The sequence below is a fragment of the Raphanus sativus genome, chromosome 6 (assembly GCF_000801105.2).
Source record: "Raphanus sativus cultivar WK10039 chromosome 6, ASM80110v3, whole genome shotgun sequence".
Lineage (NCBI taxonomy): Eukaryota > Viridiplantae > Streptophyta > Magnoliopsida > Brassicales > Brassicaceae > Raphanus > Raphanus sativus.
The window spans coordinates 36,190,026-36,262,114 of NC_079516.1; the positions used below are offsets into that span (position 1 = coordinate 36,190,026).

The following is a 72,089-nucleotide window of genomic DNA, read 5'->3' on the forward strand; positions in this document are numbered from 1 at the left end:
CCTTTAATGAAATGAAACAAACATTATAAAGTGATTCTTAGAAAAGTACTCCCTCACTTTCCAATCGTAGGTAGTTTTACCAAAAAAGATAATTTGTTTCACAATATAAATAATTTACATATTTTAATGTACATTTTTGTTTATTGAATATTTAATTGATTTTTTATAATTGTTCGAATTAATTGATTAAATGATATTTTAAAAATAATATTAACTTTTTAAATATTTGTGCTTTTAAGTAAAACTACAGTATTATTTTATAAAATAAATAGTTTCTATGAAGATAATACTGCAACAAGTATGTTAGTATGATTTGATTTGAAAATGCGTTTGTTAACAAAAACAAAGTTCAAATGGTTTAGTAGATTTTGTGATAAAAAATGTTGTAGTGGACTTGTTTGAACATTTTAGTTTTCTTAAAGCAAAAGCAATTAAACATATAAGAAGTTGATGTTACATGTTTTTTTTAACTACTCATGTGAACTAACACATAAATATATTGTGTAATGAAAACTTAAATAAAATAAAAGTACTTTTGAAATATAATTGTGAGGTTGGAAAGAAAAAATGGACAGTGGTTGAGACTAAAGAGAAGAATGTGGTTTGAGCTAAGAGACAGCCAATTTGCCAGCTGTGAAAGTCCCCTTCAATTGTTGTATAAATAGACAATACCATCTCCACAATTATTATCATCACAACACAGCACAGATACACAAAATATTAAAATCTTTCTTCATACATCAAAGAGACGCAAGTAATGGAGTCAATGAAGATGATGGTTGTTTTCATGGTCGTTGCAGTGGCTTTCTCAGCCGTAGGACAAGCGGCGGCTGCCACCGTGGAAGCTCCAGCTCCAAGTCCAACCTCTGATGCTGCCATGTTCGTACCGGCATTGTTTGCATCTGTTGTTGCTTTGGCATCAGGTCTTCTCTTTTGAGTCAAAACAAATATTTCATTTTTCTCCATTAGTTTTATTGTTTCGTTCATGAGTTTGTGTGTGATTTGATTCTATTTTGTATAGAGCGTTGTATTATTCTTAATGTAACCATCTGTTTCTATATTATATCATCATTCATCAGACTGTTTATGAATTCGATTACCTTACAATCTGTCCACAAATCCAAGAAGGGCATCGCATATAACTTGTTAATGGATGTTACAAATATCAGATTTCATTGATTTAGGTCCACAGAAAGATCAATAGGAGACAAGGAAGGGGGGGAGAGGGGGGGGGGGGGGGGGTTACTTTGGAATCGTCAGAGTTGGTGGAATCAATGATGTAATGAGCTGTATTTGGAAGGATGTGTGGGGGCACTATGATGCCGACATCAACCATCATCATTATCATGGTGCCTTGAGACAGCATGAGTTTCCATGTAACTCACCACAGGAAGAAAGCTAAAGAACAACTTTAATGACCCCTAATAAATGATATCTAATGAATGACCCAGACAACCTCATTTGCAGTATTCCATGTGTGTAGCTCGGAGACAGAAACCAGATTAACAAATCCAGATAATAAAGACCTAATTTGAACCACAAATATGACTGCAGACACCTATCAAGTATGATTTGACTGTTGGCAACTCCAAAAGCAAATGATATGTAAAATGTGAAGCCATCTCCCTGGAAATTAAGTGTTCAAAACATTTTCTTCCGTTTCTTTTCTCATCTAACAGAACCTTACCCTGTATATACTTTTTCTCACCTAATAGAACCTTACCCTGTATATATAGATAGAATAAACTACAGGCTAAGATTGGGTATGAGAGACGTTACAGACAAGAATCTGTTCAACCCATGTGATGCATAGAAAAAAAAAATGGGACCATACAATAGCATTTAAGTTCTATGACCTTTGCCTGGAAATGAAAATCAAACTGGCCGCCACTTCTAAGTCCAGTTAACAGTTTAGAAACAGGAACAACTAAAATATTGTAAAGAGTTCTCTTATAAATAACTTACCAATATAAGATACCCAAGGAAGCTGCAATTTGTAGGCTGACAAAAAGAGAGCCGCAACATTTGAGTCTTGAGAACCTTATCTACTATCAGAATGGATAACTCACCCAACACTCAGGAGTCAGGACTCATTATGTGATCAAATCAAGAGAAAACCACTATGTTCAGACTCAAAAGTAGACAGAGTTCTACAAGAGAATAAGTTTTTCCCTGAGACACCAATACTAATAATAATGTGCCAAATTTACAGAGGAATGATCAGTAAAGTTAAAATTACAAGATATAATTGGTGCCAAGCTTATAGCTAAAAGTGTGATCAAGAAGGATCTATTTCAATCATATATAGCTGTTGGTTATCCTTCTTGGCTTAGCCACCTGTTTGTTTAGGATATGTTTCCTTATGATTGTTGTAGCTCCTTCTTCCCTTTTGTACATTTCACTTCTCAATGAAAATTAGTGTTTAAAAAAAAAGTTAAAATTACAAATACAGGGGGTGGTAACAAGAAAACTAGCCTATGCACCTAACATGAATCAGAACCAGTTGAGCACGCCGCAAATGCCTTTTTTTTTACAGTTTTCATAAGCCCCAAATAAAACACTTGGACTACATCTAGAGTAGATCTACACCATTTCTTCCTACTTTTATAACGTACAGCACTATTGAACTAGCCCGAGAAACCTAAGTGAAGGTCAGGATGCAGTTCACGGAAAGGTTGGTCTCATCTGTATTCTTCTGCACTGTTTCAAAAACTCCTGGTTTATCTGGTAGTCTGGAGTTCTTTATCCGCAAAATGAAGCAGACGTCTCAGTCTGAGAACCATATCACAGTGAAAAGGCAATGCCGTCCGCCTATTCAAATATGCTGGACTTACAGTCATCCACGATAGAGCGTGGAGTTCTGCCGCAACAGACTCAAGGATAAGATGGCTTTCCACCTCAAAATCTCTAGTTTCTTGGGTCCCTCCACCTTGCTTCATGATTCCTTGAAGAATTTTGTCATGAGCGCTGTCATAACCACCATAGTAATCAATGAGGCTTACAGAGAGAACTGATGGCCATTCTTCTTTCATATTTATTCTCGAGTCTTTTCTCATGGAAGGCACAGCTTTTGAAACAACAAACCCGGTAGACAAGGGGATTGCACAGCCCTTGCTGTGAAGAAGGTGAGCAAGCGGAGGTGATTCGGCAGTTAAACATGTGGGAAGCTGAAGAGGACTTGGGTGAAGAAACCGCATGTTGGGTGATGGTATCATCATGTAAGAGAAGGCCGTTGACCCAAGAGATTTGACAGGAGTGAAACCTTCAATGTAATTTGATGAACTCATACCAGTACCTCCTGCATAATCGCGCAAATACACATGCAAGTCAGTATCTACTCCCTTTCTTATGGAAATTTAAAATTGATTACACGGATGAGACATATATATATGAGAAAAAACAATCAGAAACTGACCAGGAGATACCACATCAGCGGGGAGAACAAGATGCAGAGATTGATCAAGTGAAATAGAAGTAAAACTGATGCTGTGAACCCACTGAAACAAACCCCTTGGAGTACCAGAAATGGTTTGTCCACCCACTATCTGCTTTCTTCCAGCAGATTGCCCCATACTGCCTTTCACAAAGGTGGATGATTTTGAGTGAGAGCTGTAGAGTGTGCTACTTGACGAGGCTCTCTCTTGAATCAAACTCATATCCTGCGGTTGCAAGGAAGATACGCTGCTATTGGTGGCTATGCCAGAAGGTGCAGAACGACGAAGTTGAATAGGCCACTTTTTAATGTCAGGACCTCCAACTGAGTATATAGCCCTTTGCCACTCTGTTATATCAGTTTAAAGTAGACAAAAAAATAACCAGAGTTATGAAACACACAATAATAGAGAATTATATTTCCCGAGCGCATTTGGAATACGAAAGAGATGAAAAATTCAGATTAAGAACGGAGGTAAGGGTAAAAGGAGCTAATTTACCTAGGTATTCAAGCTCAAAGAAATTGCCAATACGTGTAATGACAAAATCTCTGGGTTTCGAAGATCCATTGTCAGGGGAGGAACATGCCTGTAGTATTTGACATCCCTGCTGCAGAACTTGAACAAAAAGACACTGCAGCCCTTTCGTATCCTGTCTACTGCTAATTCCACCAAAGGGAAATATATGTGTGTCAAGCAATTCACCCCTGGCATCTGTCCAGATGCTTACAAGCCATCGCCAATCATCTGTCCAACCGTAGCAGCAATGTAAACTTGGAATAGTCTTTCCTTCAACCTGGGATGCATCCCCCTGGGAGCTTGATCCTGCTGATGTTATACCCTCCATTGCATTGACGCCAAGTCCAGAACCTCTGCCACCATCCTCAGGTATTGGCTTTGAAGACTCCGAACCTAGGCCGCCAAAAGTAGGTGAAACTCCACGCTCCACTGAACCAGGCTCGGAAAGAATGAAAAGCGGTTCAAATAAATAGAAACTTTCATCATTAAGGTAAAAATCTTCATTTCTGTTTGGGTCGCAGCTTAATCCACCAGGTCTTCTCATTTGCCAGCTATCCCAACTCGTTCTCATGCTACTATCCCTTTCACCATCTCTTGGATGTGTAGAACTTGTCATTCGAGAACTAACACAGTCTTTCCAGATTCCTGAAATAGAGCTCAATGGTGTCAAGGCTGAAGAGGATCTGCTTGATAAAGAGGACGATTGAATTGCATCATTAGCCATTCCTCGTGAAATTTTACGAGCCTTATTGTATACAGAAAAGGCAGTATCCTTGAGAATGACAAGCTCAGAGCTCGGACTTGTTATCCGGAAAATAGAATCAACCGACACCACCTGTAGAACTAGTTTAGGGACACTAAACCCCGAAAGCACTGGAATATGAGATATTGATGCTTCGTCTACAGCAGCAGAACTACCAAACGCCCTTGCAACCTGATTGTTAAGTAACGATCTCCTGTCTTTATCTGGCTGTATTCCTGATCCAAGTGCAATTGACGATTGGACGATCGTCCTTAAAACTGACGAAGGATCGGGAAATGGACACACTATGTACACTACCTGAAAGAAGAGTAGAAGCCAACAAGTTTCAACAGCTACGCTTGGTAGAAGTGGCAAATAGTTAATTATCCCAGTTAACATCTGTATTTTTTTAGCTCATACTTACAATGCAAGGACTAGCTGATCCTTCTTTCTGGTTTGTGTAAAGGCAAGACTCAAGCTTTAGACCTTTCAGCGCTTTTGATAAAGACTTTAGATAGCTAGTCACATTCCACCCATTCGACAAAGACAGAAAATAATCGCTGAGAGATCCCAGAAGCGATGTGTTATTGCTTTCAATCTTCATGGATTGAGGGCAATCAAGCAGAACAAATCCAGATGAGGATAGCTTTCCAGCGTCAGTTTCCATTTGATTTCCCAGGATATGTGGCAAATGGGTTCCCAGTCTGCAGGTCTCGTAAACTATGAGACAAAAAGGTTCATCAGAACATAATGATGAGAAAATGTCTTTAAGTTTTTGTTCCTCTAGAAACGTTGTTTAGCAGAAACCAGTTCCTGTCAAATTTGAGGATAACCTCTGTCAGAATAGATATATTTGTTGACTCACCAGTTCCAAGTTGTTGGAAGAAATCAGCAGCAGCACTAGTTAAAGGATCTATATCCGGGCATACAACAGTATAGTTCATCTGAGACAAGTAACAAAGAACAACTTAGTGGAGAAGATTATCAATTGGCCTAAACTGAGAAAACAATAGTATTCTCAGATGAATTCCTTGAAAACGCACATTTTTGGGCAAAGCATATGGCTCGAAAGGGGCCTTTTCCCAATGTTGCAAGGCGTTAGTTGATATCTTAAGCCAGTCATCTTGGTACCTGTCACAGGGGATAGACAATAGAGAGCTTAAAATAACCAGCACTATAATGTGGCAATCCTAACAAAATGAAATTATGAATACTATGGGGATCTTGATCAACGCCAACTTATATTAAAAAAAAAAATACCCGACAAGTATAGAAGGTGATGGAAGAACAAAAAGTGTCGGTCGGAGTAATTCTGAACTGTATATATCTTGGCTCTGAGTAGTCTCCTCTCCCTTCCCACCATCTATTGACATCACTTGTTTTCCAACACAATGATTAGCAATAAAATCATCAGAGATATTGACATGTATGCACCATCAGATATTGAACAACCATAGTAGAAACAGTAAAGTTCAACGAGATAAATAATCAAAACTCATGTTCTACCTTCACGCAGGGATGACTCAGCAGTAGATCCCTCGGACATAGATCCCCCATCCATTGATTGATTTCGACCCTTGCACCAATCTGTCACAGATAATGGCCCATCTGACTGACCAAATGCAGATTTCAGAGCTGTTTTGATGTCAGATTGCAATAGAGTAATGACAGACGAAGGAAAAACCTGGAAAAGAAAGAAATCTTCATAATCAGGTTTAAAAGAATAAGTTCTATACAATATATACGTGACCAAAAGTATTTCTAGCCCATTACTAAGAATTTAGAACGTAAAGACATTAAATACCCTCATTTCGATGCATCTTACACCAATTTGAAAGCTTACCTCAGCAGAGAGTGGGTCAACTAGCTTGACACCAGCAATATCCAGAGAATGACAGGAAGCCAAAGTTCCCCCACAACCCGCATGGCCAGCAGAGGGCCCACACGAAAGTTCCCGTCTCCATAACTCTTCCAGCGCAAGCCAGCCATAAGGACCATCTCCACAATCTGAATCCAGCGCTAAATCAACAAAAGAAGTAGCTTGCTGTACAAGTAGCGGTATTCCATCTTGGAGTTCTTGCAATGGCTGCCTTTGGCCGTAAGAAAGCAAGCTGTCTTCGCTAAATGAACTATGGGGCAAGGATGAGCCTGCTTCAATATTTGGCGAGCTAGCAGGTTTTGCTGTTTTTGGGACTGAAACAGTCCGCCACACGCCAACTGGTGCACTCATGCGGCTATCTAACATTCCTCCGTCGAAATCTCCAGCTATTCTAGTTGGTATTTCTTTCTTATATATCTCATTCCTTGCAGATATGTTGTCTGTTAGGCTACTGGGGTCATTTGACAGCTGGTTGAGAAATAAGTTTCCACTAAGCCTTGTCAGACTAACTGGTGAACTGTGCTTCGAAGAAATGATTATGTGCCGCATCCTAGACATGAAAGCTTGGAACATAAAGCTTCCCACGTCTGTTGCCAACAAGGTCTTTGAAGATAATAAAGTACTAACAACAGCAGATATACCGTCAGACTTTTTCCCTTGTACGGTCTTAACAGCACTGTAGTTTGAATATTTTAACTGAGAAACACCCTCCTTTGTACTACTGTTGTCGCTAATTACAGTAGGTAGCATGTTATATTGGTCCTTTCTGCCCTCCACTTGAGTGTAATAGTCTCTCGACTGAAACAAAGTTCTGCCATCATTGTTACCAATGCACGCTTTTGATCCAAGTAAATTCTTGTCGGCTGCTCCATCACAATCGGTGGCCGGTGGTGTGGGCCCATAAACATAGTTACTCGTTCTTGAATTTGAACTCTCCACTATATGAGATTTGGGGAGATATGGGCTTTTGAAAGACGAAATCTCGCTCACAGGTACTTCAACAGCTCCATACTCAGGAGCAAAGGTCATCATAGCTTCTGCTTTTATCAAATGATCAAACTCACCAGTAGAAGAGCTTGACATTTGATTTAAATGATCTGAAGTGACACTGTTGTTGATGACTTCTTGACTTTTGATAAGGCACTCATCTATGATAGGGGGAGCAGGATTAAAGCTCTCAAAAGAGGAAAAGCCATCGGGAAAAATAATCTGGTCTGATACATCCATCATATCCACTGGACTAGAACCTACTTCAGCAGAATCTGGAGGAATCATTAGCGTATGTGACTCTGCTGTGCCCGGTGGCTACACGTACATAATAGATAAGGTGCTTTGTTAGATAAAGATTAAACACCAAAGACAATAGGACAAAAACACAATGAGGCATGGCAGGAAACGGAAAGCGAGGCACCACCGTCCTTCCGGAATATCATTCACAAGCATAGATAAAACAAGTAATAGTTGTTTCATTATTTCTGATAGATAACAGAAGGCGGGAATTACCTCCCCAAAAGGCAACGCATCATTCTCAAAGAAGTCACCAAAGTCTCCAAACTCTGAAAGAAGTGCCTTGATATCCATACCAACTCCTCTATCATCATCATCACCATCGTCATCCCAATCCCAGCCAATTTGATCATCTGCAATGCCTGGAGCACCATCTTATAAGTTTTAGTAGAACCAAATCCTGACTTCTAAGCTTCTTAAATAGGTGCATTAGAGACAGTACCTACTTGACCGAAAGACTCTGCCCTCCCTGCTCGCGACCGCTTGGAACCCTGCAAAGAATGCTATGTTACTTAGCCTATCAGTAGTACTATGCAAATCACCACCCTTGCCACATAAAAGACATACCGATTTTGGCCGATCATCATTGCAAGTTAGACCAGACTGCCTACACGTCAAAGAATCTGCATCAGCATCAAGGTCACCAGTTCTTGAAGTCATTCTCCAATCACTCCCGCTAGAAGCACTACTTGTTGAACTAATGCTACTATTACGGCTACTGCCGCTGCTACTATAACCACCATTTTTTTCATAAAACCCATCACTCTTATTTCCAGACGATCCAAGGAAGTCAAAATCACCACCCCTGCATATAATAAAGTATAAATTTTCAGTAATCATGAACAAACTGTTATAATGGCAAAGAAAATCGCTCAGCTTTATATTCAAAAATTAAGAAATGCCACAGATCTCAATCCGATGGAGCAACCAATCATGAGGGTTTACACAAAGTTTGGTTTCTCAAATAAGTTAGGGTTGCATTCCAGACCTCTATTTTGTGAGTTCCCTTCGATGTTCAGAATAGATACGAGACAGAAGGAAAAGACTCACCAGTGCATAAATAACGATGAGCCTGCCAGTGATGGTCCTATCCAGTTTTGAAGCCAAAATCTGCAAATATGATTTCACCTTGCATCAGCTCCAAGGTAAAGAAAGAACACAAGTAGTACATCTTACTATGACCCTACATAATCGATTTTCTACATACATATATACACACCCTGACACTGTAGACAAATTCAACAGAAGCGATATAAAAATTGTCCACAGTTTGCTAGTTTGACTACTCAAAAAAACTCTAAATAACTACCCCACCTTGACAGTTTACCTTTTCAAAGAAAATTTAGCAAATGCCGACTGTAAGACTGGCACAAGCACTGCCTCAGCTGGATACATGAACTTTTTTTCACGCACCGATAAGATATCTGGTTGTCCTTTCCGGTGATCTCTACTCCCAACTGATGGTTCAGGACGCTGATTATGGGGCAAGTTTACCGCAAAGGTCGAATTAGTTTGACTTGTGTTGTCATTTCTACTTTGGCAGCTACCAAGTGTAACTTCCACGTAACAATGATTGTCATTTATTAGATGGGACCCACGACCAACATGAGAAGGGAGACCAATATATCCACTCGAAGTCCCCATGTTTCCAGAACTGCGTGAGACAAAATCAAATCTTAGTTGATAAAATTGGTCTCATTAGATTAACATCTATGGACAGCATATGTATGAATCGCACCTGAAGTAGACTTGCTTGACAAGGTCACTGGGACAGAATCCAGTGAGGCTGCCCCGCATACCATGAGGAGAAACAATCACTGGTGGGAATAACGTAAGCCTGTGAGAAGTGTTTCTCTCAAAGAAAAAAGCTCTTATCTTTCTTAAAGCATGTGTAGAAAGCACTAGAATCATTTCAGGTCTCAATTCAAAAAAAATGGCTTCAAAGAATTAAAAGTAGCAAAATCTAATATCTCTTGGCTAACCATAGAAAGAACAATAATACAAATAAGCTCTTGTGCCATGCGAAAAAAATGAGATGCTACATCTCTGCTCGAGGAACTTATGGTAGCACTAGACTACACTAGCTTCTTTCAGAGTCAAATGAATTGAACATTAAGCTCACAAATGTCTCATGCTCCCAATGTATTCACTAGCATATCAGTACAAAGCAGAAATATATTAACGAACATCCAAACTTAGTTAGTTCCATCAACATTTTTTGGTTTATCGTAGACAAGTAGCAAAAATTAGCATTGCAAGGGATGATGGAAGATATGACTAACCGGGAAGCCTATAACTGGAGTTTTTCAAGGAACTCCTTAACAGTCTTTCAGCATCGTCACTTGAAAGTGTCCGGACATTCCTTCGCGCATTAAAAGCCGTGTTAGTTTCACAATAAGTACAAGAAGCACCATAACATAATTTCGAGCAAATATGATAAAAGGCTTAACGGACTTGGCAGACACAATGACATGGACAAAAACTGCCTCTTCGGTAGCAGCAAAGATGAATTCAACAGTAGGCTGTCCCCTCCTGCATAAATATCCGAGGAGCATTAGCCACACAGCTAATCATAGACTTCTTTTGGTTTCAAAAATTGCACTTAGGAAACGAAGGTCTTGCAGGCTCATATATAACGAATAACAGAAGCTATGGTGGAAAGCCGCAAGAAAAAAATGTATGTCTTCTTAAGGGGGATAAAACAAAGAACCAAACTCAGTGCTTAAATGGCATGAGGTTGCAGATACCTCAAATATTCTTCACTCTGAGGGACGAATTTTGAAAAAACATCTCCAAATCTCATGTAGGAAAGTCCAGTTAATGCTCTGTCGCAATATCAAACATTATGCATTAATCCATTATACCCTAATAATCGAACCATCATCTCTGGGGATCATACTAACCTTGCAATGCAATTACGTAAAGACTGTGAAAAGGCAACTGATATCTCTTCCGAGTCCCCAGGTGCTACCCAGATTCCAGAAGCAACAACTTTTAACAGAAGCAACAAAAGGGGTAAGGACATGTACGCCAACACAGATACAGGCAAATAAATTAACAGGACAAATGTTACCTCTAAGTTTTGAGACAGCAGCCTTAGCTTTATCAGTGATTGAAGAATGACGGCCAGGAAGAAAAAGCCAAAGCTTGATCTTTTCATCTGAGAAGCACAGCGAGGAACGATCATCAGATACAAGTACAAATTTACAAGATTGAATGACAAGGATAGTTTAGTTTTACCAGGGTTGTATAAGCCTTGAGAAGGATCCCAAGGTCCAACAAAAGAATTGGTCCATGTGGTAAGAAAGCCTTCCTTCTGCAAACGAAGATGAGATGAAAGCACAAGATACGTTGCAACATCATTCTGCTCAGCTCTTGAACTGAAATCTCCATCATAGTTTAATAGTTACTACAAACAGTCACATAAAGTACAAAAGAAAAAAAAAAGGCTGAAAGGTTGAACCTTGTATCAGAGGCAGGACTCAGCTCAGCTTCACTTGGAAGAAACTGAAACCAAGAAACGTTATGTAGACCTCCCTGTGTAAAATCAATTAGGTATCAGGAGACCATCAAAATCAAAAAACTTTCTCCTCTCCCAATTTAGTGTTAATAGCAGCGAACAAGGAAAGTGAACGCACGCCGTGTAGAGAAAAAGACTTACGATTCTGAAAACATTAGTCCACATCCCTTTCTTTAATGCGTTTTCTCAACTTCTACTACTTGAATCGTAAAGAGACCCTCGGAATCGCGATTCTGATCATGTATCCAAAACCTTAAAATTGAAGAGTCTCTGGGAAGAGTGAGGCAGTTTTATGAATCGGAAGCTTCGATCTCCTCCCTCCTGATCGGTAAAAATCTCCGATACGTGCAAATTAAAAAAAAAATTCGTACCAGATCCAAACGCGCCTTGGGCTTTCTTTTCGGTCTTTCTTCTAATCTATTAAAACTGAAGTACAAATAGTATTTAACCCTTAGTTTTGCTCAATAATTACAATGAAATGCCACTAGAATAATAAAACTCATTTTATCTAATTACTAAACCAAATACTTAAATTTGACTTGCCTTACTTTTTTATCTCGAAATAAAACCGACGTAACTTAATCTTGTGTGTTTAATGATACTCATTGATATATGGAAACATAATCAAATCTAAAATCTCTATAGAAAAGTTGTTTCCGTATATAGCTCTTGCAATCTTAACAATGGAATATTACCTTATTCTTATCATTTATTTTTTCTTTCAAGGTATATTTGTAGAAGGTTCTTACTCTCTAATCTAGCCTCCCAAGATATTCCTTGAAAATTGACTACAATTAAGCAAACATCACTAATTAGTTTCCATATTCTGCGGTTGAGTTTTTAACAAATAATTAGAATTTGATTAGCATACATATATGATATATTCATACGATACAGTTTTTTTCTTTTCAAAAACAGAACATAAAAATACCTTAGCTGTAGCTACTCGCCATCTCTATCCTCTTAAGTCTTAACCTAAATTCTAAGAGCCGTCTATATACTCTAGCAACATACTGAAGCTTTGTTTTTTTTTTTTTGACCAAATACTGAAGCTTTGTTTATCATTCTTTTAGTCACATTGTTTTTTCTTATTCACATAGCAAATTCGCCAGAATTAGGAAATTGGAAATATATCACTTTGTTATAATCAGGGTCAGATATGCTATCGGGATTTTCATTTTTGTGAAAATAATTTCATGTTTAGGATTAGGGTAATATCACCTTGCTTTAAAACTCATCTACGTTTATAAGTGTTTGTACGAAATCCTTATTCTAGGTGTAACATGAACTTTTTATTAATTAATCAGCTCTAGATAACTTTTTTTCTGGAATGAGCCAGTTCCAGATAACCACAAAATAAAAACAACAAATCATATTGACAGTCTTTTATTTTCAGATTAAACTAAAAATAAAATTATATACGGCAACGTTGATTGTTTATATGATTTGGATCTTTGCGTGTTTGTTCGGGTTCGGATAACTCATTTAAGTTATTTTAAAATTTATTATATATTTTAAATTTCTCAAAATATATAAACAAAATAATATATTACATATAAATTTGAATAACATTTATCAGAATACATGAACTTAACATATAAATTAGTTTCATTTAAATATTTGGATAGGCAATCAATAATTATTTTAAATATTTTTGGTGATTTGAGTATACTTTAACTTTTTAGATATTTACATTTGACTATTTGTAAATATTTTCAATTATTTAAACCAACTTATAAGGACTATATATATTCTGAATGTTTTTATATACATTAAATCTAAAAAATAATATATATATCAGTATATAAATCTATTTCGAATACATTCAGGTATCTGAAAATACTTTGGTATTAGATCATATTTGGTTTTAATTCTCTAAATACCAAAATTTTGATATTAAATCAATTTTGATCCGGGTTTGGAACTTTTTTTGGATCGGGATCAGATCGATTTTTTGGATTCGGATTTTTGCTCAATTCTAATATTGACATGAAAAATAACATATTTTATAAAAATATACACCCGCACGGGTGTGCGGGTCAAAATCTAGTTTGGTTTTAAACCTTCCCATTTGCCAAATAATTTGGGATTTTGCCAAAACTATATTAAACCCCTGATATAATTTAGGATGGATATTTGTATAATTTGTAAATTCATGAAAATTATTCACACATATTTGTTGATACTTGTCATTGTCCAAAACAAAACAACTTTTCTTTGGAAGTTAAACCACTTGTTTATTAATGTTTCTACACATATAACCATAGTTTCGAATTTAGAAAGAACATAATTGTTCAAATTAATTAAAATAAACTTTTTTTTTTCACATCAAACGGCTGATCTATTATTCAAGCTTGAGGTGGTTTGGAAAACTAGACCGGAATAAAACAACCAATGTAGTACATGTCTCTATAGAAGGATTTTGCTATCTTAACTAAATAATCAAATGATACATTTTCAGAACGATGAATAAAAACAATTGAGAAATCAAGAAATTGACATATCTTAACGCATGGATTCACGAGTAAACTCACTGGTAGGTCGTGTTTGATCGTCAATGTTAACACGATATACATCTTCATTTTTTGTGTTTCTGGAACTTGAATTTCTGCCATGTCATCACCAAACATTTCTGAATTGAGATAACTTTCATCATTTGCTAACTTTTCGTTCATAATCTCTTCTCTTCTTTGGTTCACAGAGTATTAAGATTGCGAACAGACGTCATATAATTTGAAACATCATTGCATAATATCCCAAAACTCTGGTGGCTTTCGCTTAAATGACTTTATAATCTTACACACCTATCAACAAAATTATATAGATTTGTGTTATTAAAAATTACTTAAGATTTTTTTGGTGTGGTAAAGATTAAAAGACTTACTTCACTATCTTTCCACCATGAAACAGATGCAGAAATCATTGATGTAACAGGATCAACTGAGATACCCGTTGAGTTGTGCATAAAATTTGTATACTTCTTGTACTTTCTTTTCATTTGATCAAGTTTTTCTCGGAAAAACTTGTAGTTTATATCAAGATTAAACTCTTAGTTGAACTTGTCAACTATAAACTCTTTCCCATGAGGTGACGGATCTTTTAGACGATATTTATTCATGGCAAATGTGTGTTCGTACAACTCAATAAACATTCGTTCTCTTCTATGGTCCCATTTCAAATGGTCTTCATTCTAAAATTTTTTAAAATTGATAATTTAATATTAATTAATTTCTAACAAAACAACAAATTTAAATATGACAGTAAATATGTTACCCGTGTTGCTGCTTCTGTATGATGCTCACTAAAATTCGCGTTTTCTCCATGATTAGACGCCATATCTAAAAATTTGAAATTATATTAGTTTTCTAACATAAACAATATTTATTCTAAACTATTATGTTATTTCCAGAATATTATTGAACATAGATTTTAATTTATATCTACAATTTTTTTTAATTAATTCAATAAATAAGTAACTTAAAACCCTATCTTTATTTTAAAATTTTAATTGAATTATATAAGCTAAATAACATATGAATTATCAAAAACATGCACTTATTAATTAAAATAAAAATATAACGAATAGTTAAAATAAAACCGAAATTTCTAACATAAAAAATATTTATTCTAAACTATTATGTTATTTCCAGAATATTATTGAACATAGATTTTAATTTGTATCTACATTTTTTTAATTAATTCAATAAATAAGTAACTTAAACCCCTATCCTTATTTTAAATTTTTAATTTAATTATATAAGCTAAATAACATATGAATTATCAAAAACATGCACTTATTAATTAATATAAAAAATTACAATGAATAGTTAAAATAAAACTGAAATTTCTAACATAAACAATATTTATTCTAAACTATTATGTTATTTCCAGAATATTATTGAACATAGATTTTAATTTATATCTACAACTTTTTTAATTAATTTAATAAATAAGTAACTTAAAACCCTATCTTTTTAAAAAAATTAATTGAATTATTTAAGCTAAATAACATATGAATTATCAAAAAATGCACTTATTAATTAATATAAAAATAGAATGATTAAGTAAAACTGAAATTTCTAACACAAAAAATATGTATTCTAAACTATTATGTTATTTCCAGAATATTATTGAACATATATTTTAATTTATATCTACGATTTTGTTATTAATTCAATAAATAAGTAACTTAAAAGCCTATCTTTATTTTAAAATTTTAACTGAATTATATAAGCTAAATAACATATGAATTATCAAAAATCAGTTAACACAATCATATTATTGAACATAGATTTTAATTTATATTTCCAGAATATTATTGAACATAGATTTTTACTGTACCTTGATTTATTGAATTGTTGTACGTATAAGAGACAACCTGCAAATAATAAAAATCAGATAACACAAGATACAAGTATATAAATATGTTATATGAATATAGATATGCGAACAATTATAAATTCACCTATGCGAACAATCTATTCTATTAATTCTTCAACATGACCAGTTGATATGGGTTAGGTCCAATTTAAAATATAACCACCTTCTAAATATTAATAATAACTGATAATTATGTATTTTATACAAATATTGTAACCACTAATTCAATTTTAAATTCGGGATTCACTTCTTTCTCCCTGGAACGGTCAACTAACTATAGAGTACTCATATGACTAACAATTTGTGTGAGTATAATACAAACAAAAAATTGTATAAGTTTAATCACAAAAACATACATATATGTAGGTTCCGAAAAGCGAACGTGGTGATCGATTGCTCAGCGGAGGTTACAGTTGTGAATTTACCAAATTTGGTTAATAAATTGGTTTTCTAAACATAATCCATTTTTCTGGGTTTTGAATATTTGGAATGGAATTTATATACTAGATCTACAAAATTGATGAAGGATCTGAAAGAAAAACGCAATATTGCAGCCTATAATGATCAACTTTTCTATGACGGCCATGAAAATGTTTTTGCAGAAACCTAAAGCTGTCATAAGGAAGACGACTATATATTTACAATAGTGCCATTCATTAAATAAATTATTTAGGAAAACAAAAAAAAAGTGCTGTAGCAGGTTTTAACACGTCACATGCTGTGAAAATAACAACGCCTCAATGCACTAAGCCAATGTAAATAATCAGTTCTCGCACTGTCAACTGCATTATATATTATGGTAGTTTTAATTTTTTTTATCTAAGCGTTAAATTAATCAAACTGATGTGTAAAGAAATGTTATTCAAATATTTCATATTGAAAGTGATTCTCTATCGCTCAATGTTTTGAAACACGCAAAACGTAAAAATTGATCAGTTAGGAAAATACGGTGGCATTGAAATGTTGCAGAGAAATCTAAAATATTCTCTGGGAAAATGGAAACAATTACAAGAATGCCACTCAAAAAATAAAAGAAACAATACACAATACATGATTATATGTCGAATAAAAAATGTGTAAAATGGACCAATAATCCAACAGGCTAAAATAAATGTATATTAATAAATCTCTTTCGTAATTTAATATATAGCTACATTTGTCTGAAACTTAAAAATATATCGTAATAAATTTTAAATATTTTGGAATATATATTTTTTGGATTACCGTTGCAGCTTTTACGGGTTTTTGTATAAATATTTTGTAGCCATAAACTTATTTGAAATTATGATTATAGTTTTGAGACAGTATCTAGAACTAAATGTTTTGAAATAATAAAAAGTATTGTTTATTACTCTCTTTTTGAATTGTTGTTTTAGATTTTAATAGTATAGATATACCTTATAATTTTTCAAATTCAAAAATAAAAAACAACAAATGACATAAATTTTATAATACATAAAGAAGTATCTAAATTTAACATAAAATTACTTCTATTCGAAACTCTGTTTAATACCCAATAAATACTTCAAATATCTCCAGTATTTTAAGTATTTTGGATTACCGTTGCAGCTTTTACGGGTTTTTGTACAAATATTTTGTAGCCATAAACTTATTTTAAATTATGATTATAGTTTTGCGACAGTATCTAGAAATATTTTTTTTTAAATAAGAAAAAGAGTATTGTTTATTACTATCTTTTTTGAATTGTGGTTAAATAGTATAGATATACCTTATAGTTTTTCAAATTCAAAAATAAAAACAACAAATGACATAAATTTATAATACATAAATTTAACATAAAATTACTTCTATTCAAAACTTTGGTTAAAACTCAATATATACTTCAAATATCTCCAGTATTGTAAGTATTTTGGATTACCGTTGCAGCTTTTACTGGTTTTTGTACAAATATTTTGTAGCCATAAACTTATTTTAAATTATGATTATAGTTTTGCGACAGTATCTAGAACTAATTTTTTTGAAATAATAAATAAATGAAAATACACAAATATAAAATTAAATTTTCAAAATAAAAATTAAAAACAAAAATTAAAAAAAAAAAAATTTCTCAATGACACAAATATAAAAATTAAATTTCTCGAAACAAAAATATGATTATAAAAACATAAATATAAAAACTTATGCTTATATAAACACACAAACATATAAATTATAATAGGCAAAAAAATTAAATACAGAAAATATACCCGCCCTCTTGAGGGCGGGTCAATCTCTAGTTACAAATTAAAACCAATACTTCTTTGTCTAAAAATGCTAAGTGATTATAAAAATATTTAAGTTTATAAATATATACAATAAATAACATGCATTAATATATTAAACTGATTTCTATATAAATATAATCAGATGACATTATATTTTTTGTACAAAACTACTATTTATTTTATTTATGTTAAGTATCATCAACAATTAAAAATCAACTCTAACTTATATGTTTTCAGTTTACCTAAATATTACATATGGTTATATATGAGAGAAATATATAAAATTTTGAATATGTCAATTCATATATATATATATATATATATATATATATATATATAAAGTGTTTATGAAATTTTAAAGAAATTCAGAATATATTATATATACAAAGAAAATATATATCATGTTGTACATTTTTATTAAAAAGTTAATCTTCAAATTAAATATAAAAACGAAAAGAATAAAAAAAGAACTTAAAATATAGAAACTAATTATACACAAGACTAAAAACTGCATATATTTTTATATATATATGTAAAGGAACGAAATATATATATATATATATATATATGATTTCATTGTCTAGAATATTAATTGGTTATAAAAATGATAATTTATAAATATTTTAGATGATTATTAGTTACAGACATTATTTTGATAAACTAATTTACAGAAAAATAAAGATTAATTAATTAGAACATAAAAAGCAATATATTTATCATAAAATAATTATTAAATTTATTTAATACTATCGAATAAAAATTCTAGTGTTTTAAAGATATAAATTTCCATAATTGACTGAAGAAAAAAATAAAAATTTACTTTGAATTCTGATTTTTAGTGATGTTGATAGAAGAAACCTGAAATATATTAGAAACAATTAATCATAAGAAAATTAGGATAATTATTAAATATAAAACGTAAATATTACAAAAACTACAAGACTTACTTGCTTGAGAGACTTATGAACTTGTGAAAATGAAGAATGAAGAGTATTTGGAATTTATAGACAAGATTGTGTTTTATTTAAAAGAAAAAAGAAAGAATAGAATGGACGGTCTCTGATCTTCTCCTCTGTGGTTCTTCATTTCCGTTTACTTTGGTTCCATCGACACGCAAACGGTGAATGATCGCAACTTCTCTTCGTTTTTTTGGTTCTCGAACTGGGCTTAGACTGGTCTGGGCCAAAACCAATTATTAGGGTATGGGTTCTACTATATAAGTTTCTAAATGGGCTCTGACTCATTAACTAGAACCTTGAAGCTTTTGTAATATATTTTTTTTTCTGCATTTATATAAAGCAAGTCATTAAAAAAAGACTTATTCTTGGGTTCTCCCCTAGGTGAACCTTTAGGTTCACCAACCAATAGGATTCAAGTATTTTTTATTTAATATATTTTTAAAAAAGAAACAAAATCTTCTTAAATTATATTATGTTTTTAAAATAAATAGCTAAAAATAAACAAAAACAGTAATAATTGAAAAAAAAGATTTTTTTAATTTTTAAAACTATGATTCATCCAAGGGTTTAGGGTTTCCCAAGGGTTTAGGGTTTCCCAAGGGTTTAGGGTTTAGTATTTAGGGTTTAGGGTTTAGTATTTTGGGTTTAGAGTTTTTATTAAAAAAACTTTTTGCAACTACAACTATTTTTATTTATTTTTAGCTATTTATTTGAAAACATAATATAATTTAACAATATTTTATTTACTTTTTAAAAAGATATTAAATATAAAATACTTGAATCCTATTGGTTGGTGAATCTAAAGGTTCATCCTAGGGGGTGAACCCAAGAATAACTCTTAAAAAAATAAATAAATAAAGATGCACATGCATTGGACCTCTACTTTTAGCCACTCACGTTCTTCTTCTCACCCGCAGACCAAGAAAAGATCGTAGAGAAAAGAGTCTTGCATGCAGTCTAAATATATTTTATTTATACTAGCTAACTGCTATCAAGTTTTCTCAAGTTTTCTCGTAAATACACACACTTCACTCGTTCCCGTGAATCTTCTCACCAGAGGTGGCCGAACGTGAGAGGATACGACAATCTACATTCCTTGATCCAGAACTTAGCTCCGTTCACCGATTTGATCACGAGGATCTACCACCAGATCTGGTTCAGGAAGCGAACGGCCAATTCGCCAACAGTTCAAATTTGGAAACTGACGGAGTCTGCATTTGGTATTTGAATGGTTACTCGAAAGTGAGTTTCTTTCTATTTTTCATTTCACTGATTTGAAAATGGTTAAAGAGATATGGATCATGACTTTGCTCTGTTACTTAGTGAGGGGAGTATGAGGAAGAAGAGTGTGAACGGAGGAGGAGACGCACCGGCGCAAACAAATCCGGATGATCGGAGATCTACTCTTCCGGAAGCTGAAGCGGCAGGGAAGAGAGCTGTAATCAAGAGTGCTGATATGAAAGAGGACATGCAGAAGGAAGCGTGCGCGCTACATTCTTCTCCATTGGTAAGATCTGAATCTCCGTTTGTTTTGATGAATCGAGTAGAGATTTAAGTGTTTCGATTCTTTGGACGATGATGTTTGATTCACTTTCATATGAACTTAAGAATCTCTGTTTCATTTGGTTTCAGGTGTGGCCACTGCAAAGTGGACCTGCTTCAGCTGAGATTAAGTCAGCTGATGTTGCTGGTGAGGTTATTGGGGAGAAGAACGTTGTTGCTGTGAGTCCAGTGCCTCTCGTGTTATTTCATTTTCCGTTGGTTTTATCAAGTATTGCAACAATGATTGTCGCTTTGTTTTGTCGTAGGTTGGTGTGTTCCCTAAGTTATCCGGCGAGGAGTTTGATTCTTTCATTTCGCACAAGATTCATGGTCCTACTTGGCACTGCATCCTTGGCCTCAACTTTGGTTAGTCTTTTTTAATCTTCTTCGCCAAGGCTTGGGAATTTATGCCAAGGTCCCTGCGACAACATAACTAGTCCCCAAACCAACTTTTTACATTCAAATAATAAACAATTAAGATATTACACTTTCAAATCAGTTATGAAAAAGATTAAATTAATCGTAGATGTAAGACTGCATTTTTTTCAAATTAGTCTCGATTCTAATGCAAGTTTCTTTTTTTAATAAAAAAATCTAATGCAAGTTTTTCTGATATTGTAGTATCTTAGATCACAGTACATGTGGTTAGCAATTTTGTTTTGTTTATACTGCATTTAAAATTTGAAAATATAATCGTGAACTCACTGATATGCCACAACTTAATATCTATGTGTATACTTGTAAAAGTTAGGAAAACAATATCCAATTATTAAAAATCTGTCAAAAATAACGAAGATTAAAAAAGGTCACAAATCCTATTTTAGATAAAAACTAAAATATGTTTATACATATATTTAAATTTTAATTATTTTAAAATAATTTCAAAACCAATAATGCAGAAACTGAAACACGGTAAAAAATCTTCATATGTATGCTAAATATTTTCTTTACAAAAATACTAAAATTGTTTAAAATTATAAAATATTTTATTTGTAAAAAATTCTGGCACGTAGCGTCGGCACACCCCTAGTAATGAAATATGTGTAGTAGAAAAAAATCAAAACTTTATGATGAGATTCACCCATCATTCATCGGGCTAGGTTGCGTTTGAGTCTCATCAGTTTCATCTATCCGAGTTGAGAATTGAGAGTCAACTAGATTTTCCTATCTAAAAAGTCAATTTTAAACAGATATATGAGAGAATATATCAATAACCTACTTCCCTAGATATATATAAAAAAACTTATATTGTAAATTAAAAAAAAAGGATAAAGTCGCATGTTGCAATTCAGCGGAAAGAATTATATTGGTGGTATTCATTCTACTATGGAATTTGAGCATCAAATCTTTACCTTTTTTTTATCAACTTCAATGTCATATTCTACCCTGCTTCTACTTGATTCGCTGTACAGAATTCTTTCCATATATAAGGATTTTTAATGCGCTGGTACATATATAAATTATTATTTTTAACAAATAATTATTTTCCAATTCTTTTTTTCCTCTTTTGTTGCCTCTGCATTCTCTTTTGTCAATCTAATTTTTTTTAACTCCATCTATTTTTGTCTTTCCATTCTTATCCACCAAAATTACCGACTTCTTACAAATGAGGTTATTCGCTTCTATGAAATCTATTGATATATGCTGAACAAAACATTTATAGTTTAGAAACGTGAATGCTTTCATAAAAAACAGAGATAGAAGCGCGAAAATGTCACATGTTTACCATCCCTCAAGCTTGTCTTTGTAACAGAGAAAGTCATAAAATAGTTTTCTTTTACCTTTTTTATTGTTGCCGAGTAGTTAGAGCGTAGCCGAGTCTTCGGTTGTAGTAACCTTAAATCTACATTTGAATCCAACTTTAAGCATTTTTCTTGAGCAAAAGTTTTTCCAACCATGGTGTGTGGCACTCCCATGTGACCCGCTTTCATATTTCTTTAATTCTGCAAAAAAAATTGTACCACCTTTGTTCAACAATACTATCGGTCTTTCTTCGTCCAAATGGTTGTTGAACATGACGTACTCCCTTCTCAATTTCTGTATCAATCAACATGCATCGTCAGAGATTTATAATTTCAATTCTCGCACACATGTAAAATAACTTACTAAAATAAATATACTAACCACTCTGTCTTGACTCATATTTGTTTAAAATTGACTCTTTAGATAGAACAATTGAGTTGACTCTCATTTCTCAGCTCGGCTGGATGAAACTAATAAGGCTCAAACACAACATAGCCCGATGAAGATTTAAGGTTACTACAACCGAGGACTCGGCTACGCTCTAACTACTCGGGATCAATAAAAAAAAGTAGAATAAAACAATTTTATGTTTTTCTCTGTTACAAAGGCAAGCTTTAGGGATGGTAAATATGTGACATTTCCACGCTTCTATCTCTATTTTTTATGAAAGCATTCACGTTTCTAAACTATAAATCTTTTGTTCAGCATATACCACCAATAGGTTTCATAGAAGCGAATAACCTCATTTGTGAGAAGTCGGTAATTTTGGTGGATAAGAATAGAAAAGCAAAAATAGATGGAGAGTTAAAAAAGATTGGATTGACAAAAGAGAATGGAGACAACAAAAGAGGGAAACAAGAATTGGGAAGTAACTATTTGTAAAAAATAATAATTTCTATGTGTACCAGCACATTAAAAGTTTTCATATATAGAAAGAATTTTGTACAGTGAATCAAGTAGAAGCATGACAGAGTATGACACTGGAATTGATAAAAAAAGGTAAAAATTTGATGTTTAAGTTCCATAGTAGAACGAATTCCACCAGTATGGTTCCTACAGCTGAATTGCGACAGATGACTTTTTCTATTTTTTTTTAATTTATAAGTTTCTCCTTAACTAAGATATAGGGAAGTGGGTTATTGATATAGTCTCATATTTGTTTAAAATTGACTCTTTAGATAGAACAATTGAGTTGACTCTCATTTCTCAACTCGACTGGATGAAACTAATAAGACTCAAACACAACATAGCCCGATGAATGCTGAGTGAGTCTTTTCGTAAATTTTTGATTTCCTCTACTACACATATTTGCTTATATGTCCAAGGATATGATTTTTTTTTTGTTACCTCTTCTTATGATTTAAGCAGAAACTATTATGAATTTGTGGATCCACCACAAAGTTACGTAAAAGGATCAATTGATGAGGCTCAAACAGACCCTAGCCCGATGGATGTTGAGTGAGTCTTTTCGTAGAGTTTTGATTTTCTCTACTACACATATTTCCTTATATATCCAAGGATATGATTTTTTTTTGTTTTGTTACATCTTCTTATGATCTAAGCAGAGACCATGTTAATTTCGAGGATCCTACACAATGTGGAATGGGAGGAAATACTGACGCTCACATAAATGTTACTCTGGAAAATTTAAGTGCCACCCATCATGTACCCAGGTACGCTTTCAACTTGAACCGGAGAATATGCAAAGACAGTCAGAGATCATCAGAAAAAAGTTAGGTTTTTTTCATTTAGTTTTGGTTCCATTTTTGACTTCCTCTCCAAATTGTTTTTGAGCAGGATGAGGAAGCTGAATTAGATGATACGATGTCTTAATTTGATTTAAAGAAACAAAAAGGGCTTCTTAAGGTCGAAGAAAAATATGAAACGAGGTTATTTGTTATCAAATATATACCTTAGCAATGTAGAAAACCGATGTCACCTTAGCAATGTAGAAAACTGATGCCTAGGGCATCATTTGAAGTCCATATATAAATTGCAAATTTGTCCCATATATGTGGGTTAAGTTCTAATCTGAAGTTTAATTGTTGAAATTATTGTCACAAGTTTACTACAGACATAAATACAGAAATTAAGCATTTATCAATGGTCACTATACTTGATTAGGAAATAGTTCACTGATCATGATCTAAGAATGAAGTTGCAACATTGCCATGAAATCCTTTTGAGATTTACACATTTCCTTGCGAGTTTTGCGGTTACCGTAACTTTCTCCAATTGATTAGACCATCGATGCTTTCGTCGAGTCTATTTTCTTTCATTGCGAGAATGAATAATTTGCCAATGAAATAATTTCTTGAGACAGCATAAAAAAATTGAATATGCTCCAGTGATGAGCTCCACCAACAAAACTCTTAAACGATATATATCAACCGTTAAATACCTTAGCTTGATATTTCTCATCCAGCTCTATGTTTTTATATGTTTCAGATAATGATGCACCTGAGTGCAAAATATGAAAAACTCTACCGAGAACTGTAGCAATACATAATAATATATACTATATAGAAATCGAAGATACAAGTCATAAAGAATGTCCGTACCCAAATAGGATTTAACACTATCAATCAAAATATGCAATCAACATTATAATTTAATATCTTAAAAATGTCAAAATTTCCAAAAAATAAAATTATTTAAAATAAAATATACCTCAATTTAAAATAAGGTAAACAAACAAAAGAAAAATATCAATTGGTTTAGTTAATCTGTATAAATAATTTTTTCTGTAACTTTTAATAAGGATATCATTTGAAATTTATATTTCAAAATAAAATAATTTTTCTTTAAAATTTTTTAATGAATAATATTACTCTCTATGTATTAACTAAGAGCCATTTGGCATTTTTGACGAAAATTTTAAAAAGAATTGAAATGCATTTATGTTTTTATAATTATAACTGCTTAATCAATAATATTTGACAAAAAAATATTTTTAAGATCAATGCATTTTGTAGTTAATATTAAACTTAAAAAAATATGCATTACCTTGAATTTTAATGTGAGATTCTCTGTGTAACAAAAATTAGAATGACAATATTTATGAAACAAAAAGAGCAATAGTTTTAAGTAGAAATTTTATAAGTAAAATAATTTGTTTTTATCTATAAAGATTCAAACATTTGAATATTATATTTCTTATATAATAATTAGAACTAAACCTATAGACATTATTAGAAATATTATAAAATTTAAGGGAAAACCGGTATACGAAAACCAATACTACATCATCTCATCTATGAAGTAAAGCAAAAATTCAATAAAATAAAATAATTGTTGTGAAAGTAATGTTTCTGTGAATTACTTCTTATTAATCTCAAAGACCAAAGGTCCCTTTATATACATGATTACATAAAAAGATAAATAGCAATATTCCTAATCTCATAATATAAGGGATATATACATATTGTTAATCTATATAGGAATATGGATAACTATGAATCTCCTCGGTATCAATCTTCTTGAGCCATCTCTATCTCTCTATCTTATGGTCGCCATCTTCATGTCTCCTTGGGCCGGGCTTGAGTCGGGTTTGGTCATGTCTGGTACGACATAGACTGGTCCGTACGGTTCGTCTGGTTATGAGTCGATCACTATAATATTCATAACAATAATAACAATTCTAACCTACTTTTGTTTTTTTTAATTGTTTTAATTTTCTTACTATAATAATTTTTTGGTTTTATAAACGTAAAACAATTTAAAAATATAATTATTTTCTGTTTTATTAGAAAAACAAATGATATTAAGTTAAGTAATAAATGATATCAACTAGTTTACTTTTTAAATAATATTATAGATAATAAAAATAGATAGTTTGTAATATCATAATCAATTAAAATTAAAAACAAAAGAAAAAGACGAACAAGTTTTCTGCCTTTGGGAAAGAGGCCAGTATGCGGTCAACTCCAATGGGTGGACCTTCTTGACGGGGAGATGGTCGAAAGGAGTGGAACCATCACGAAGTATATGCATGAAGTTAATTTGGAGCCTAGTTTGGTTGGTTCTCCATTCGTCAAATCATATATGACTAGGTAATAAACCGTGCCTTGCACGGAATCAGATTATCGATTTTGTTATCTTTTTAATAAGCATGAGCATTCGGGTATCCGTTCGATACAGATTCGGATATTGGATTTTTTGGGTTTGAAAATTATGTCCCGATCGGGTATTACAAAATTTTGGGTCAGGTTCGAGTGGGTTCGAGTCGGTCCTTCCAGATTCGGGTGGGTTCGGTTTTGATGTAAAAGAACCTGAAAATAACAGAATAACTAATGTGTCTGAAACGGGTTCGGATAATAGTGCTTAAAATAACTATATTACACGATTCGGTTTGGATATTTTGTATCCAAACTACCCAAATGAACCAAAAATAACTAAAATTACTTATTAGACACGGTTTTTTGAGTATTTCTATCCAAACTATCATATTTTATCCGAAAATACACAAAATAATCAATATATTAAATTTATAATTTTAATTTTTGAAATAATTATACATATAATTATAAATAATATTTTAAAATATATTTTAACATTTCAGATATCTTCGGATACTCATTCGGTTCTCGGTTTGGATCAGGTTGAGTACCGTTCTTCGGATACATCAGCTTAGGATCTATTCAGTTATTTACCCCGGGTCTGATCGAGTTCGGGACCCTGATTTTTTAGTCGATTTCGGGTCGGTTCTTCAGTTCCGGATATTTTGCCCAGCCTTATTTTTTTAAGATAAAATGATATTATGTTTGCTTAATCTGGATATTCGTTCGGTATTACATTATTTTTATTTTAACCTCCTAAAATATAAATATCATTCTAAATCTGGCTGACTTAATATACTACTAAAGCTACCATATTTTGAAATATTTTACTTGTGATGCAAATTTTGCAATAAATTGAATGTGCCTGCGAATATAAAAACACTCTACAGTATATTATACCTTATGTAATTCTTAAAATATAGGTTTTCTATATTGTTTCGGCCGTTTGAGAAAAATGTTATTTTAGATAATGTTATATTTCAATAACTGAATACATAAATTAGATATCCTACGATCTTTGGAGACAGGCAATTAACCTTGCGGCTGTATACTAAATTTATCAATGAGATTTTTTTTTTGGATTAACCTGAGGGTATAGAGAGGCACAGACTAATCCCAAGGGGAGGTGCAGTCTACGGATTGACCCTCTCTCCGGGTATTCAAATGGGTTCTAAAACATAGACCCATATCCGTGTTAGGTGATCAAAATAATTGTGACTTAGTTTCGTACAATGTTAGTGTCCCAGGCCCGCCTCCTTACCACCCGACCACAATCACTCGGTCCAGTGAGATTTATATTAAATACGTATCTTATTTTCCTTGCATGAAAATAGGACACTTATTACGTAATGCACAAAAGAACTTCCTTGTAATCAATAAGGATATTAATGTAACAAAAATGCAATATATATAAATTCGACCGTAAAGAAGTGACGAAGAATAAACAGTATATATATATTATATACACCGAAATGATATATGAAATTAAATTTATTGTGCTTATATTTTGTTTTTATGATTAAATTTCTAGGAAATACGAATACAGCAATGAGAGGATATATGACAAAAGGAAACAATACCAAGTAAAAATCTGAAAAGCATAATAGTCCGGTTAAGCCAACATGGATAAGGTTGGTACCAAACCAAATTTTGTAAGTGCATATAACAAATGATTTTCTTTTTATATGAAAAATTGTCAACTTAAAAACATGCCTATAAAGAGCTCCTTTTGGTTGAAATTACAGATTTATAATAGTATAAATGGTGTACATAGCAGCTTCATGATTACATATAACCTTGATAGACTTGAATGGATCATAGTACACATGAAAGGTCTTGCGCATAAACTTCAGTTGATTTGCCTACAAATTGTCGGTGTCTTACTTGTCCCTGCAATTATTTTTAGTAAATTGTTTGCTAGCTTGCAGACAGTATTGTTTCAAATATCTCTATAATATTATTTGAGAAGTCAGTTTCCTATGTGTCGCGCTCACGTTAACTCTCACGGTGGTTGTTTACATTCATACCCTTAATGAATTAAAAATATTATATTTAAATATTATTATTGAATTTTTATTTAGTTTCCTTTATAAAATTTTCCAAATAACTATATAATAAAAAGAAAACGTTTATAAAGTTAAAATGAATTTAAAAACGAAATTATATGTATAAATAATAAGATTTCATTAAAAAGGAAAGTTCACAAAATAGTAATATTCCATTTTTCTAAAAAAAAAAACTTGATAACATAAAATATACTAATAAAATACTTTCTTTATAATTATATTTTCACAGATAATCTTGATATTATAAAAAGAAATGATATTTCTTATAAAACTCAATTTTAATAAGTACAACAATATATTTTCAAAGTAATAGAAATATTTTTTACATATCTATCTATTGTTTTAGATGATTACATAAAATAATTAAGAATAGTTTAGTTGACTAAAAATAGTTCATAATTAGTATTATTGAAATGTTATTTTTTCTTATATTTAGTTGATTGTAATATCTTTCATTTACAGCAAAAAATATAATTTAATAAATATTCATTTAATTATTTAGAAATTATAAAATATTTTAATTATTGTAAATATTGATATGTCTTCATGAGCTTCCAAAAAAGTATCAGTTACTTATGTATGTAATTTTCTATAGACCATCAATTTATTTTCTAATATTTTTTTTTAAAATAACATTTAATTTGATATATATTATGAAAATACATAATGATAAATAAAATTAATTGACTTGGATTAATTATAATAAAAATAATCATACTTCCATTTTGAATATAAAAGAATATATGTAACTCAATATACTCATAATATGAGTGACTCGACTAATCCAACTTAGATCTAAAATCATAGATTTAACTACAATACGAAAATAAATTTTTTGTACTAATAATTTATTTTATAAATATAAATTATAGGAAGACTCAAAACACATTAACAAATGAAAATAAAATATTAACCAACTGCTACAATTTAGTTCTTTTGTAAAATTATATATATGCATGAGACTTCAGAATAATATCATTATACTAATTTACATAACTTTGAATCAAACATTTTAGTTTATTTTTTATTTCATTCTAAGTATAATATATCTTAATTTATACATAGTCTTCCTAATATATAAATATATATCTAAGAAAACAACCAACCTAAATGAAAATAAGAAAATTAATTAAAATTTTAATAGATTTAGAATAAAAAATATTATAGTTGAATTCAGATAAATAGATGTAATCCAATATACTCAAATGATAGGTAAATCATCTAAAATCATATATCTAACTAAAATAATATAATATTATTAATATATATTATGCATAAAAATTATAAATTAATTTAAAATCAAAATTAAATAGCAATAAATTATTATATATTTACCTTATAAATGTTTATTTCCGTGCATGAGCACGGGAAAGCACCTAGTAAAAGAAATAAATCATCATACCTTTCACCCTAAAACACTTGTTCTTGGACAATGTTGCCAAATCTCCTCTGTTAATTAAACATTAAATATTGTAAGTAACTTAGAGCATCATTAACCCAAGATGCTTCAGAGGTGCTTAACCATTTTTTATTTATAAAAAGAGGAAAGAGAAGAGGAAGAAGAAACTTAAGTGCTTAATTAAGCACTAAAACTGATGTTGATTGTACCGTAGAAGAGGAAAAAAAGCATCACCTTGGGTTTTTTTTTTAAGCATCTCAGTTTAAACAATTTAAGGTTAACTAGATCTTGACCCGTGCAACCGCACGGGTATTAATTTCTAGTTTTAGTTTTTATTTATTTATACTAAATAATATATTTATAATATTTGATCGTTTTATATTGACTAAGCTAGGGATAGGTATTTGGGTATCTACTCGAATTCGGTTAAAATCTATTCGGGTTTGAGATTTTCAAGTTTAAAGATCCTAGCTCTATTCAGGTATTTATAAACTTTGGTTCCGTTTTGATTTAGATTTTTGCGGGTTTGATAACCCGTTTAAATTATTTTTAAATTTTTAAAATTATATATCTTTAAATATCCTTAAATCTAAGTAAAAAATATAACATGTAAATTTGAGTAATGTAAGCTAAAGTACTTAAATTAAAAATTAAAATAAATTTAACTTGAATATTTGGATGAAGAATAAATATATATTTTAAGTATTTTTGGTGTTTTAATTATTGTTTAACTACTTTAGATGTTTACTTTGACTATTTTTTTATATTTCAAATATTTTAAAAGACTTAAAATAGCTTATATCTTGGATATTAACTCGAAAAATAGATAACATATTGAAGTATATAAATATGATTTAAATACATTCGAAAATCCGAAATATTTTGTTCGGATAAGGTTTAGTTATAGTTCTCTAGATTCCAAAATGGTAAATCCGTTTGGATATTATTTAGTTTCGGTTCAAATTTGGTAATGTTTTCTCGTTCAGATTTGTTCAATGAAGAGTTGATATTATAATTTTCATGAATTTTTGTCCAATAAAAATGTATTTTTTTTAATTTGACATTGATTTAATTGAGAAGTTAATGAAAGGTATTTAATTCAAATTTAATTTTAGAAAACGCATTACTGTAAGTGAAAAAGACAAAACATTAAAATAAAAAGTATTAGTTAATTATGTATAAATTCAAATTTAATTTTGGAAAACACATTAATCAAAGTGGAAAAGACAGCATTAAAATAGGAAATATTATTTAATATCAGTGGCATAGAAGTGTAAATAACACTGAAAAGTATGGGGTATTCTATATGTGTACTTCTCTTTTAATAATATAGACTAGATCTTGACCCGTGCGACCGCACGGATATTAATTTCTAGTTTTAGTTTTTATTTATTTATACTAAATAATATATTTATATATTTGATCGTTTTATATTGACTAAGTTAGGGATAGGTATTTGGGTATCTACTCGAATTCGGTTAAAATCTATTCGGGTTTGAGATTTTCGAGTTTAAAGATCCTAGCTCTATTCAGGTATTTATAAACTTTGGTTCCATTTTGATTTAGATTTTTGCGGGTTTGATAACCCGTTTAAATTATTTTTTAAATTTTTAAAATTTATATATCTTTAAATATCCTTAAATCTAAGTAAAAAATATAACATGTAAATTTGAGTAATGTAAGCTAAAGTACTTAAATTAAAAATTAAAATAAATTTAACTTGAATATTTGGATGAAGAATAAATATATATTTTAAGTATTTTTGGTGTTTTAATTATTGATTATCTACTTTAGATGTTTACTTTGACTATTTTTTATATTTCAAATATTTTAAAAGACTTAAAATAGCTTATATCTTGGATATTAACTCGAAAAATAGATAAAATATTGAAGTATATAAATATGATTTAAATATATTCGAAAATCCGAAATATTTTGTTCGGATAAGGTTTAGTTATAGTTCTCTAGATTCCAAAATGGTAAATCCGTTTGGATATTATTTAGTTTCGGTTCAAATTTGGTAATATTTTCTCGTTCAGATTTGTTCAATGAAGAGTTGATATTATAATTTTCATGAATTTTTATCCAATAAAAATGTATTTTTTTTAATTTGACATTGATTTAATTGAGAAGTTAATGAAAAGTATTTAATTCAAATTTAATTTTAGAAAACACATTACTGTAAGTGAAAAGGACAAAACATTAAAATAGAAAATATTAGTTAATTATGTATAAATTCAAATTTAATTTTGGAAAACACATTAATCAAAGTGGAAAAGACAGCATTGAAATAGGAAATATTATTTAATATCAGTGGCATAGAAGTGTAAATAACACTGAAAAGTAAGGGGTATTCTATATGTGTACTTTTCTTTTAATAATATAGACTAGATTTTGACCCGCACTCCCGTGCGGGTGTATTTCTTTCAACAATATATTATTATTTGCTTTTCATGTCACTATTTAGGGTTAGACAAAAAACCGAATTCGAAGAATCGAACCGATCTCTATCCAAAAGATAGTACTAAACCCAATCCAAAAATTAGTACCAAAACCGAACCAAAATTTATTAAATATCCGAATTATTCAAAATTTTCGTATTTAGAGAACTGAAACCTAATTCGATCCGAACAGAAATACTTCGGGTATTCGAAATAGATTTATATAATTTGTTTTAGATTTAATGTATATAAAAACATCTAGAATATATATAATAATTTGTAAGTTGGTTTCAATACTTACAAATATATACAAATAGTCAAAAGTGAATATCTAAAATAGTTAAAGTATACTCAAAACACCAAAAATACTTTAAACAGTTATTGATTCTCTATCCAAATATTTAAACAAAGCAATTAATTAGGTAAGTGCAAATTTTTTATCTTAAATACTGATATTATATTAATTAATGTATTTTCTTAAATATAGGAACTATTATTGTTAAAATGTCAGTGGCATAAACTTGTTATATCAAAGGTGAAGTAAGGATTAACTTTTATTTGTATTTCGGTTTTAATATTTTAGATAGTGTATCCTATGGTGATAAAAAATCAAAGTTATAAATTTTGTAAGCTATTATTATTAGGTATATATATATATATATATATATATATATATATATATATATATATATATATATATATATATATATATTATCATGCAAATTGATAATATATATTTTAGGAATATAATAAAAATTCATACAACATGTAGTACAGTAGAACTTGTTTTGCAAATATATCTTTATTATTGTTATTAATATTGTAGCTTAAATTTAAGGATTTGTTATGTTTAAGTTACCAAGATGTTCAATGATTTTAGCAATATTACTTGATTTCTTAAAAACTAAATGTACTATATCGATGAACATTTTTTAATTTTTGAGTTAATGCTTTACAGCATACAAATGAAGTTAGTGGGTATTAAAGAGTTAATGGGCTTCTCGTGTAAATGCGTCGTTGAAAGATTCTAAATAATAAGTAAAATTGTGAAGTTAATACTAATGGCAAAGTTGGTAAATCTTGAGGAAACTAAGGGCTATTTTATTTTTGTACTTCAGTTTTAATAGATTAGATGAGGATCTTAGTTAATATATCTAAAAATTGAAGACTTCTCGTGCGCAAGATAAAATATCGTAAGAAAGATATGTTACCTCTTCGAGAAGCAACAAAATAGCTTCCTTCTTCCTCGATCAGTCAAAGTGTTCTGCTCATATCTCTTGGTGTCACGTAAGCGTGAACTTCCTAAATTTTACAGGCTGTTCCAGATACTACCAACACATGAGACTTGCTGATGATTCGTTTATGTAAGTTTCATCTCATCTTCAATGTAATCAAATGAAGAACTTTCATGGCAGCGAAAATAAATAATATCTTTCTAATAACAAAAAATAAATAAAAGAGGGGAAATGAACAAAAACACAGCTGACATGTCACATGTTTCACCTCTCTTGGCTCTCTTCTCTCCTCTCTATTTTGCTTCGCTGCTATGTGCTTCGTCAATATTCTTTTTTTCCAAAAAAACATGTACTCTCCACTACCACCTTTGTTTTCTCTATCGCTGTCTTGTTCAAATCCAAGCTCTGTGATTTTTTGGTCGGTCATCGTCAAAGTTGTCTCCTTCACGTTCCTGTTCTTTTTAAAAGAGGACGCCTGAATTAAATAATAATCAAAGACAGCAAGCATTCTCTAGTTACACCAACGTACAAAAAAAAAAAACTCTCTTGATCTGTCAATTCAACAAAGTTTTATAAAATTAGAACTCAACCAAAAAGTCGGTTTTGTTCACGTATGAAAAGGAATATGCGGTTATATCACGAAAACTATTCAGTTTGCGATGCACAAATAGAGAAAGTGATATCTTAACAAAATTTTATAATGCAGAGCTCTCATGGCGGCGAAGATGTTGACTGTCGCATGCTTATATTGCTTGCTCGGGAAGACTACTACACTAACTATCGGAATGTTTTACAGTGAAAACCTCTCGTCAAAACAGAGATTGCCTCTTTGAGCAGCAACAGAACAGCAACAGAACCGAGTTCTGTCTCTACTCGAAACTGATCGAGGAAGAAGGAAGCTCAAGTACTCATCGAGCAGCAACACCTCTCGTCTCTGTGATTATATTTAGCATGAAGGTGAAGGTGAAGGTGATAACGTCGAAAAAAAACTCAAGCACTCGAACTCGAAGCTGAAAGTTTATCACGTAAAATCCTTTTACGTGGTCAAGAATAGTGTCGAGGATATTGTAATTCTTTTAAAGGTAAGTTTTTGTTTGCATTAAATACAAAATTTTAATGAGAAACGTTCTCAGCGCGACACCTAAGCGTTTTTCAAAATAAAGCCTTCTCATGAAGCCACGTCACACATTGTTAATCTATACTATTAAAAGTACAGTTTTGAGGCACCAGGGAGCGTCCACCTCATCGTTTAATAATAATAGCTTATTTGTAGGACACGTAGGATGTTTATTAATTAGTAAATTTAAACAATAAATTTCCAAAAAACTTCAGCAACTTCAGCAATTAAAAAATAACATTTCCATAATTTCTTTACACGATTCCATAATTAAAATGTAATATAAATTAAAAAGGCAAATCTGCATTTAAAAAAAAAAAACTAAAAAATCAGTTTACAGATTAAAAATACAAATACCACATTAAAATGTAAAATAAATTAAAAAGGCAAATATGCATTTAAAAAAATTACTTTAAACAATAAAAGGAAAATTTTATTGTTTCGAGGGAGCGTCCACATCAGCGAAAAAATAATAGCTCTTTGGAAGACACGTGGCATATTTTTTTTACATTCATCGTTAACAAAGTCTATGGGCCATCATGTTTTGTTGACGTTTATTTGTTTGGGCCTTTATATCACATTAATCAACCAATCAGCTACACTATATATGATTAGGGTTTCAGTTATTCCTATGGAAGGATTAGGGTTTCAGTCAGACGTGAGGACATCAAATCTAACTACTTCCTCGAAATCTCATGACAAGGAGAAGATCGTTGCTTCTCGGAAGAATCGGTAATACCTCCGAATGTAGGTTTTCATCAATCTGTATATTGGGTAGAGAATGAAACAAGGCGGAATGATGGAGCAGAGATCAAACATGTAGAGATGGATTCCGCCGGGATATCCAAGATTAGGCAGCGTTGAGGTTAAGAAGGACCATATGCTCTGGGTGGCTCTTTCAGGAGACGAGATTGAATAAGACATACGTCTTATAATGATCACTAAAAGGGATGTTATTATATTGTAAAACAGTCATATGTTTACAACTACAATAATAGTTCTCACTAATCCTCTCTGAAAATTGCTTCTCGCAGAATTTCTCCTAATTAAATGCTGGTATCTGCATGGAGCGGACTTGGACAAGGCTGCTACGTTTCTAGGAGGGTCGGTGTTGATTTGCTTCTGGTCACTAACTCTCTATGTCTTTACAGTCGACGCTAATCCAGGCCTCCATCAACGTCACCGGCTCAACAGTTTCCAACTGTTTATGATCTTAGCCTTTTCGATGTGACAAAGAGCAGCCCTAACTTTTGCTTCCCTGATGCGCCTGTTGCAATCAGATTTACGTAGCATGAGTCTATGTAGGTTACTCCCATCTGCCTTAGTGTTTTTGACAATCTGCTGATGCTCCTCGATGAGAAATTGGTTGCCTTAGGTATAGAACCAAAGTTTTTCTAGCCACAAACATCAACCCAAAATTGGTTGGAGTTAAATATTTTTCTGTGTATCTTATAAGTTTATTTCTCAAAATACGGACATGTTGATTCTTGCATACTGCTCTTCTTCCAGGAAGTCTTTTCCGTAAAGCCACCTTTGGGACTCAGTTCTATTTCGACAATGAGAACTCCCCTGGAAAGACCTACTTGGAAAGGTAATCGGTTTAAGTAATTCGCAATCTACACAAAAGAACATCGTCTACAACTTCTAACAAATTTGGTCCATTTAGGCACTTTCCCGATGAACAAGTGTCTGCCTCCAAAACTCTACGAAGTATGCGATGTGAGGAAGATTGAGTCCTTGACTGTATCGGAGTGAAAGGCTTATGTGGTTACTGCCAGTCTACAGGTAAGCCCAAGACTCTAGATCAATAATCTTTCACAAAAAAAAAAAACTCAGCCTATACTACTAACCAGTCTTTTTATTAGACTGAATTCCTATGCACTGGTAAAGTGGAGGAGATATATAATTATATACTGATAATGGATGGTCCTACACCTCCTGTTCTAAGGGGATGCATTTGACACCGCTATCTTTGTCGCACTTGACAATGACTCAGCTAACGGATGTGCGTGCTGCTAAAGTCTCCCAATTCCTGGTACATATAAACTTATTACTTGCTCCTTCGATGTGTTTCAAAGATTTGAACATTGCTCACTTTTTTTGAGTACATGATGCGGGTATGGAAGACGTACATAACACAGCCCTCAAGACATTGTTCACAGTACCTTAACCTTCCAGTTGAAGCTCACAGCATTCAATTACTCTACAAACATCAGAGCTTTACTATCGTACGCATTTACGATCACCACCAGTGCCACCGCTTGATGATTTTGCTCCCCAGGTAAATAAAATTAGTACCAGCAACTTAATGTCTTTTCCTAAAGATCATGCTTAGGATTCACTGTGGTTGATTAGCAAGGGAGGTAAACGACCATCCTGATAATGATATGCCAGGTGCTGGTTCAAAGGGGAAGAGTTGCACTGATGTGAAGAACAATGTTCCTGTGAACATGAGAGGTTTTGATAAGTTCAAAAAAAAAAACATGAGAGGTTTTGCACTGATGGTGAGACGTTGTATGGGACATGCGGGCGAGGAAGCTGTTCAGAATACAGTCCCTGTTGTTTTTGCCCTAATCTCCCGGCTACTGATGACGGAACTTCTGGGAGGTAGGCCCGGACTAATTAGACTCCCAGCTTTTTGAGTCTACTATCCTTACTTGACTCTCACCTCTTAGATGCACTGCAGGCTTTTTCACTTTTGTTTTGTTATGAATATTTTCTCCAGTTTCTACCCTTCAATGTGTTTTTTCCACCTAAGTTTCTACTCTGTTAATCAGTTTCGTACTTATGCAATGGTTTTACATGGTCATTGTAAACTTTGTTCTACAAATCTTATAGCCAAACAATATTTATGTCGCACCATCTGATGTCCAATATTGGCACTTAAAACTTATATATTTGTTAAAGTATATCTACCACCTCCAACATTTTTTTTTGTTTATATAAACTTCTGCCTGGAAGAGATGCATTACAAGTTACAACAACAGGTTTTCGAAGCTACTTCAACTATTATTAGATAGAGACCCGGATTTTCCTTAACCATTATTAAATTGGTTTAGTTTCCTTTAGTTAACCAATTTATCTATGTCACTCTCTGTAACAAACTTACACAATCAAGAAGTTTATTTTCATTTTACTCAATATGGTATCAGGAGCCATAGTGAGTTCTTCGTTTCCGATGATCTTCTTCGATTCAGCGGAAAATCCTTTTTCCAAAAGAAGTCGTGTAGCATTGCTATTACAAAAAAAACACAAATATAAATATATAAATGTTCGATATAATAAAAAATAAAATAAAAATTAATTATACAACATAAGAAATAGAAATAACATCTATCATGCTATTATCATTTAATATAAAAATAAAAAATAGAATAAGTAAGCATATAATATAAGAAAAATATACAATAAGTAAATATACAATTAAGAAATGAAAAAGCTATTAAAAATTTATCTGAAAATGTATAATAATATAAATAATAAGAAAATATACAATATAAAAAATAAGAATAAGTAACTATACAATATAAAAAATAGAAATATTACATTAAATATCTAATGTAATATTATCCTATGATATAAAAGCAAAAAAATAAGAATACATAAATATACAATATAAGAAAAAATAAAAAATAAGTAAATATACAATATAAAAAATAGAAAAGCTAAATTAAAATATATCAGAAATGTATAGTCAAATAAATAATAAGTAAATATACAATATAAGAAATAAAATATTACATTAAAAATCTATTATAATACTAGAATAAGTAAATATAGATATAATAAAAATAAATAATAAATAAATATACAATAAAAGAATTAGAAAACTGCATTAAACATCAACATGAAAAATATATAATAAAAATAATAAGTAAATAAACAATATAAAAAATAAAAATATTACATTAAACATCTATCATAATATTATTTTAATGAGACAAAAACAAGAAAATTGGAATAAGTAAATATACAAAATAATAAAAAATAACAGTAAGTAAATATACAATTAAGAAAAAAAATTAAACAACTCACTGAAAAAATTATAGTAAAATATTTAATACATATACAATATAAAAAATAGAAGTATTATATTAAACATATATCGTAATATTAGAATAAGTAAGTATACAATATAATAAAATAAAATAAAAATTAAATATATAATATAAGAAATAAAAATATTACATTAAACATACAACGTAATATTATCATCTGATATAAAGAAAAAAATAGAATAAGTAAATATAAAATAAAAATAAACAATAAATAAATATACAATATCAGAAATGGAAAAATTGAATTAAACATCTATCTAAAAAAATTATAGTAAAATAAATAATAATTAATATAGAATATAAGGAAGAAAAATCTTACATTAAACATATATCATAATATTAGAATAGAAATTAAGAATAAGTGAATGTAAAATATTGGAAAATATAAATAATAAGTAAATATACAAAATCAGAAATAGGAATATTACATTAAACATTTATCATAATATTATCATTTAATATAAAATCAAGAAAATTAAAATAAGAAAATATACAATATATGAGAAAATAAACAATAAGAAAATATACAATCAAGAAATGAAAAACTAAATTAAACACCTATCTGAAAAAAATGTATAGTAAAATAAATAAAAAAGTCTTTGAGGACCGATGAAGTCGATGTACAACCTGAATAACATCATTGAATATATTTGCACGTGTTATTTAGAATGAGTTTTCCATTTAGCCAAATTTAATAATCAGTAGTCAAACTTGAATGATTCATGGTTCCATCAGGTCTTATACGTGAACATAATTGCAATAACATTTGAGTTGTCTTGAGATTCTGTAGCATTTTCGAGTATGGCCTTAAATTGAGTCTGATCTAATGTACATTTGATGAACTGATAAAAGAACTTGACTGTTGCAGCTACTTCTCCATCATCAGTCTGATGATTCTACTCACCTATCCCAGATAAGAAGAAAAAACAAAAATGTAGGAAATAATATGTTTTTAAAAAGTTGGAATTCTAAATGCTTTTTTTTCGTCGTCTTCTTCTCCAGATTGAAACATAAAGAGAAGAAAGGATCTGCGAGACTAATGCGGGAGATGACGAATCACGCATCAAATGGTACTGTAGAAATTATAGAAAGCAACAAAATTGAATCAATATCAAAGTTTCAGGATGAGTCTAATGAAAGTTGTTGTATAACGGTGCAGAAGTGGTGGTAGGGTCATGGTGAGCTATGGCGGTGACAGCAGAGTTGAGTCGCGAGGAGGTGGTGTGGTCACGGCTTGGCTGTGATGGTTGTATGACTTAAAAAAAACACAGACCAGAACAGTGGAGAGAAGGAAACAGAGTAACGAAGAGAATGAAGAAGATAGTTTCGAGATGGTTTTTGCATGCACAATCTTGATATTTTCCAAGCCACATATGTCAGATTGAAGGTGTATATTTACGGAGGACATGTGAAGGCATAAAATATGTCGTAAGTATTTTTAAAGGTAAGACAAAGCCATAATCGTCATTGCAAAAATATGTGTGTTAAGGCAAATTTGGAAGAGTACATGAAAATCAAATTATGATAAGAGCACAATGCATATAATCTACATTAGTTAACATTTTACAATTTCACTGTAATATTGCAAGGTAACTATAAAATAATTGGTCATTATTAAAATATTAATCAGTTTATGATTCGGTTGGCAAGTAAGGATTGATTGGTTAGAACATATCAACCAACTAAATTGAATACATAGAAATAAATCAAAATAAATATATATATAGATCAATTTCAGTTAAAATATTTTTTTTTAAAAGAATAAAAATATTATATTTACTTAAAAATAGACTAAATAGTTAAAATATTATTTTTCATTTATTTTCAAAGCCCCGCCCGTAGGGCGGGTTGATCACTAGTTCACTATTAAGGAACTCTTAAAATGATTCTCCTTTGATATATAGGGGATATGCTCCAACTACTGAATAAGAGAAATGAATAAAAATTGTCCTTTTTTAATTCTTTTTTTTTTCTTTTTCTTGGAATACTTTTTGGAACATTGTTATACTTTTTTTTTGTTGATCTAAAATATCCGACATGCCAAAACCCAACCGACTAATCTCTGGGTGCCTGACAACTGTGCCAGTTAGACATAGTTGCTCGCAAAAGCAGTTAAGATCATTGCAGGATGCTATGTACCACCCAACCGCTAACGTGGTTTTGTTATTCTTATTCAACCAATTGTGTAGCTAATATTGATTATTACATTACATCATGTTAAACATGATTTCGAATATTGTATATCGAAACTGAAATTGCCTCAAACACACATACTTAATCATCAGTACACACGTTATATTCTGGAAAAATATCACCATTCTAACTTTCAGAACACAAACATGACACACTTACTTACTCCAGACTTATTTCATTAATCATCTTGTTGGCCACCATTATTTATCAGCACTGTGGGTAGAAGTTCTCTTTGTGGAAGGAGAATCTTGTTGCTGTCTTGTGTGTGAACTCCAAAGCTAGGTTCCTCAACTCCTCTGCCAATGCGAGTTCTCCACAATAAAACACTCCTGCATAGAAATTTCATTTTATTATACCAATCTCTGGTTTTATAGCGTCACTAATTAATTCGATCAGAGGATGTTGTTACATGCACCAATGCTTTCAACGAGTAGAACTTATGAAGCTAAACTAGTATTTACATGACTGGTAGTGACATATGATCATGCAATTTGATTCAAACATGCCTACAACAGTTAAATAGAGCTTACCAACATGAGAGTCATTGTGATCCATGGCTATTTGTTTGTAGACGTTTTTCCAGTTAGGTTTGGAGAAGTGAGTCATGACCCTTGTCTCAGAGATAATGTCCACACCATTTTTGGAATAGTTCAGAGTCTGAAGCATTTGTATGAACGCAGAACGAATATCTCTTTCTTCGTAGACGCTAGTGCAATAGTTATTTACTTCTACGACTCCATTTGTGTCTCGTTCTGCTACCTCGTTCATGATGTTATTAAACCAACTGTATGAGCCTTGCTCCTTTGTTAGCCAATAGAAGTAAGCCTTTCGAGTCTTTATTGGGTTGAGTTGGGAATGCTCCCTGGCCTCTGTATTTTTGATGATGTCCTTGATAACGCTGATCATTGGGCTGGCCCCAATCCCAAGTCCAACCAGTAAAACCACCTTATATTTCTTGTAGTCTTGTGCCTGTGCATTGTATGGACCATCAATCATGATTTTGGGAAAAATTGGTTGGTTCCCTGCCATGTCAATATTAACATGATACACCGGCGGTGGCATACACACCTGATACATAACCCAACATGCTATTCAAGCTATCTTTCATCTTTAACCTATACACTTTATAAAGAGACTTATAAGTAAATAAGACCTCACAGAAAACTTCTTTGAGAGCACTTGTCCAATCTCCCATTACTTTTATATGAACGCTCAGATAATCGTCTTGAGGCGCAGAAGTTATTGAAAATGGATGCCTGGAGAAATATTGTCACGTGAAAATTGTCATTGAAATGAGTTTAGGGTTCTCTTAGGAGTGTTTAATTTTTTTTTCACATATATACCACTCAAATGTTGAGATTGTTGGGCAGTTTAGAAACATGTATTGACCGCTTTTGTATTTGAAGCTTCTCGGCCTTGACATGTACAAACTCAACACGTTTTCAGGATGAACAGCAACTTTCAAAATTGTTACCCTGCTGATACTGGATCTGAATGGTCGTATTAATATCTCGCATGCAGGGAAAGCTACTGGTACTGCCAAGTACATCGACATCTAGAAACAATTTAAAGCCTCTGCATCAGTAACATTTTTAAATCCTGAGTCTGAAGGTGATTAAATGACTGATAGCGTTGAACCTCTAAGTACTCACCGTTTGCAAGCTATCTGATACGAAGTGTCTCAGTCCACTGCACCATCTCTTCAACGGTTTAGGGTCACAAGTAGTCTTAAGCTTAATACTTAGCATGTGACTTAGCCTCTTGCTGTCTTCACTATCTCTGCGCATATGCTGTGTTTCCGCTTGCAAAAGCAAGGTCTCAAGACTCTCTGTCTGTTTTAGATTCACCACAGAGTTACATGGAGAGAGAGTATATATATATCATCATCAAGAAAGCTTTACCATGATGTATCCGATATCATCGGGGTCAAGCTCTTCCATTATCATTGCAGCATATTCATCTGTCTTTTTCTGGATGTCCGGCAAGTTGTTGGTGGATGAACTAAAATTGATGATCTGAGAAACACACAAAAAGACAGACAATATTACACCTATATTAAATTTTTCATATTTCTTAAACATTATCTGACAAATAATTTATATAAGTGTTAACGCCACAATAATTATAAGAAAAAAATAATGACATGACATAGTGAAAATAATGACATGACATAGTACAAAATAATGATATGGCTTAACATAATTATGACAAAGCCAATTACAAAAATTAAATATAAACTAAAAAATATATGGTAACTACAATAGCTATAAAAATAAGGAAAATATTTTAAATCTTAAATAAAATTTATTATAAACTGATACATTAAAATTCTAATAAAGATATATTAAAATATTCATTTATTTTATTAATATTTAAATATTTTGGAAAAAATGATTACATTACATAGTGAAAATGATGACATTGGCATAGTAAAAATGATGATATGGCTTAATATCATTATGAAAAAGTTCAATTATAGAAATTAAAATATAAACTAATAAATATATGGTAACTACAATAATTAAAAAATATAAGCAAAATACTTTAAATCTTAAATAAAATTGTAATACATTAAAATACATTAACAAATTAATAAAAATAAATTAAAATATTCATTTATTTTATTAATATTTATATATTTTCAATTTTATAATAAGTAATCATCAATATATGGTAAAATTGTAAGAAGATATTTGATTCTCATAATTTAATTTCATGATTAGAGTGTTCTATATATTGTTTATGTTTTTATTTTTCAAAATATAATAAATACATGATACTATAATCAAGACATAAAATATGAAAATATAAACTATCATGTGTAAATTTAAAGTGCTTTGTATTAAATATTTTTTAATATTTTAAAATATGCAAATACTTTTTTCAAAATAATATGTACTTCATACTTCCAAAATATATTTAATTTTTAAAATATATATTTCAAAACGTTCATATTTAAAAAAAAAGTTTAAATTATGCAAATAAAAACTGATGTATTTAAAGTTTAGCTGCGATAAAATAATTTAATTGAGTGATTACTAATCGATTCATTAAGTTTAGTAAATGTATTTTATAATTTAAACCTTTTAACTAAAAGCAAAAAAAACTAAAAATTATTAAATTTTATTTTTAAAATAAATCAAATAGTTTACAAATTATTATTTTGGAAAATGGAAAATAATTTTATTAAATTAAACTAATATAAATACTATCATATTAGGAAATTAAAATAAATAAAAAACTACAAATGATTACTTTGTACTATTTAAAAAATAGTGAATTAAAATTTAATTATATTTTTATTAAATTATTATTAAAAATAATATTTTTGTACATGCGCAGGAAATCATCTAATTTTATAGAAAACAACTATAGTAATGATGATTGTTTGTTATTCTAGTTTAAATAAACTTACAATTTTCAGCATAAGTATTTTCGTTTGTGAAGATATTCATTGATTAGTGTAAAAACTTTCACCTGTCTGACTTGGTCTTCAGTTAATCTACCATTGGCGTCTTTATCAATCCTGCATTTTCACAACCTTTTGGGCTTAATCTCACATTTGTTACCTAAACTTGTTATGGAACCAGATAACAAAAAGAGTTCCAAAAAAGAAAAAGAAAAACAGACAACAAAAGATTAATATGGATAATGACTTAACAATCTTTACATGTCAAAGAACATTTGAAGCCTGGAATCAAAGCTTTGAGAACTTATTTGGTCCCAGAACTCCTTTAACTGGTCTCCATCGATTACATCTGTTGATATATGCCTTCTTCTAGCTAATGCGTCGTACAGTTCCAAGGCAAAGTCTATTGAATCCATCCCTGAAATCACAATATGACTTCGTATTTTGATCCTAACCATTTCTTTGATTCTAGTATTTTGATTTAATGACTAGAAGGTTACGGGTTCATGGACCCTTAAACTTCTAGGATGAAAAATTTAACTTTCTTTTAGAGATCATGTTCTCCTAACGCGACTATCATGTAACAGAGAGTTTTAACTAGTAGGCCTTTGTAAATTTTCATAAAATTTTACCTATGCATTCTCCAAATTTTGACCTTGGCAGCATTCCACCACTGGTGCCCGTAATCTCATTAAACCGCTTCTCCACGGCGGTCCACCCAGCAGCACCGTTAAATTTACTGATCAACCTGAGCCCGGTCAAGGCCGTTGACTCCCGCTGGTACGATCGAGCAGCTGGCTCTCTCTCTCCAGAGATCGATGTTAAGCGGTTAGAAACAGAGGCTAGCCGCTTCTTCATGAGACGTATCCGGTTATCCTTAACTTTCTTTCCAAGGTTTGACATCAGCGGCGATGATCCGATCACTGAACCTAGGTCGCTGCTCTTCTCTGTGTCCCACTCATAGTCCGTTACATCAAAGCTCTCTCTCTCCATAGATTCGTAGAAAACAAAATGATGATTAGATGGAATAATTGCCTTCTTGCGTCCCAAGTCAATGCTCTGATAGGACTTGAAAGAGAGATTAAAAGTTTGATCAAGAGAAGATTTAGATGAAGTAAACGAGTAAAGTAGAGAAAAGGCACAAACACAAATTCAAAGAAGACGTGGGCTGACTTAGCCACACATACTATTCTTTTTATTTGCCTAGTCAACTCTCATTGATTAATTAAAGACAGAATTCAAAAACCTAGTCAGCGATTAATAATACAGTATGTCTTTTGCAACATGATTGTCTTCTTCCTTTTTTCTTTTAATCACGATAAATGTACAAGATAGTATACTGTTATTCTTTTTTTTTTTTTTTGAGAAAAGTATACTGTTATTCTTTCTAAACATGTTTACCACCAAAGTTTAAGCAAAAAAAAAGAAAATTTTACACCACGGGGCAGTTTCAAGTTTTTAATTATAAGATAGAGCATTTATTGCTGCTACTCAAGCAGTTTTTCTTAACAGCTTCCTTCTTTGTCCTAACTAGCTGGTCATTATATAACGTAGAGCGCTAACCCTTTGTCTAACTAAATCCAGTGTTTTAGCGGGAACAGCTCTCCACCACTCATCTTAATTTTTTTTGGACGGTGTAGATCTTTTCTGCTATTTTTGACATGACTTATATCTACCAATTCCTAACCATCCGATTACATCATCTGTCCCACTAACCGACGGCTCAGATTATCTGGATTTAACCATATCACAGTTCTTTATCAACTTTTCTTATTTTCCTTATTCTAAGAAAAAAATCAAAACTTCAGAAAACATCATATTCCTCGTACGGTTTTCTGCTGCAAGAAATAGGTTTGTTCTGAGAATAAAAACCTACAAGAAGTTGTACATTGTCTGCTAAATGTCACGTTCACAATATGTACGTATAAACAATGTCTTTTTTACGTAGTGTACATGACCTCACGGTTTGCTTACCATACATGTGTATAGAGCCAATGCCCATGCATACATATTGTCCATGAACCACATGTTGTACACGTCACGTACCTGGGTTTGTCTTTGTGTACAATAAAGGACCATTACAAGTTTGTACTTCAGTGTCCATCCTCCATGGCTTATACAATGTACATGCATGTTTCTGTTCACGCATACAGTAGGGGGCGTCTAATGTACTTTAAGCCCTGCTACACACGTCCACACATTAGTTCCAATGTTCCACAACATTAACCATGTATATTCCTGTTGGTACATCTGTACAATATAAAGCGACGTCCATCTGTACAATCGAGTTTGATTTTCATGCATTCAGTTTATGCCCAGGTTCACCAATATGTACAATGAAAATACACCTCGTGTACATGTGTTCAGGGTACTCACAGCGTAATGTACATTAAAGACATCCATACGTGTATACATTAGTCCCAAAGTCCAACTGCTTTTGCTTTTAAAATGGACATTACATTGTTTGTACATGTGTACAATTAAGTTCGATGTCCATGTTTTCAAAGATGTCATGTACACTAACGTACAATATAAAGCGACGTCCATGTGTACAATCGGGTTCGATTTTCATGCATTCAGTTTATGCCCAGGTTCACCAACATGTACAATGAACATACATCTCATGTACATGTGTTCAGGGTACTCACAGCGTAATGTACATTAAGGACATCCATACGTGTATACATTAGTCCCAATGTCCAATTGCTTTTAAAATGGACATTACGTTTTTTGTACATGTGTACAATTAAGTTCGATGTCCATGTTTTCATAGATGTCACGGTTTGCATACAATACGTATCCCATTTCCTTTTTAGCTAGTGTACATGTGTGCAACATGAAATAACCACAAAACGTTCAAATGTACAAACACGTTCTATACTTGTGTCTTGTAAAATGCAATGTCCATGCATACATCAATATCCATGCGCTACAAAGTATACATGGTTCAAACTTGCATAGTGAATGTGTCCATCTGTACATCACTTGAATTCTTTAATGTCCATTCGTACATCACTTTCATCATGAATGTGTCCATCTTTTACATCGTGTACAATAGACATTCATGAATGTGTCCATTTGTACATATACGGAACTTCTAAGATGTGCATTCTTTGGTTGTCCACTTGTACAGCTAAATTGATGTCCACCTGTAAGGACGTCTCTAATCCTCAGAAGGAAATCTGCCTTTGAATATATGTTGGTCATTTCGCTTGGAAAACGGTCGGTTGCAAAGAGACGCATAGGCAACAAGGCCTTCACATCCTCCACACCGGAGTCCGCCGAATCTGCAAACAAAACACAATCAATTTAAGCAATCCATAATTTGTCTCCGTCGCGCCTACTAAAATCAAAATCGGCAAAAATCCTAACCTTGTTGTCGTTCCTTGCCACGACTACTACGGGTTCTAGCCATTGTAAAATGCGCTCTACGACCGCCGTTGTTTTTAATCGCCCGACGAAGAACGGAATACCTCTCCAACTTAATCTCCCAAGATATTTCTTTCTAAAAACCTTGGTCTGCGCAAACTGAAAAATAATGGTGAAACTGCAAAATTAAAAAGTCGCTGAACCGTCTCCCAAATTAAATCGAGTTAATTATGTCCCCGGGTCCACAAAATTTTCGAAACTTAAAAACAAAAAAAAACAGTTACAAAACCAAACTAAACGAAAGGAAAAAGCTGCGCCGGTTAGGATTTAGTCAGGGGCAATTTGAGTCATTTCACACATAAACTAAACCACAAGCTATAACTGCTTTATCCTGTAATAAAAAGACATAAACGGTCTTAGAATGAAAATAAAAAAAACATGTTTACCAACAAACAAAAAATATAATTTAGTACTGGCAGAGCATATATCTCGATTGTGTGCCTATATCTTTATTTATGATAATTTATTATTCAATAGACACTAACGTGGAATGTTTTTAATAGTTTTTTCTTTTTGGGAAAATGGTTTTTTAATAGTTTCTTGTTCCAGTATATGTTTTGCATAGCTTTGTTTCCGACTCCGTACAGATAGTATTTCTTGACCGGCGAATATGACCAGCAACTCTGGACCACCGTTAGGGCTGGCTTAATATGACGTGAATATTTCCTTTTTGCCGAGTGTGATCAAAACCAAAAGAATTGGCCAAAAAAAAAAGCTTTTCTGTACCGCCAAAAATTTACCACAGTGGAAATTCCATAATAACTCACATATCATCTTAATGGGACACACAGTAACGCTAAGGGCTCCCAAAATACTCCATAGACCATAGACATAAAAAGCCAAGATTCGATCCCTGCATAGATCTCATCTTTTCAGATCATCATAATTAACTTTGTCTTAGATAAGAAAAAATGAGACAGAAAAGCCAACTAGAGAAAAGACTTTTAAGAGAGTGAATAACCAATCACTGGCTTAGTGAACGGTCTTCGTACTGCTCCTCAGGCGGGCTGCGGCCTCTGGCTGGTAAAGGTGTGTTGCTGCTCCTAGGGCTCGAGACCCGGTTTCTGGCTGGTACAGGTGTGTTTCTCCTGCTTATGTTTCTTCTCGGACTAGGGCTCAGGCTTCTTCTTGGACTCGGGCTACGGCTTAATTATACTGCGGCTCTTAGGCTGGAGTTACACTGCGACCCCTGGAGGCACTGTAGGCGAGTGATCGTGAGTATGACCTCCCCATATCATATCGTTCTTCCCTGTGAGAGATAGACCTGCGACAATAGAGAGATGGTGAGCATCAAAAAGGTTATCAAGTGGAGAATGATCGTTTGTGCAGAAATAAAGTTCAGACAAAAACCTTGAGTGATGTCTTCTAGAGGGAGGAGAATAATAATCACCACGTCGAGGGGGGGAGGAGAGCGAGAGTAGTAACGAGGTGGACTACGCCTCCTTTCTCGAGAGCTGATATGCTCCTACCAATACAAAAAAAAGAATGTTAAAAAGGGTCAGGTGAGGTGATTAGCATCGCTCTCTCCATCGAAGACTTATTGATAATGATGATAAACAGAAACATTGAAAAAGAGAAAAGATTCCATGCACCTTCCTCCACCAGTGACCCTCCCTTGCTCTCATTTCAGTCAGTTTCTCTTTATCCCATAGAAAGCTATGAAATAAAATGGAGGCTAATTTTGGTTTATGGCGTAGATTGCGAACCAAAAGACTAGTCGGGAGGTCCACACTACAAAAATATTAACATAGAACAGTCTTTCAGATACTAACACAAAGTAGTCTTTCAACCTAAGACTTCCAACATCATAAAACAAACAAGTCACAGAGACGATACAAACAACCTGCTGCTCTACAAAGATCAGTAGCTTTGTTCCAACTTCCGATTGGAAAAGAAAAACTAAATTATATCGAAGAGACAAAACCGGTTTACAACTTTTGGTCTACGATGCGATTCAATTCTTCTTCTTTTTGCTAATTCAATCAATTAAAAGTTAAAACACTATTAAAATGCAATTTACCCGCCAAACAGAGAAAACTTCAATCTACTAATACGAAGCCGTGTACAGGAAAAAGGAATGCGTGGCGACAAGTAAATTAACAGGGAAAATACTTACCGGAGAACGAAGGTCTGGTGGCGAACGGCTGCGATAGAACAACAGGAAAAGCGTCGCTGTAAGAATTCGACAACAAGACGACGAATTTAATGGTGGAAGGATCAAAAAGGAATATTGTCCTTTTATAGTAGAGATTGTTTTTACATTTTAACCCCCATAGCTTTATAAGTACTGGTTTTGGCCCCAAAGTATCTACTTTAGAGCATATATTTAATTTTGATTTCCACTTTCAGGTAAATTAAAAAAAATTAACTTCGTTTTTTTTCTACAACAACTTCAAAAATTAATAATAGACGGTCTCACATCTCTTTCTTCCAAATATTTCTTACATAACAGAGCGAGTTAATAATATCCTCCGCGATGCAATAGATTCTCCTCGTCTTACGAGTTACGACATCGTTAAAGCCAAGCCCGTGTTACCTATAAATGGAGGAACAGTTCATACTTAGGGTTCCACCCTCTGTTTCTGAGCGAATCGATCGTCTTTTGAGCGACGAGGCTTCTACTTCCGACGAAATCCCTTTAGATTTGTGCTTTTCAGGTTTCGTTCCTCTCCAATTTTTGAGTTTTATCCTCCAAAGTTTCATCCTTTTTTCCATCAATTCATTGTCCTTTGGTCGAAAACTATCTTTGGATCGTTTCACGGATTTGATATTTTGATACTTTCTTGAATCTGTTTTTTTTTAACATTCAACCAATCAAAAGACATTCCTTCTTGAATCTGTTTTTAAAAGTTAAAAAAAAAAGGTATTTTAACAGTGTATGTCTACTAAAAGTTCATTGTTATTGTCCGAGAAGCGGCCTGAAAGGCACTCTTTTGGCATCCTTCTTGAATCTCTGAAAGAAACTTGATGTTGTGTGCAGAGGATGGGAGAAGTGGGACGTTTATGATTGGAAACGAAGAGTTCCCAGCTTCTCTACTGGATCTTCCTGCTGTTGTTGAGTCTTTTAAAACTTATGATGATTCTGCATTAGTCAAAACTGCTGATATTGGGCAGGTAATTATCAAATTTTACTTTTCATGAAGTAATATATTGTGTTTGAATAAAAAAAATCCATATAATGGGGTGCTTTGATGTGGTATATTGGCACACAGATGATCATGGTTAGGGATTCAGGTGATCCCTCGCCTAATACAGTAGAATACAGACATGGTCTAACTCCTCCAATGAAGGATGCTCGAAAGAGAAGATTCCGTCGAGAGCCTGACCTTAATGTAATTTTGCATTTGTTTTTTATATTATCAACAAGAGCAACACCATCACACTTGCAACACCATCACACTTGATGCTTTCGACATAACTGTTATATTAAGTAGACTGTTATATTAAGTAGAAAAGCTCTTTTAATCCTTGGGAAACCAAATAGGTTTTATTTCTGAGCAAGAACAGAAAAAAAAAAGGTTGTAGTGTAGATTCTAGTTTGAAAGTTATGATAGAACCTTTGATGCATGTAGAGCTGTATAGTTTCTTCTTTTGACGTATTTGTCAAAAAAAAATGTGGCAGCCGGAGCTTGTTCAGCGTGTTGAGAGAGACTTACTGAACATCTTGAGTGGCGGAACAATCGGAAACGTAAGTTTGTTTTAGTCTAATTGCTTAATTGATATTGAGTTGTGAGTAAGGTCCATTTTTTTTTTACCTGAATTTTTTTTGGGTGTGTATGTATTGTAGGTAAATGAGCAGCAAGAGGAAACAGTTGCGAACGAGAATACTAGTGATAATAATGCAAACAAGAAAGTGTCTTCTTCTTCACCTGCTGATACACCTGGTGAAAAGCCTGAAGAAGCTCTTGAGACAGCGACTAATAATAATAATAATAATGTAACCGAAGCTGAGCCGGAGAGAAGTGAATCAGAAGATTCTGATGATTCAATGTGAGAGGTTATTTATGTAATGGCGAAAGCTATAGGATATGCCTAAAAGGGGTTTTAAAGAAATGAATCCATCGATGATAGTAGCCATGTTCGTTTGGTTGCCGCCGGTTTCAGCGTCAGCGTCGGCGTCGGCGTCAGCGTCAGCGGCTGCGTCAAACTCGTTTATCTGATGTTCGTTTGGTTGCCGCCGACGCCGACGCCGACGCTGACGTTGACGCCGATTGTTGTTCGTTTCGAAGACGCAGGAAATTGACGCAGCCGCAAGACGCCGACGCATGACGCTGTTTTGGGTTGTTCGTTTGGTTGACGCTGCGACTATTTTCATTTATTCATATTTTATTTTTAAAAATTTGTAAAATTGTATTTTAAATAAATAAAATGTAGTTTAAATATATTTACATCCATAAGAATATTATGTTTAATTGGTAATAAATTTTTGGTCAAATATAAAAATATTTGATGTCATAAATCATAAGCTAAGAAAAATAAAAATAATACATCAAACTACTTTATAATCATAATCAATCATATTAAAAAAATTATACTGAAGTAAATATGATAAAATCATACATTTAATTTTTGAAATTATCACTTCAAATAAATAAGGCAAATATGTTTTACAGATAAAAGAAACATAAAATTAGGTTGGTTGATAAAAAAAATATTACAGCAAGTCTTAAAAAAAAATCAAATCATTTAACTAAAACATGATTTAATCATCAACAAGCTTGAGAGTGCACTTCTCCACCGTGAACTTGGAGAGTGTGAGCTTGAGAGAGAGAGCTGGAGAGGCGTCAGAGAAGGAGAGAGCTGGAGAATCTGAGCTGGACAAAGCATATGCTTATAATCATCAACAAGCTTGAGAGTGCACTTCTCCACAATTGTGGTCGTATGCAGTGGTGACGGTTCTGCAGCCAACGAAATACAAAAAAAACATTTATTTTACAACAATAATGAAACAGAGTTTCAGACAAACAAACACAAGAACAGAACAAATCAATGTCTTTGTCTGAACATCAGCTTAGATATCCAATTACGATAAAATAAACTGATTTCAGTGATAAAGAACATTTTTTTACAACAATAGTGGAACAGAGATTCATATATACAAACAAACAATTGTTCACATTTCATACAAAAGATCAGAAACAAATCAATTTCTTGTCTAAAAGCCTAGAGATCCAATTACAAAGATACAACTAAAATAAACTGATTCCAATGATAAAGAAAACATTTTTTTACAACAATAATGGTAGAGAGAGACTCAGATAACCAAGCAATTGTTCAAATTTCAGACAAAACAACAGAGGAAAAGCTCTTACAATAGAGTGAGCGACAAAGCTTTGGAGACCTTGAGACAAAGCACAGAACACACTTCTTTGCCGCAAGTACTTGTGAGCCTGCAAAAAAAGACAGAAAGAGGGAGACAGACACTGAGTGAGCTTACAGAGAGAGGGAGACAGACACTGAGTGAGCTTCAGTTTGGTTTAAAGAAAAAGCCATGAACTGTGGAAGATGATAACAAGAGGAAAGAGAAGAGTCATGAAAAGTCTGATACTTTGTACTCAACACAACCGCAAACACAAACACAAGTAGATGTACACAAATAAAAAACACAGCACATGTAACAAAGAGGAACTTACGAGAGAGTGAGACAGACAAAGCTTAGGAGAGCTTGAGACACACAGACAGAGCCGGAGATGCTATGGAGAAGCCTGAGAGAGCCTGAGATAAAGCAAACACACAACACATCTTATTCTCAGTTTCAGAATAAATCACAGAACAAAAAAAAAGAACTAATGTTGCAGTTGCGTTGAAGTTGAACTGATAAGACATAACATTGTTAGATTGGTTGAACAACAATGGCATCACTAAAATTACCTAGACATAGAAGATCATGACCGATTAAATCAGTGACCAACGAAGCTAAACTATACAATTGCAATTCTGAAAAAACAAAACAGAGCAAGAACCAATCAGACAAAACAGAACGAAAGAAAGAGGAGCAAACTTTGAGAATTTGAAGAAAACTTACGAAGCAATCGTCGTCAATAGTGAAGATGTACTTCTTCTTAGACACCACCATATAACCGAAGCAGCGACAAGCAGAGTCCTTGAAGGAGATGCACGAAGCTTGATGGAGAGAGGGTCGAGAGGTGGAGAGCCTGAGACAAAGCAAGTTCGTGAGGCTATAATCTCATTCAAGTTCTGCAACAGTGACAAACCCATATACACAGACGCATCAAAATCTCAAACACACACACAACACATTGCAGAGATGGAAGAGAGTCTCACCTGGGTTTGAGATCGAGAGAGAGCTCTGGAGATGGTGTGAGAGACGAGACGAAGCTTGATGGAGAGAGGGTCGAGAGGTGGAGAGCGAGCTTGAGATGCGTTGGAGATGAAGAGCTCGAGCGAGCTTGAGATGCGTTGGAGATGGAGAGCGAGCTTGAGAGAGGTTGGAGATGGAGAGCTCGAGATCGTGCGAGATGGAGAGAGGGTCGAGAGTTTGAGAGAGATGGAGAGCGAGCTTGAGAGAGGTTGGAGATGGAGAGAGCTCCAGATGCGTCTGTAGAGAAAGCTCAAAGGAGAAGAGAAGAGAGCGGGGTCGATGGAGAAGAAGAAGCAGCGTCAATAGATTTAGGTGATGGCAAATTTTTGTAAATATTAAATTAGGTTAGGGGTAAAATTGTAATTGCAGTAAATAGACGCGGATTTACGTCGCGGACGCCGGATTTTATGGCGTCAGACGCATGCCTGCTGCGTTCGGCCGCAGACGCAGACGCCGATACCCGCGTCAATGAAACGAACAAGCGTCTAAAGAAAATATTGACGCAGCCGCAGCCGCAGGTACGTGCGGCGACCAAACGAACAGCGCTAGTGTATGTCAAGAATTTGCCGCTATGTTTACCACTTATTATTTATTTGGTTCTTTGTCAGCAAGAGAAGAGTGTTCCGGTCTGGTAATAGTAACCTCTATGAGTTTGTTGATTCTAGCTTTTGAGCCATAGGCATCATATATTAAAGAAACTTCTATTGTCACAAAGTACACATACATGAATCTCTCTTTGCTTCTCTATGGTAAAATCATCATTCTTCTTGAAAGTTCCAGCTTTTCCTTCTCTCTTTTTTTTTCCTCGGTGGAACAACTGAATTTCTTTACTTGCTGCTCCTACGTAGACCAGTTGATGAACTGCAGGCACCATGATCTTCATGATCCAAAAACTCCAATCAAATCTGCAGTGAAAGACTCAGTATTCCGTTTCTAAGTCTTGCATTGGCCATAGGATTTTGTCGATTTGAGCCGTTAGAGGTTAGAGTGGAGAAGATCTCATCGCATTTGCAATCACACCAAAAGAGAGAGTGATAGAGACTTTAAGCTTTCTTGTGTGCAAAGTAGCCGTTGTTTGGTTTGTGTTTAAGCCCTTGAAGGATTGTTCTTAACTCTCAACGCTTCAAGAGAGACAATGCTTTGTCTTCTCTTCTCTTCTCACAAACTCTGACTTGAGTGTTTCAAATCCTGAAAATATATGTACATAAGTTCATAACTTTGTATACAAAAGATATGTGTAAAATAGATAAAGATCCATGTGTAGCTGACATTACATCGTACAAGTTGGTATAAATTCACCAAAGCATAGTTTGATTCTTAGTACAATTCTTTGAATCATTGACTTTGACCTAATGTTTTTGTTTTCTTTGAAGATTGCATTTTACAAGGACAAAAGAAAGTGTATGGCATACCAGATTAGTCTGTTTTCTTAAGGAATTAGTGGGATGTCATTTGTCAAAGAGCAAGCAATGACTTATGAAAGTATAGTTAGGAGGAGGTTTGTTTTCTCAATATAAGATAAGACACTTTTATGTATCATAATGCATAACTACTAACAACCATTATGTTTATGAATTATTGTTAAATTTACTTTTGTGCAATCGTATAAAAGTATAATTAAAGTGAGGTTGAGAAATCATTTTTTTAAGTCGTAAGTCGTAACTGTTGCCAGTTGCCATCATTGGTCCATTGACATGCATGCTTGTGTGTTGACATTCATCATTTTATTTCGGTCTGTATAAATTTCAAATCTTTACTAACATCTATCTTATTAAAGCTCAAGTACAAATTCGGTGCGTTTGGATACTTGGATAAGATTAATAAAAAAATTTGGTGTGTTTGGTTATAGTTATAAAAAATGGAGTGTTTGGAAACTTGAATAGTAGTATCTATTAATTGTGTTTCCATATTTCACTTAGTTTAACAATTTAATTAATTATATTACCTTAATAATAAATTACATCATTAATTATATTACCATAATAATAATAGTGCATATTTTTATTTATTAGTTAATCAAATTAACTTTGTGCCAATTATAAAATCAAAAATGCTAAATAATTAGGTTTTACATATGATTAAACATTTGGTTTATTTTATTTTACTAAAATATTTTTATTTTAGTTACCGGTGGAAAATTACGTACCCAAAAACATAGTTCAAAAATATGTTTTGTGAATAAAATAATAACTTAAATCAAAATACTTAAAATGTCCTACATTTATTGTCACTTAATTTTCCACTCCATATAATTATTTTACTTGATAAAAAAACTCTTTCTATTTCACTTAATTTAGCAAAATACATAAAACAGTTTTTTATTAATTTATATAATCATTTAGACATGAACATTATCTGTCTATTTAGGTACATGTTGTTCTTTTCGGGTATCCTTTTTTTTGGTAACCAAGTCCCGCTTGAATATTATAAACTTATGTGTGGATTTTGAGTTGGATCATTCTAGATCTAGATGAATTCGGTTCTGATGTATAGGAACCTAAAAATATCTAAATAACCAATGTATCTAAAACGGGTTCGGATATTTGTAACAAAAATAACCATATAACCTGATTCGGTCCAGATCTTTTGAGTATCGTTAGTTACCAGATCTTTTGAATATCGATGTATAAAAAAATATTTCACGGGCCAATTTAACAAAATATTAATTGGTTCAGTTGAAATAAATATATTTTTAAAAAATTATATGAACTGAAAAAACCACTATAAGAGTACTTACATTTGGATTCAAATCATTTTTTTAATAACAAACTACACAAATATGTTGATTTGTATACAAATTTAAATTACAATGTAAATATTTAATTGAACACAATTAATACAGAAATATATCACATTGTTTAAACAAAATATCAAAGTAAACAGTTGCGTTCTAAAATCATTTATTTTAACAACAAGCCAAATAAATATGTTGATTGGAGAGGGAATAAAATAAAGCCAGAGAAATACATAGTTTACCAGAGACACTCTATATGTCAAATTTATTATAAAGAAATTTTTACTAAGATAAATACATTCAATAATTACAAACAAATAATATATTTCATAAAAGTAAAAAATAATATCCGCGCTTCGATATGTTGATTGGAGAGGGAATAAAACAAAGTCAGAGAAACACATAGTTTACCAGAGACACTATGTGTGTCAAATTTATTATAAAGAAAGTTTTACTAAAATAAATATGTTCAATAATTACAAACAAATAATATATTTCATAAAAATAAAAAATAATACCCGCGCTTTCGAAGCGCGGGTCAAAATCTAGTTGTTTTTTTATATGTTAAGTTGTTATTTGATAACGATACTAACATCTATATTATTAAAGTTGAAGTACAAATTAGAGATGTTTGGAAACAAGGATACTAGGATAAATGAGATATGTTTGGCAACATGGATAGTAGAGACTGTACTTTCTTTTATTTACATATTTAACCATTGTATTTTCAATAAATTAATAACAAATGAGAATTGCTTAGAAACATGAATAACATATTTAATACTTCTTTTTATTTAAACATTTAGGCATTGTTTTATAATAAATTAAACAACCTTCTTTCTATATTTCTTTTTATTTATAATTCTGTCACTATATTTACAATTCTTTATGGTAAAAATAAAAACACAAACTGAAATATAAATAGTATATTAAAAATTAAAAACAGTTATTACCTTATTTAGTTTAGTCAAATATAAAAATTTCAAGAGTTCAATTTTCAAAAAAATATCATAAATTAATAATAATTCATAGAAAACTAATGCAAAAAATTAAAACTTTGAAACATGGATAAAAGTATGTCAAGAAAAACAAATAATGGCTTATGTTATTAATAAAAATTGGAAATCCATTATATTATTTTTAAAATATACAAAATGGACTAATCTAATTACCTAAAAACATTGTTTTGTCTAAAATAATCATAAAATAATTTTTTATACATATTAAAATATGCATATATTCAAATAACCGTTATGAAAAATATTTTCAATATATATAAGAAAAATACAACAAAAAGATTAATTTTATATACCAACTTAAATTAAGGTTTTTATATTTCACATTCAACTTTAAGAATATAATATATATGGTTATTTATAAGATGGTACATATAAAATACTATTACTTATATGATTATTTATATTGACATGAAAAATGAATAGCAATATATTTTTAAAATATACACCCGCACGGGCATGCGGGTCAAAATTTATTTTAAATTACAATGTAAATATTTAATTAATATAGAAATATATCACATTGTTTAAACAAAATATTAATATAAAACTATTGTACAGTTGCGTTCTAAAAATCATTTATTTTAACAACAAGTCAAATAAATATGTTGATTGGAGAGGGAATAAAACAAAGTCAGAGAAACACATAGTTTACCAGAGACACTCTAGAGTGTGTTGAATTTATTATAACGAAAGTTTTACTAAGATAAATACATTCAATAGCTACAAACAAATAATTTATTTCACAAAAGTGAATAATAATACCCGCGCTTTCGAAGCGCGGGTCAAAATCTAGTTTATATTACTTGTATTGTACGACTTTTGTCCTATAATGCACAATAGTTCTCTTATTTTCAATATATACAATCCACATCACTATATTACATTTTTTTATTCCACATAATCATTAACATTTATTTAACATCTATATTATACAATAATTTTTTTGACATTCTACCATTTTACTGACAAAAATAAATATTTTCAACTTTCATTTTTTTAATTTTAATTATGAATTTTATTTTTATAATTTTTATATATTTATATAAATAATAATTTATTAGTAAATAATATCTATATTATAATAAAAATTATCTATCCAAATTAAATAAACCAGGTCTCTTTTTATAGGAAATGAATTGTTTTTAATATAAATAAATATTTTAAAAAAATATTTTCTATAAAATAAATTACCTGAAACAAGCAGGGTAAACAAAAATAAAATTATTTAAATAAAAAATTAGAATTCAGTAATACATTATTTTTTTTTTTTTTTTTATAAAAGTAGAACTTCTAACATTCAATCACTTTCTAAGAGAGTGGAACACACATATTAAGTCTGATTGGTTTAAACTTTTCATGTGGACTCTATTTCATTTTTTTCAACTAGTTGGATAAATTTAACTAAGATGAATCCACGCTCTCTTTTTATTTTTTTCGACAATCTTAATGCAAACTAGATTCTTGACCCGCGTTTAAAAACGCGGATAGATTTTTTTGTTATTTTTTCTACAAATAGATCGGTATATCTTTATTTTGATTATATAAACTGTCATGTGATCAAGTTCAATTACACAAATATGTTTTTGTTACTTAATTATATAAAAATGTGAGTATATGAATTGTTGATTATTTCTATAAACTGTAAATAAGTAATATGGTTTACTTATATAGAATAAGAAACGAAACATAAATGTTATAGTGCATTGCAGTATGACCAATTTTAATTTTATGATGTATCACACAACCGTTTTATGATTTTAAATAAGGTAAAATTTGTTTGTTACCTGAAATTTGTACTTGTGCAAGATTTTAGATTTACCAATTATATTGTCCATAAAAAATTTCTAAACATATAAAGTGGATATATTTTTATTCGTTTATGTGATAAATTAGTAAAATCTTTTTATACAAAACTTCTATATCTAATATTCCTTTTTTAAATTATTGCAGAAAAATATCTATAGAAAAATATAATTGTTACCAAAACATAAAAAATATGGTTTTCATTTTTCGGTTCAATAAATATAGGAACCGTTCGATTATTTAGGAATTTAGATTTGATTTTTGGTTTGTTTCGGATAACAACGTTAGGAACCCGTTAAAATTTCGAGTTCAGTTCAACTATGGTCCAATTCTTTTCTTTTGGAAAATTTAGAGTAATTGGGGTAAAATAATATTTTCAAATTTTTGGATAAGATAACAGATAATTCAGATAAATATAGATATTTTGGATAAAAAATATTCAGGTGATTCTATTATAACATAAAATTAAAATAATTTTAAATAATTTGGATAAAAATAGTAGGGTAATCCATTTTTGGGTAGTTCGGTTTATAGGTAGTAGTTTTAGAATATTGATTATTTTAAAATTAAAATAATTAATATTTAAAGTATATAAACTGTATTTTGAATATTTGGAATTCGGTTTCTAATTTAGCTCTGATTTGATTTTAGTTTTTTTCGTCCCCAATATATAGGAACTCTTCAGATATTTATAAATATTGATTTGGTGTTGATTTTGTTTTCTTTTTATTTAGAAAATATTATTACTAAGAACATAATAATAAATTAAAATTATTTTAAATGTTTGGTAAATATTATATCAAATAAGTCTACAATTATAGAAATATTATTATATTCATAGAAATATGTATTCAATTATTCATGTAATTAGGATTACATATCGAGAATATTTGATATAATGTATTGTGAGGTGGACATTAAGCACAAAATTTAACATATTACAAAACGTTGAATTTGATATGTTTTGTTTACCATATATTTTCGATGGTAAATCAGTTAGGTCCTATAATTTTCCTATTTTTTATCAGTTAGTTATTAGGTTGTTATAATTAATTTCCACGATTTTAATTAAAATTAAATATCAGTGGCACTTCTGTAAATATTTTTAAAAACTAAGGGGATGTCAAAAAAAACTGCTGTTTTAATTGTATTGATTTAACGGTTGAATAATTTTTTCAATTACCCAATTGTACATAATCTAAATTGTCCATATGTTTGTGTGTCTCTATTTGCTTACCCATAATATCTAGTATATATAAAAATATACTGATTTTTTTAGGGAAAATTTGGAAAAATACTCTTATTTGAGATTTTAATTTGAAAACTATATTTTTGTGTTATTTTTTTTGAAAACTATACTTTCAGTAAATGTAAAATGACTAAGTTACCCAATCTGAATATCTGAAATTATTATTATATATTTTTGTCTTAATAATTGTTCAAATATTTAAATTAATAAATTCAACAAGAATAAGATTTGTTTACTTTTGTTTTGAAACAGTGCAATTAGTATCTATCCAATATCTTAGTAAAATATATCTGAAATTTATTTATTTTTAAAGAAATCAAACGTCTCGTTTATCTTCTCTTTAATCTTTTAAGTTCTCTATTTTTGCCAGCATCTTCTCCTTCCTCACATTCACAAGTTTATATATCTTCACTCATGTTCTTTGATTATCTCTATAAATTTAGAAAAGGATTCTCTCATGATATCAAACTTAGATCAACAGTGTCTAACTATGCTTGTTGTTGTGTTCTGAAATTAGTTATGCTTTTGTGTTGAACTTATAGAACAAGACGCTCTGGTTTCTTCATTGTACAACTTATTTAGGCATTTGATTTTGTCGTAAACATATGCAATGATATCAGAAAAAGCACAAGAGCTCATCAAAGGATGAATTGGACAGAGAACTAGTGAAAAAAGAAATATATAAATATAAGAAATCTTTTGTGATTCATAAATATAAGAAATCTTTTGTGATTCATCTGCACGTTAAGTACGTTTCTGGTTGTATTTAGATTTTAAAAACTTCAAACAGAAACAACCTAAAACACACATATAATTCAGCAATTCATGAGCTAAAAAAGAAGAGAAATATTATTAGATAGAAAGATAAACTGAAGAATATTCCATTGAAAAAACTATAAACTTACAAATATTCGATTGAAAAAACTATAAACTCAGATTTATCTTAAACCTAAATATTATTATTATTATTGTGTTTTTGAATTTGTATTTTATTTATCAAAGCAATTAATCTGTAGAGAAATGTCTTTTCATATCTGATAAAGTGTAGTTTTCAAAAAAACAGAAAATGAAATGTATTTTTCAAATTTCAAACTATAAATAAGGTATTTTTCAAATTATCTCTTTTTCAACTACAAATTTTTTTGTCTATTGAATAAAAGTAAAATTAGTATTTAATTTTGGCTACAAAAGAAATAGTTAGCAAATTACTATCGTTCAGTATTCAATACATAAACTTCGGCTCTACAGTATATTTTGGCTCTTTTCTCTCATGTACCTGTTTGAAAAAAGTGACAACGTTACGATAAATATCCTTAATACACCTCAATTATATATTTTTTTTTGGTAAAACTGTTAAGATTCACTAACAAACTCTTTAAATATGTCACAGAAAAACAAAGAAAAATTAGAAACAGATGAAATGGAAACAACGAAACAGATATACTTTATCAAAATTCGTAGGGACTGACATACAATCAAAACAACTAACCAAAACACTATAAAATTGGACAAAGACGCTTACCACAAAAAAAATAAGGAAAATTGCCAACTGAGAAAAAAAAAATAAAAGTGTTGTCCCTTTGGTATAAATCATTTTTCGTCTAATTTTTTTTCTTTTTACCCTTTTTATTTCTTAAAACTAATGAAATAAATAGTTTTGTGAATAAAAAAATATATTAAAAATATAAACAATTAATAAAACACCTATATACACAAGCTGTATTTTTTTCTTTTCAAAAAGTTGATAAATAAAAATTTGAAAATACGTTCTACTAAAGATAGAATGTGCCTTCTACGGAAAATGGTATAGTAGAAAATAATTTCTAAAATAAACACGTTCATCTACTATTTTTAGAACGTACATTCTACTATTTACTAAATTTCTAAATAAATAGAATGCGCATTCTACTAATCCTAAAGCTATCTACGTTTCGTCCAGATGCATCTTCTACTTTTATTAAGTATTCTAAATTTTGCGGAATGTGTTTTCTAAAATGTACTCTTACGTCTACTAAAAGTAGATGCGTGTTCTGGATTTTTGTCAATCTTCTAAACTTTTAGAAGATGTCTTCTACGGATAAGATTATATGATTTTTGCGAAAATTAATGAAAGTTTCAGTTAAGAAAATATTCTAAAAATCTCCTAAAAATATTATAACTTCCTAAAACGTGTTATTTTCGATTTTACTTGTCAAAATTTTTTAAAAATGATTTTCCTGTCTTCTTCATTAATCTATGGTTTTTCCATAGTTTTTCTTTTGATTTTTTTCATAAACTATTGTTCTATATGATACATATCTATACAACATGTGGTGTTTTGAAATTAGGTGTAATTTTTTGTAAAGTTTTATTTTTATTTTTATAAAGTTTACAAATTTTATTTTTATTAAAAACATTTTTTAAAGTTTTATTTTTATTTAAAATTTTGATAAAATTAAAAAGGTTACAAACATTTTAAACTTTTTATAAAAATAAAACTTTGTAAAATGTTTTTTTATAAAGTTAGTTTAAAGTTTTTATTAAAAATATTTGTAAAGTTTTATTTTTATTTTTATAAAGTTTAAAAGTTTTATTTAATTAAAGTTTTATTAAAAACATTTTAAACTTTTTATAAAAATAAAACTTTGTAAAATGTTTTTAATAAGTTTATTTAACGTTTATATTAATTTGTTTTGTAAATTATTTTTACTTTTACAAATTTTATTTTTATTAAAAAAAAATTAAAAGTTTTATTTTATTTTCCCTTTTTTAAACGTTTTTAATTAAATTTTTTAAAATTCTTTTAGTTTAATGTGTTTAATAAAAACTTTAAACAAACTTTATAAAATTTGTAAACTTTATAAAAATAAAAATAAAACTTTAACAAACTTTATAGAAATACATTTTAATTTTTTTTTATTAAAAGTTTTGATAAATTAAAAAGTTTACATACATTTTAAACTTTTTATAAAAAATAAAACTTTGTAAATTGTTTTTTATTAGGTTGATTTAATGTTTTTTATTAAAGAAATTTGTAAATTATTTTATTTTTATTTTTATTTTAATTAAGTTTTACAAAGTTTATTTTTATTAAAAAAAATAAAAGTTTTTATTTTTATTTTCCCTTTTTAAACGTTTTTAATTATTATTTTTTAAAATTCTATTAGTTTAATATGTTTAATTAGATTAATCAAAGGTTATTTTTGGGATTATGAAAAAAATTATACTAAAGGGACAACTAAATGATGGTTTAATACTATAGGGACAACCATGCTGAATTTTTGTTCCGTTTTGGCAATTTTCCCAAAAAGAAAACCACAATAATATGAAAATCTGAATCGGTAAATATTGACCTCTCAGATGATCAATTTTAAAAAATTTGATTTACCAAGAACAATTTGCGGCAAATTTCAACTTACAACCATCACAGCCGAACAACAAAACCCAATGTCAATAACATCCGCACAGACGAAGACCGAACATTATTTAGAAAGTGACACAAAGAACGCCACACAAAAACGAACCTACATCAAAGAAGACAGAGATAGAAAATACCATCTTAAATTAGAAGCAAACAGAAAACAGCCCTAGATCATTCCTTTGAAGCTTGCTAGCTCAGCATGTGCCACCACCGAAGAAGAGAGCTGCAGTTCGACTCACTGCCTCTCATACACTTGAAATGGAGAACATGTACCAGATCTTCTCAGCTTTGAAAACGATAGCAACTCATGAACCTCTTCAGTAAGGTATACTAACAAATCTAAAAAAACATGTCACAAGAGATAAAAAAAAAACAATGCAGAAAAACACTGTCCTTCCAAACGAGCAAGTTCATTGAAACCGAGAAAGATAATTGCATAAAAGATAGAAGAAGGAGAAGGACCTATTCTAGTATCCAAATCTGACCCAGATCGAGACCGCCGCCACCACATTTAACCAAAGAAATTATTCTATATCTCTACTATCACGCTTTAGGAAACGAGAAGATAAAAAGAAAGAAAATGAGAAAGAAGAGATGAACAAGGATGAAGGCGGATTAAAGACGGCAAAGAAACTGCTGGCTACCCAATCAAAATTAGAAATTGAAGTTTTATGGAGAAGATTTTTAAAGAGAGAGAAGTTAGAGATATGTTTATATGGTTCTGAATAGTAACAGCGGGTTGAACAGTGCGGACAAGCGGTACAACTGTGGTATGGTATTAACAGCTATAAAACGTATAAATATATGGTATATATAAAGATTTTTGTTAATGTTAATTGCGGTGTGGTGCGGTGCGAGGCGGATCGTAACATTCGAAACCTATGTCTCTAGTTGATTCTACAATTTGTTTTCTTTAGGTAAACAGAAAAAGTTAAACCCGTATCTATTAAAGACACAGACTTATTCTCCGGGTAGAGGTATAACTTAAAATAGACTTTCTCATGGACATTCAAATAAGTTGAAAACGATAGCTCATAGACACAGCCTACGGATCTCATGGACATTCAAATAAACCGAATGCAATAGCTCATAGACACAGCCCACGGATTCTACAATTATTTGTGTGGATAGATATGTCGTTTTGTATTTATTCTACAAGCTAATAGCATTTGAAAACTGTGGTATAATCCCCTCAGACAAAATCGTCCCCTTCTTTTAAGTATCTCTTGCTGAAGTGGTTGAACAATTGACGTATAATTTAATGTATTTGAACTAGTTTTTAATTAAAAAAAGTCGGTTGATGCTATATGGTTCCAAACATAGCATTCGCAAGGCATCACTTAGCGTGATTTGTTGTCCAAACAATCTATACTATTAAAAGATATACTATTAAAAGAGAAACATTTTGAAAAAATCTACTTATAAAAGGCTGTTGCACCTACTCATAATATTTTGTGGTCTTACCTTTATTTTCTCTAACTATATAAAATATCTATTGAGATGATTTGCTATCGTGTTGTTTCATTAATTTTGCTAGCATAACATGTGGAATATTTGGTTTCCTTGAATACATGTCTTCATTTATTATATATATATATATATATATATAATATGCTACATATTACGTTAGCTAGGGTCGTAAACAATAACAATTAAACAAGCAATTGATTTACATCTTTATGTACCATATCACGTAAGCAACTGTACAAAAAACCCAAAAATACAAAAAAAAAAATTAGAAAGCCAGTTTCAGAAAAGAAAAAAAACTGTACAAAAATTAACAACTAATTCACATGTTTCAAAATCAAGTTTTCTTGCAATCTCAATTATTTTCTTGCAATCTCAATTATGAACATTGATCTTAAATTTTTTTTTTTTTTACTAAAGGCTTGCATTGATCTTCAGTTGAAGCTTGTGCATTAATATTTTTTTAACACGTCAATATTTTACTATGAATATACCTAAACCAAATTATTTTATGTGCTATTCTGTTGTATATGCACCATTATGTATTACAGAAAGGTATTGTCAAAATATTATTTCATGCTAAAATTATCTCATAAAATAGCTTCTTAAATATAAAAATGTAACTTTTTATTTTTAAATTGCATTTTTATAAAATCCTGCAACTTAAAAATTACGAACAAACTTTTTCAAACCTTTAGAATATAAATATACTCCTCAAAATATATTGTCAAAATTTTTGTTGTTTCTATTTTTTTATAAATGATTTCTTGAATATAAAAAAATTGGATGCAGTTTATTTTTAAAATTTTTGTATTTAATAAAAGTGTTGCAAAGATACATAACAAAATTTTAACAATAAAATAAAAACCACACTATATTCTAAAAATACATTAATATTAGATTTAATAAATCGTAAATTTTCTAAATAAACAGAAAATTTGGAATAACACAAATTGAAGATATCATATATATCAGGATTTTTGTATATATACAATTTAAAATATTATAAATCTATACAATTAAAAGAAATTTTTTTTTTTTAAATCTACTTATACAAAATTGTTACATCTTTTCATTAAACTATTAAAATTTTGGTCTTACTTTAAATTTATACTAACAATATGTTACCATATATTTTTCTCACAATATTTAAATCAATTTATTAGACCAATTGGTAACAAACGAATCTAATGAAGATCTTTCTTTTATATTTAGGGGGGTGTATTCAAACTAATTTTAAGTGATTTATATTAAAATGGCAAATTCACTGTTATTCAAACATGAATTTTAAAAACTCATTTACAATTCACTGTTATTGAATTTGACATATCGCAAAGCACTCTGAAATCCACTGTTATTGAAAATATTTTAATTTGTGGAGTTTTATAGTTTTGAGGTGATTTCAGGGTGTTTGGATGGAGTTTCTTAGTTAAAAAAAAAATTAAAACTCAAATCCCATGATTCTAGATGATATTCTAGATTAGTATAACAAAAATCACTTAAATTTCTGCAACTTATTTGAAATCATCTAAAACCTCTTTAGAATCAAATTACATCAAATGTTAAATTGAATACACTCTACTTGAGTAACTCTTAGATATTTATTTATCTTTTAGAAAGTTTGTGACATATTTTTCTTTGTCAGCAAAACGTTTGTGACATATTTGGTCTACTAAAAAATATGTCCCTTTAAATACTAACCAAATACCCTTTGCAATTTTTTTTTGTATAAATGTGTTCCAAATATTTACAAAATAAAATTTAATACAAACACTTTAGCAAACCATATGTAAAAGCAAAATTATATATTTTCTGTTAAAATATATTTATAAAAATGTTTTAAATAAACTTTTTATTTAATATAAGCTTAAAAAATATTAAAAAAATTTACAAATCTACACTATTAAATTAGCAAAAATCTACCAAATAAATCTTAAGTCTCACGAGCTTAAAAAATATAACTCTTATAAAATGATTGCAAAATAATGTGAGAGAGAGTAGGTCTGGGTATCAGGTCTTCTTGTCGGGTACGGATCGGTTCTTTTCAGGTCTAGATTTTTTGGATCTCATGGTCGGGTAAAAATCGTTCTTTTCAGGTCTAAGTTTTTTGGATCTTAAATATTTGGACATAACTAGGTATTTATATTTTCAGATCTATAATTCAAATACTTATAACTTTTTGATACGTAACGGGTTCAAATTGATTTGAGATTTTTAGGACTCGAACAAGATTTGAAGTACCTGAAAGCCCAAAAATACTGGAACACAAAAATACTCGAAAACACAAAGAAATACATGAAAGTATTTAAATTCCAAAAAAAAACAATTACCATAAATCCGACTTGAGAAACCGAAAATACCTAAAAATATTTCCTAATACCCAAATATATTTTTTAATAATTTTACTTGAAACTCGGAACTATAATCGGAAACCTGGATCTAAAACTTAAAAAAATATTCATAACACCGAAGACACATTGGAAATGCCGAATACATATCTGAAGTATACAAATATACCTAATATACACAAACATTTCAAATATTTTGGATACCCGATTAGAACTTGGATAGGACATGGAATCAAACAGAGACCACGGATAAAAAAACAACCAAATATGTACTTCGCCTTGAACATGGACCCAAATTACAACTATATTTCCGGGTCAATTTTAGTATGGTTTTTCGGATTATGTAAAATGTTTAGGCCTAAAATAATTTATATTAGAATGTACATACAAAATTTCACATAAACTAATTTATAAATTATATAATAGTGTAACATAATAATGTAAATCAATTCCAAAATACTTATTTACAAATTTTATTTACAATACGAAGAAAAACCCGCGCTTTCGAAGCGCGGGTCAAAAACTAGTTATACTATTTAAATACCTGACAGATTCCGCCATTAAACTTTTTAAAAAACAACGCTTTGAGTTCTTGTCCATTTATAAATATTTTAACTACTAAATTCCGTCCAATATTTAAGATGAATCTCATCCAAGAAAAATTAAAATAACTAGATCTTTTGCCCGGGCTACGCCCGGGTTATTCAAATAATATTTTACTAAATATCTATATTACAATAAATTAATTCTATGTAATAAAAACATAAATAGTAAATATAATTAGAAATGAATAAAATTTACAATTGTTTCTATCTAAAATATGTTTGGGATGGCGAGAAAATGTGAAATAAATAAAGAAATTGTTAAACCGTAGTTATTATCCAAAATATCTTCTGTTACATTTTTAGGTTATTAAGAAAATATATTATTAATCTCCACATCACATATTTCTTTTTTATATGTATTATTTATACCATATTTATGTTTTTTATTTATATGTTATTTAATCTTTATAATATATTTTCTTACAATTATAATCTATTTCTTACAATTATAATAAATAAAGCTAATTTAAATGCTCATTTTTAAAATAAATGAGCATTAAAAATGCTGTATGTGTCAAATACACTGAAAATTCTATGAAATTATTACTATTACAGTATTTTTTGTCAGATATTAATATTACTACTAGATTTTGACCCGCGCTTTTTAAAGCGCGGGCATTTGATTTGTTGACGGTTTCGAGAAAAAGTTTACATGAATTTAAAAAATTTTAATTGAAAAAATTATAATTCAAAATTTTTTCTAATATAATATTTGAGTTTAAAATAGTGTTTTTATATTCGACTTTAACCCATAGTTGAACTAATATATCTGGCGATCTGTATATAATTAGATTTGTATTTTATGATTTTTTTTGGAATAATTAAGAAATCGATAAACTCAGTAAAAACAAAAACTGGGTGAAAACCCGTAATTTAATACCAATTGATCCGATAAAAAACTTGGAAAATATGATAATATTTTTTAAAAGTTGATTAAATTATTCATATACTTATTAATATTATATGAATTGATCAAATGTGTGATTCCTAAAACTTTGTTAATTGTTTTTACAATGTAGTTAAAGAAAATGAATAAATGGTTATTTAAAAAACATAATATCACTTTAAGTTCATGTATATATTCATATTTGATCAAAAAATTGCCAAATAATATTTAAAGAAAAGAGTGGTATTGTCTTGTAAATATGATGAAAATCCAAGTGCATAATCCAAAATTTTAAAAATATGATCATGCTTAGTATAGATGATTTTTTTTCTTTTACATTATTATTTATTTTTGTTAATTATAAAATTATATATTTGTACGTAAGATTATATAATATAATTTACTTACACTTGTGTTAATTGTTTATGTTTATAAAATATGCAAACAATTAGAATTGTTATATAAAGTTCTATAATTATACAAAAATAATTTAATTTTTAATACTTAAAAATTTTAAAGGTAATTTTGTTTTCATAGTAATTTTATATAATTTATAGTGTACATTGTTTTAGTTTAGGATAGAACACTATTGTTTTAGTTTTAGGATATAACACTTAGAAATTTGGGCTTCATAAATCACAATTTCATTTAAAATTAAGACAACACTCAATTATTGAACTTCATAAATCTAAGAATTAGATTATAATCTATTTTCTTTATATGATGGGTTTAATTTTTGGGTTTTATTGTAATACAATTGATCAATTCTATGATCTTAATTTAGATACCTATTTATAGGCCCAGCCCACATTAACTATAGTGTTGTTTTACACATTACAGACACAAAATATCAAGCTAAAAAAACAAATTTATCTCTGCAAGTTCATCGGTGTTTTAAAACAAAAAAATTATTTCTGTAAAACCCAAAGGACGATTGAACTTTCGACTGACGACTCACCTTCTCCGATCTCTATCAGTAATATTCTCTCACTTTTCTTTTAGTTTATATAGACTTGATAGTTCTATGTTTACAAACCTCTAACATCAGTACATATCTAAACATTTTCATTTTAGAAACGTTTGCATGGCGAATCTGAAGCCATCTGTGTTAAGAAAAATGAGACGGAGATGGTTATCGGATTCAACTTTCCGATCTGTTCAACGAAGTCATATGTACTTTTGAATGACAAAAGGTAAATCAGATTTTTTTTCAAGAAACCGGATTATGACTTTCGTTATTCCGATGATTGGAATGATTCAAAGTGTTCGAATAAGATCTGAAGCATTGAAAAATCTGATCTTCTTGATATCAATTGAGAAAACTGGAAAATTTAAAGATTTGTATGCGAGAATTTATTTACTTTCTACTTTTTTATTTAATTTTGAATTTTTTTTAAAACACTTATCTGAAAGAAAATTGAGGTATTTGTTTGTTTTGTTATTATACTTAACATCATTTATTTTTCTTCAGGACTAATATACAACGGGCTTTAATATGAAAGATAAGTTATTTCCTGATACTTAATCTTGTTTTTTCATTAATATATATTTTAATTTCATATCAAATATGGCATAGTTCAAATTTATTAATACGCGTTTTAATTTTTAATTGGACAGATATGTGTATTCACCTTGTTTGATGAAAGTAGTCGAACACATGACTAAATCCTCCTCCAATGTAATTTGGAAGTTCCTGATGTTACGTCATACTCCAACCGGAAGAAGTCTTCCTTTACTCTCCCAGTAAGTTTTTATGCCCCTTATACATGTTACAATCACATTGAAAATATTAATATCATTAATCGTAAGTTCAAATAACATATGAAAAAACACAAATCAAAACATCAATGAAAAAGTTAGGACTGCTTACATTCTCATCAGCCAAGATGAATTCCATGGTTTTCCCCCATGGTTTAATGTTTTGTTTCCAAGAATGTAGAACCTTCACATAAACAATTTTAGTGTCATTTTGTTTGAAGGCATGAGTTAGTTTAGGAAGAGGCATCATTATTTATAATAGGAAGAGACCATAGGGAGAGTTGTTTAGGTTTTCTGAAAAAACTTGTGGAATACTCTAAAATCTGAATCTTGGCGAGATTTTCTAGTTAGTAGTAATAAATTCAGTTACTAATTTGAAACCTTAGATATTATATGAGTATTGTACACGCAATATATAGATTGTTTATTTTTTGAATCGTGAATGTAGCTAAACAGTATCTTCAATAAAATTATTAATTCTTGCCAAAATTTAGGAGTATGTTACTGTTTTTTTTTAAATTGATAACGAAAATTAGGGGATGATTTGAAAAATTATAGTTAGAATAGATATGGTATCCAAACTAAATGAAAAACATAAATTTAATTTTTTGCTTTAAAAATAAATCAATTTGTAAATCAATATTGTTATTATTTTTTAAATAAATATTGTTTTAAGAAATTTGAAATATACCATAGTAACTTGTGGTCAAATATATTTATTTTAACATTTTTGTTTTGATTGAAGTGTCCATCATTATAATATTACATTTTGTAAAGGAATTATAACATGTATGTAGGTGTCACGTATCATCTAAATAAGCTTATTATGAACATTGATTTACATTTTTTGTTTATCTATAAATTAT

At 30.6% G+C, this 72,089-nt stretch overlaps 5 protein-coding genes and 3 long non-coding RNA genes across 14 annotated transcripts; 5 read left to right on the plus strand and 3 right to left on the minus strand.

Moving 5' to 3' along the window:
• Positions 1–676: 676 nt before the first annotated feature.
• Positions 677–1,078, plus strand: LOC108831212 (arabinogalactan protein 21-like). Its single transcript, XM_018604774.2, has one exon. It carries the CDS (start codon positions 758–760, stop codon positions 935–937), a length of 180 nt encoding a protein of 59 aa, XP_018460276.1. The 5' UTR covers positions 677–757; the 3' UTR covers positions 938–1,078.
• A 1,336-nt stretch (positions 1,079–2,414) lies between these two features.
• On the minus strand, positions 2,415–11,761 carry LOC108831214 (mediator of RNA polymerase II transcription subunit 13-like). The gene is given in 24 exon segments (XM_018604777.2): positions 2,415–2,738; positions 2,740–3,298; positions 3,416–3,781; positions 3,933–5,010; positions 5,117–5,412; positions 5,558–5,636; positions 5,736–5,823; positions 5,953–6,067; positions 6,199–6,376; positions 6,536–7,876; positions 8,075–8,220; positions 8,301–8,349; positions 8,426–8,663; positions 8,909–8,968; positions 9,186–9,512; positions 9,597–9,675; positions 10,141–10,220; positions 10,313–10,390; positions 10,606–10,683; positions 10,762–10,849; positions 10,932–11,018; positions 11,099–11,238; positions 11,322–11,395; positions 11,520–11,761. Coding segments are annotated over 24 exon segments (5,745 nt in total). The 5' UTR covers positions 11,544–11,761; the 3' UTR covers positions 2,415–2,641.
• Positions 11,762–13,720: 1,959 nt separating this feature from the next.
• Positions 13,721–19,078, minus strand: LOC130496256 (uncharacterized). Of its 2 annotated transcripts, none has more exons than XR_008935368.1 (5): positions 18,931–19,078; positions 18,804–18,841; positions 15,720–15,756; positions 14,652–14,716; positions 13,721–14,182 (listed from the first exon to the last, which is right to left on the minus strand). It is a non-coding gene; the product is annotated as an uncharacterized LOC130496256 (long non-coding RNA). The 2 variants fall into 2 exon arrangements; XR_008935369.1 differs by having other exon boundaries at positions 14,263–14,716.
• An 855-nt stretch (positions 19,079–19,933) lies between these two features.
• On the plus strand, positions 19,934–24,277 carry LOC108831213 (uncharacterized). Of its 2 annotated transcripts, XM_018604775.2 has the most exons (7): positions 19,934–20,184; positions 20,266–20,449; positions 20,575–20,664; positions 20,751–20,850; positions 23,596–23,685; positions 23,793–23,900; positions 24,025–24,277. In XM_018604775.2, the coding sequence occupies exons 1-5, from the start codon at positions 20,171–20,173 to the stop codon at positions 23,634–23,636; spliced, it is 429 nt and encodes a 142-aa protein (XP_018460277.1). In that variant the 5' UTR covers positions 19,934–20,170; the 3' UTR covers positions 23,637–23,685; positions 23,793–23,900; positions 24,025–24,277. The 2 variants fall into 2 exon arrangements, with proteins under 2 accessions (XP_018460277.1, XP_056843651.1); XM_056987671.1 differs by lacking the exons at positions 23,793–23,900; positions 24,025–24,277 and having other exon boundaries at positions 20,751–23,492.
• A 10,596-nt stretch (positions 24,278–34,873) lies between these two features.
• On the plus strand, positions 34,874–37,307 carry LOC130496972 (uncharacterized). Of its 5 annotated transcripts, none has more exons than XR_008936048.1 (7): positions 34,874–35,275; positions 35,367–35,918; positions 36,053–36,134; positions 36,210–36,328; positions 36,409–36,578; positions 36,670–36,824; positions 36,899–37,307. It is a non-coding gene; the product is annotated as an uncharacterized LOC130496972 (long non-coding RNA). The 5 variants fall into 5 exon arrangements; XR_008936047.1 differs by having other exon boundaries at positions 34,875–35,275; positions 35,367–35,964; positions 36,938–37,307; XR_008936046.1 differs by having other exon boundaries at positions 34,875–35,275; positions 36,649–36,824; positions 36,938–37,307.
• A 2,160-nt stretch (positions 37,308–39,467) lies between these two features.
• LOC130496636 (uncharacterized) lies at positions 39,468–40,114 on the plus strand. The gene is made up of 3 exons (XR_008935791.1): positions 39,468–39,535; positions 39,604–39,671; positions 39,761–40,114. It is a non-coding gene; the product is annotated as an uncharacterized LOC130496636 (long non-coding RNA).
• An 887-nt stretch (positions 40,115–41,001) lies between these two features.
• LOC108808341 (respiratory burst oxidase homolog protein C-like) lies at positions 41,002–45,442 on the minus strand. Its single transcript, XM_018580504.2, has 9 exons — positions 44,836–45,442; positions 44,465–44,621; positions 44,272–44,320; positions 42,696–42,809; positions 42,447–42,626; positions 42,138–42,349; positions 41,948–42,050; positions 41,325–41,862; positions 41,002–41,123 (listed from the first exon to the last, which is right to left on the minus strand). The coding sequence occupies exons 1-9, from the start codon at positions 45,194–45,196 to the stop codon at positions 41,002–41,004; spliced, it is 1,836 nt and encodes a 611-aa protein (XP_018436006.1). The 5' UTR covers positions 45,197–45,442.
• Positions 45,443–50,066: 4,624 nt separating this feature from the next.
• On the plus strand, positions 50,067–52,044 carry LOC108809338 (transcription initiation factor TFIID subunit 7). The gene is made up of 5 exons (XM_018581486.2): positions 50,067–50,289; positions 50,613–50,746; positions 50,845–50,964; positions 51,255–51,320; positions 51,420–52,044. The coding sequence occupies exons 1-5, from the start codon at positions 50,175–50,177 to the stop codon at positions 51,624–51,626; spliced, it is 642 nt and encodes a 213-aa protein (XP_018436988.1). The 5' UTR covers positions 50,067–50,174; the 3' UTR covers positions 51,627–52,044.
• Positions 52,045–72,089: the final 20,045 nt, after the last annotated feature.

Excerpts from the sequence above, each read along its gene's own strand:
- LOC108831212 (XM_018604774.2), top strand. The coding sequence starts at position 758 with ATGGAGTCAATGAAGATGATGGTTGTTTTCATGGTCGTTGCAGTGGCT.
- LOC108831213 (XM_018604775.2), top strand. Across the intron at positions 20,665-20,750 it reads GGGAGAAGAACGTTGTTGCT|GTTGGTGTGTTCCCTAAGTT; the intron begins GTGAGTCCAGTG and ends GTTTTGTCGTAG. Across the intron at positions 20,851-23,595 it reads CATCCTTGGCCTCAACTTTG|AAACTATTATGAATTTGTGG; the intron begins GTTAGTCTTTTT and ends TGATTTAAGCAG.
- LOC108809338 (XM_018581486.2), top strand. The coding sequence starts at position 50,175 with ATGGAGGAACAGTTCATACTTAGGGTTCCACCCTCTGTTTCTGAGCGA. Across the intron at positions 50,290-50,612 it reads TTTAGATTTGTGCTTTTCAG|AGGATGGGAGAAGTGGGACG; the intron begins GTTTCGTTCCTC and ends TGTTGTGTGCAG. Across the intron at positions 50,965-51,254 it reads GTCGAGAGCCTGACCTTAAT|CCGGAGCTTGTTCAGCGTGT; the intron begins GTAATTTTGCAT and ends AAAATGTGGCAG.
- LOC108808341 (XM_018580504.2), bottom strand. The coding sequence starts at position 45,196 with ATGGAGAGAGAGAGCTTTGATGTAACGGACTATGAGTGGGACACAGAG. Across the intron at positions 42,350-42,446 it reads TATCAGATAGCTTGCAAACG|ATGTCGATGTACTTGGCAGT; the intron begins GTGAGTACTTAG and ends AATTGTTTCTAG. Across the intron at positions 41,863-41,947 it reads TCAAAGAAGTTTTCTGTGAG|GTGTGTATGCCACCGCCGGT; the intron begins GTCTTATTTACT and ends GTTATGTATCAG.